Genomic DNA, 72,089 nt, shown 5'->3' on the forward strand with positions numbered 1-72,089 from the left:
GCTCGTAGTCGTTAACTCATTACACGACGACATGAATTTTCCAAGGTGTAACAATGTGCTAATTGGAAACATGATTGTGCCATATGTGTTAAACCATTGTCCTTTGGGGAAGGGTAGATTAACCGTGCTCGGGTTTTTAGATGCCGTCCAACCTAAATTTCGACATAATCCTCGAGGCAGCCGTTATGCTTAAAATTTGGTGGGGTTGGTTAGACAATGCAAAACAAAATTAAGTCAGAGACTGCTTAGGACACCTACCCTTGTTGATAACCATGAAGGGTTGTAGGAACTCATTGAAGTGCTTTCTGGGTATTGGGACTGCGATAGGATGATTTTTAGATTTGGGGATATAGAAATGACCCCGACTTTTGAGTAAATCCGAGATTGCATAGATAGCAATGGTACTTGTATAAGGAGGAAGATGAAACCCGACCACAACCTTTTAACCCCACATAAGCCTACCCCTGATGAAATCCTAAAATTACTATCCTTAGCCAGTGCCAATTGGATCTTCGGTCCAACTGTAGCCTTTAGGAAGTAGTACAACTGATTTGGAACTAAAAGAGGATTCTTTGACTAATCCATCGAATTCTGAACCTTTGCTAATTGGGAAGCCACTCGACCCTTAGCCTTTGTCCTATGTTTATAGGGACTCATGCTTTTCCCCAAAGATAGAAACCTTGGCATAGGCACTAGTGTCATTTCTATCTCCTATGTTATCTTTCATGGCATAACCACAAATGGAGAAACCAAATACTTTGACTTAGTTCCCATCATCCTGGCCGACATGTACCGATCCCTAAGCCAATGTCAAAACCATCATTGGTACTTCCATGGGTGCAACCTAATGTTACAATGGTAGACATCAAGCATCTAAACAAATCTGAGGGTCCTCAATACTTAAGCAGCCATAATAGGAGCGATGACCTCAAAGCCCACTGTCCAAATTTTAGATATCAAACCAAAAAGGGTTAGGCCTTCATCTTTTCGAGACTTAGGGAAGATAACATACAATGGATGCTCACTGATTTCATATCTGAGCGAGTCGTGGTTCGAGGTAGAAAGCACCCATTACTGCCACTCATGGGAATCCGAGGGATCCACCCTTATGCACCTATTAGGGTCTTGAGACAATTTGGTAGAACCCAAGTGATACCCCAAGTAGGGAATATGAGGGAATATGTGATCGATTATGAGAATGATAGGATCCGAGATGTTGGGGATACCGTACGAGGATAAAACAATCGAATAACCTAGGGTCTTGAGACTTTGGCTTATGATAGGTTTCATCCTGGGTGTGACGAGGACTACATAGATTGGATAAGGGCACATTTGCAAGGAACCCTCGCTCCTTGACCCAACCTTTACCACTGTGTCAAAGTCAACTCTTCCAAAGCTGAGATCAAGGCGCGCCTAACCCAAAGGTGAGCTGATGACAGAGATGCCAAATACTTGGAGAAGATTGAACATGATCAAGCCATCATAGCTAGCTTGACACGTGAGTTGGGATTCACACATGAGTGCTTGGAGGATCTCGATGATCGCATAAAGAAATCAATGGATGAGACTACACCACTGACATTCACAAAGAAGGGGCTCTTAATGGATTCTTTGCTAACATCGACTTATCTCCAGACCGATCTTTTAAGGGCCAAGAAGGCTCGAACTGACAGAGCCTCATCATCTGCTACTGGAGGCAACTTCTGCTGATCTTTCTTGCTTATTTATAGCCAGTGTTGGCTTTATCATATTTTCTAACCCCTTTGGGGAAATATCATCATTAATGAAACTATGATTTGTGGGGGCAATGATTTGATCTGACAAATGGCTCAATCATGTTTCAAGGCGATTGACAGGGCCTTGTTCAAAGGTCATAAAAACGCGCGTAGCATAATTTATTACAAATATATGATTATGTGATTACATACCTATGTGCTTTCATGTGTTCCATCTAAATGATTGATTAATTCTACATTCCGACCACTACCCAAAAAGAAACACACAAAAGAATACCAAATTGCCAAAGAGGCATCATATTCCAAATGACTAACCATTTGCACCTCCCTATAAAGGTTGACTTGCTACCATGGACGCTCAAGATAGCCAAAGTGCCACCATCCCTGTTGTCAACTTGGTTAGCAAAGGGGAAACTAAAGATTCACTTCTTGAGAAGATCTGTAGGTTGGAAGGAAAGATCAATTTGGTCCAAGCAAAGACCAAAGAAGCCGACCAAATCTTGAACCTAGCTGGAAGTCCACCAAAAGGAACCACGAAAATGGAACGCCACCACGAGAACCTCTCAGACGAGGTCAAGAGAATGGTGAGAAGCTATATACCATTTCTTCTCAAGTCGGAGACTCCCAAGCAAGAAACTGAGGTTCCCAAGGACGAGTCCCAACCTTATGGATAAGAACAAAGTTGGTAGTCCAAAAAGGCCACCACTGTTGCCTCTCTGACTGAAGCAGAGAATTACGAAGTACCTCGAGGGTCCACTTGCCCCTCATCACTAACCTGGTGGGCAATTGCCCTCAAAGCCCATGCGTGTCCCTAGAGAGTCACTCCAAGGCATGTACAGTGTGAAAATATCTACAAAAAAATGAGGACCCTAGAGACTCCCACCATGCGCTCCAATCTATGCGCACAAGAGGTGCCCATTCCATAAGAATAAACCTTGCCATACTGCTGATGAATGCTTGGCCTTCAAAAGAAGAATTATAAGACTAATTGACGACAAGACAATCTGAAACCTGTGGGGGCCACACTCTTTGTTGGTCCATGACCCGGTCATCCCCAGTGAAGGAATCACGTTGGACACTCAAATTTGGGCGCTATGACTTCACCATCTTCAAAGACTTGTATGCGAGCATCTTCCAAAAGCCGGGTAGCACTGGAAAAATCTGGCCAATTGAGACGGCTTGGAGGTCATCACCCAACAGTCCAAATAGAAGTGGAATTTGTTTGTTTCATTTGGGAGCACCTGGGCCCGATATCAAAGAGTGTGAAGCCTTCAAGTTCAAGTTGGAACTTCTAGTCCACACTGGGGAATCTCGATTGTGCTCCCTCCCCATTACTAGGGGGTAAAGCATTTGGCAAAATACGTGGTTGTAAAGACGACAATCCGCCATGACTTTAAGAGGAGGTCATCTTTTGGGTAGATTTAGGCGTCCCTTTTCCTTTAAATCAAATGTTGTCCCCCTATTTATATGTAAAAGAAACTACGTCCGACCTAATGTCCTGAGGAGGGATACTAGGAATCCCTTATCGGGCCTAGTCCGGGAACTCTTTTGGGTAGAACAAAATTAGGGGATATTTTAAGTAAACTGAACTATGAAAGGGCTATATTTCCCGCGAAGGGATACGTAGGCAGTCTACGTAAGACTTAGCCCCTATATTATATAAAATATATATTCCCCACTCAAAGAACAGAGAGCATCAAGAGGATCGCTCAAGGGTCAATCTCGACAACATTATGAGAGAAAGTCAACCAAATACACCCAAATCAAAATCCACAAAAACTCAAAATGCCCAAATACCAAAACCTCAAAATGGAGGATCAATCAAGCATTTTGGATCGAATATATGAATTTCTATGCTTTGTGTGTTTTCTTCAAATTACGTGTGATATCTTGTATTATTTATTATTGCCTAACATACTAATGTCGTCTGTCTTTGAGTTTTTCTTTTCTTATAGAGGGGGTTGATGCATGTCATGTCGTGCTGACATACTTCACTAGATCCAAAGCCATGACAACATCCCTTTTTGAACAAGACAAAGGCAAAGAAAATATAGCTGGTACTTCGGGAAATAAGTGCGATAGGAATGAACTAGTCACTCCAAATGACTTCTTCCCGGAGCACCACGAACCAGACAATTACGAGGAGGTGGAAAAGTCCTGGAGAGCTGAGCAAGACAAGCGTGATAAGGAGATGGAACGAAAGATGGCAGAGATGCTTGAAAAATCTACAAGAACCACCTGAAAGACGACTGGTTTAAGTTATGACGACCTTTGCATGCACCCTGACTTGGATTTACTTGAGGGCTTCAAAGATCCTAAATTTGAGGTGTTCAATGGAGAAGGAAATCCCAATGCTCACTTGTGATCCTACTACGACCAATTAGTTGGCGTAAAATGAAACCAAGCACTGATCATGAGGCTATTTAGCCAAAGTCTGACCGGAAAAGCCTCTGAATGGTTTACCGCGTAAGACATGCGCTGATGGACCATATGGGAAGATATGGCAGAATATTTCATGGGGAGGTTCCGATTTAATGTTGAAATTGTGCCTGACCAATACTATCTGGAGAAGATCAAACAAAAATCCACTGAAAACTATCATGAATACGCAAGTAGGTAGAGGGCCGAAGTCGCCCGAGTGCAACCGCCTATGAGCGAGGAAGAACTAGTCTCTGCCTTTATCTTATTACAAGAATCAGACTTCTAAGACCAAATGCTGTCTATGGCCGGAAGGCCATTTTCTGTATTAGTTAAGATGGGAGAGGCTATCTTGGACGGCCTCAAATCGGGAAGGATCATCAGCATAGTCAACAAGTCCACCCATCAAAATACCGTAGGACCTCCTAGAAAGAATAAGGAGGACGTGGTAAACGTTTCCCATACACCTAGCCCAAAGCCCAAAAGACGAGAAGAGTCACCTTTTCTACTCAAAATATACCAATCATCACCCCTTACCAGTTACCTGCCAACGCCATACAGTCCCGTGCCTGTCTTTTATGAGCAACCCAGCTTTCAAACACCCGTACCTACCTACCAAGCTCAACAAACCAACTTCCAAATGACTACGCCTACCTACCAAGCTCCACAACCAAATTATCAAGCACCCCCGCCTGTCTATTGAGCTCCACAAAATAACTAACCACCAAATTACTAAAATCAACCACCTCCTACCATATAACCTGCCACGTCCTAAATTTGAAAATAAGCCACCTCGTGTGTTCACTTCATTGATTGAAACACGAACTCAATTATTCGAGAGGTTGATGATATCGATCTAATTCAAACTGTCCCTCCAAAACCTGGAAATCATTTTTACTGAGCCGATAAAACATGTGCCTACCATTCTAGCGAGAATGGACACAGTACAGAAGATTGTATTAATTTGAAACACAAGATACAAGACTTAATCGACAAAAGAGAGATCTCTCTACAGACAACTACACCAAATGTGAATATTTCTGGCGAAAGATGCAGCCTAAAAATATTCCATTGTTGAGCATCTGAAGAAGACGCCAGCTAAAATATCAGTGTTAACATTTCTACGAAGTTCTCTGTAATATCACCAAGCTCTGACGAGGGTGTTAGACGAAGCTCATGTCCCCGTAGGCACAAGTAGCAAAACTCTTGCCGATATGGTGGCCCATGTCATAGAGGAGCATCAGATCTCCTTTACTAAAAATGAATTACCCAAAGAAGGAATGGCACCCAACAAAATGTTGCACATAACTGTTAAGTGTCAAGACAAGATTGTGGCACGATTACTGGTTGACAATGGGGCTGGCCTTAATATCTGCCCCGAATCTATGCTCAGTTAGTTAGGTTATGATGTCGGCAAGATATGCCAAAGCCGCACAAATATAAGAGCTTTTGATGGAGGATAACGTGATCCAATAGGAGAAGTTGATCTCTATATTCCAATGGGACCAGCTGAATTCAGTGCCGAATTCCAAGTCATGGCAATCACTGCCAATTACAATCAGCTGTTGGGAAGACCATGGATTCACATGGTTGGAACCGTGCCATCATCTCTCTACTAATCTGTGAAATTTTCATGGGAGGACCACGAGGTCGTGATCCATATAGAGGGTAGCATTCACAATTACCCAAATAACTCTATACCGGTGATCGAAGAAGCTCCCAAAGGCACAGACTCCCACATAGTGGAACTGGTGGGGGGCTGCCCACAAAGAAGACACTGTGCAAACTCCCATGCCAACGATGTATAAGATAATTGCAACCACGATGCTCCAGAATGGGTTTGAAACCAGAAGAGGTTTGGGAAAGGATTTACATGGCATAGTGGAGCCAATCTCAATTCCTCAGGATTTTCTGGGGTATGTTCCCAATGCTGATGAGGCCTTTGAAGCCAATAAAGAGGAGAAGTCCTGTCACGACCCGACTAGGGGCCGCGACGAGCACCCGGTGCTAGCCCACCCGGGCGCCCCTTACGTACCTTTACACTTACATCTAAGTGGCCCAAAAGTTGCCTATCAACGCAGGTTTTGCTCCGGTTAAATAGAAAACCGGGCAGTTTATGCCAGATCTGAGCATCCCAATTAAGGACGAAGTTGAAAAAAAGATTAAATCCGAAGTAGTAGAGGTGACGTCGTATTTGAATTGGTTAGCCAACATTGTGCCCGTACCAAAGAAGGATGGAAAAATCCGATGTAGACTACCGTGATCTTAATAGAGCTAGTCCCAAGGATAATTTCCCAATCTCGAATATCCTTAGACTCATCGACAATTGCGTGAAGCACGAGTTACAATAATTTGTGGATTGCTTCGCGAGGTATCATCAAATTCTAATGAGTGAGGAAGATGCGAAGAAAAATGACATTCATCACACCATGGGGAGTGAACCACTACCGTGTAATTCCATTCGGCCCCAAAAATGCTGGCGCCACTTATATGAGGGCTATGACCACAATTTTTCATGATATGATCCACAAGAAAATAGAAGTTTACGTGGACGACGTAATTATAAAGTCAAGAGAAAGTTCAGTGCATACCACACACTTACAAAATTCTGTGACAGACTCTAGAAGTTCAATCTGAAGCTAAATCCGGCCAAGTGCGCATTTGGAGTGCCTGTCAAAAAACTGCTTGGGTTCATAGTCAGCTCAAGAGGCATAGTGCTAGTCCCGTCAAAAATCAAAGCTATCTAAGATCTGCCTCCACCAAAGACATAGAAGGAGATCATGAGTTTTCTGGGAATATTAAATTACATTGGTAGGTTCATAGCCCAGTCCACCATAATTGTTTAGCCCATACTCAAATTGTTGAAAAAGACAGTGCCAACGGAATGGACTGAAAAGTGCCAAAAAGCATTCGACACCATCAAGAAGTACCTTTCCAACCCATCGGTCTTGGTTCCACCTAGACGAGGAAGCCCATTGCTGCTATACCTGTCAGTACCAGGCAACGCGTTCGGATGCGTGTTAGGAAAACACGACGAAACCGACAAAAAAGAACGTGCAATTTACTATATGAGCAAGAAGTTCACCGTCTACGAGGCAAGATATACCCTGTAGAGAAAACATGCTACGCTTTGACATGGGTGGCTAAAAATCTGAGGCACTACCTATAGTCATACACCACTCACCTCATATCCAAATTTGATAAGGATTCCTAGGGTGAAATAAGAATCAAAACCAACTAGCAAGAAATGGAGATCAGAAGAAGAAAGATAGTGTAAGACCTGATTAGTAAACGAATTATAGACAAATCTAGGTATATTAAACCCAAACCCTCCTAATTGATTCCTACTAATGAACCAATACTATTTGAATGCAATCAAGGAGACACCTATTTGAATCCACAAATAAGCAACTCCTAATGATATTCAAGGATAAAGGTTTGCAATTCCAACAATGGATTAACACACTACATTCTACTAAGATAACTATGGCTACTAAGCTAAACAAAATATCACTCATAAGAGGCTTTCATCAATATTCAAGATAAGGAGTAAATGAAAGGCTAAGGCAACTATTTATAGTCTTTCCTATTACGATAAATTGGGCCTTTGCACAAATAACCCCACATGGGCTCTTCTTCACTTGAATTGTAGTCTTAGCCTTGAAGTTGCACTCATAGCCACAAATTATATTCCTAGCCCCGAATTGCACTTCTTAGCCACGAATTGCACTCCTTAGCCATGAATTGCACACCTAGCCTCATTTTTACTTCAGCCACCTTTTGTGGCTTCCATCAATTGGTATTCATCTCCCTCCCAAGCTATCATCCATATGTTGTAGACTATTGCAAATTTCTCTTTAAGCTCTTCCAATGATCCTCTCTTCATGAATATAGCTTGAAAGACTTGAAGCTTATTAGCTTGGCTACAGGTGAAAGGCCTTCGCTCCTTAGGGTCATATCATCCTTCTCTTCTTGAAAAGGATTCATCCTCAAATCTAAAAGCTCACCTACAACACAAGAAGAAATATAACTCACATTGAAAACATGACGAACATTATACTCACTTGGTAAGTCGATCTTGTAGGCATTATCATTGATCTTCTCAAGGACTTTGATGGCCCATCTCCTCTTAGACACAACTTGCCCTTTCTTATTTGAGGGAATCTCTCTTTTCGAAAGTGAACTCAAACCCAATCATCGGGTTGGAAGTTCACCCTCTTCCGACCTTAGTTTTGTCTCTTGGACACCTTGGTGTTGGTTTTCTCCATGTTTCCTTTCACCTTGGCATGAATTTACATCATCTCGACAGCCTTTTGTTTTGCATCTAAGCTTACAACAACATCACTACATAGAGGGGTTAAGTTTAAGGGAAACAAAGGATTAAATCAAATATCAAACTTCAACCAATAGAGGTGTGGAGAGACCTATTGTAAGCAAATTCAAATAAAAGGCAAATGGTCCTCCCATGAAGTTGGGTTTCCTCTAATCACACACCTAATCATGCTCCCAAGAGTCCTATTCACTACTTTGGTTTGCCCATCCATTTGAGGGTGACAAGAGGTAGAGAACACGAGCTTGGTGCCAAGTGCACCCCATAGACTCTTCCAAAAATGACTAAGAAATTTGGAGTCCCTAAATCTAACAATAGTGCAAGGTACCCTAATTTAAGCACATGAATAATAAATAAAAATGCTACATGAGATGCATCATCACACTTGTGGCATGGTATAAAATGAGACATGTTTTAGAACCTATCTACCACCACAAATATGCTATCATGTCCCCTTTTGGTTCTTGGAAGACCCAAAACAAAACCCATAGAAATGTCTATCCAAGGACCATTAGGGTGGCAAGAGGAGTATACATACCTTGAGGACGAGTCTTTGACTTGGCTTGCTTGCACTCTAAGCATTGTCCACAAAGCTTCTCCACATCATGTCTCATTTTAGGCTAATAGAATTGTTCATAGAGGATGTTAAGTGTCTTGGCCACTCCAAAGTGCCCCATGGTGCCTCCACTATGGGCTTCCTTCACAAACAACTCTCTCCAAGAGATCATAGGAACACACACCTTGCCATCCTTGAATATGAACCCATCAACTAGTTGGAATCGGTCAAACCTCTTCCCTTGAGTCAACTCATCACAAATTCCTTTGAAGTCGGATCTTGAGAGAAAAATCCCTTGAGGCTTTCAAAACCCATCATTCTAGAAGTCATGGTATTGAGCAAGACATACCTTCTGGACAAAGCACCTGCCACCACATTTTCCTTGCCCTTCTTGTAATGGATCACATAAATTTGCTTCAATAAGTTCCTCCCATTTGGCATGACTTTTGTTGAGTTTGGATTGGCCTTTCAAATGGTTCAAGGATTCATGATCCAAATGAATCACAAATTCTTTGTGCCACAAGTAATGTTGCTAATGCATCAATACCCTCACAAGTGCATACAACTCATTGTCATAAGTAGAGTAATTCAAAGAAGCCCCCTTTAGCTTTTCACTAAATTAAGCTAATGGCTTGCCCTCTTGCATCAATACTACACCTATACCAACACCGGAAGCATCACGCTCCACTTCAAATGTCTTCTCAAAATTAGGCAATTGCAATAAAGGTGTCGAACTCAACATGGACTTTAATTCTTGAAATTCCCTTACTTGCTCATCTCCCCCAACAAAAGGAACCTTTTTTTTGGATCAATTCGGTTAAGAGGGTGACAATAGTACTAAATCCCTTCAAAAAGCGCCTATAGAAACTTGCTAACCCATGGAAAGTCCTTACATTGGTAGCCCTTTTGTGAGTTGGCCAAGTTCTAGTGGACTAAACTTTCACTTTATCAACCTCCACACCGTTTGCACTCATAACAAAACCCAAGAATACCACTTTATCAACACAAAAGGAACATTTCTTGAGGTTAGCAAATAACTTTTCACACAACAAAACATTAAATACTTGCCTCAAATGGCCCACATGTTCTTCAATTGATTTGCTACACACAAGAATATCAACAACAAAATTATTAATAAAGGGTTTCAAAACATGGCTCAATAAGCGCATATAGACTAAACTTGGTCTTGAAGGCCGTTTTTCACTAATCACTGGGATTCATATAAATTTGGTTATAGCCACCTCTAAGATCAACTTTTGAAAATACACTTGAGCCACATAGCTCATCTAACATGTCATGAAGTATATGGATAGGATGTCGATACTTCACCGTAATTTTATTGACAGTTCTACACTCAATGCACATCCTCCAAGTGCCATCTTTCTTTAGAACTAGAATCACTGGTACGGTACATGGACTAAGACTTTCTTTGACTAGACCCTTCTCAAGGATTTCTTTAACTTGCCTTTGTAACTCCTTAGTCTCTTCCGGATTGCTCCTATATGCCGGATTGTTGGGAATTTGAGATCCCGACACAAAGTAAATTTGATATTCAAATACCCCTCAAAGATGGCAACTCTCTGGGCATATCCTCCAGAAGTAGATCATCATATTCCTTCTAAAGATAAGATGCAATACTAGGAAAAGTGCTAGTATCTTGGTTAGCATGAAATAAAAGATCTTTGTTGACAAGGCACACCATGAAGTGCCCCTCATCAACTCCTTTGAAGCAATTGCTTGTCTTGGCAAGTGTACACATCTTGTCCCTTCCTTTGGTTACCCCTTGTTCTTCCTTGCTAAGTAAGGACTCTTTCTCAACCTCCTCTGTTTGGACTCTCTTGGAGCTCCTTTATTATCCTATAGTCCTCACTCACTTGATAGGGTGTTAATGGGGGTAAGAGTGTGTTTTTGTCCCCCAAAGACAAAGGTATACTTATTGGACCTCCCACGATGTTGTGCATCCCTATTGAATTGCCAAGGCCTACGAAGAAACATATGATAAGATTGCATTTGCACCACATAACATAAGACCTTGTCTTGGTACTTAACAATGCTAAACTTAACTACCACCCGCTTGGTTACCCTTACTTCTCCACAATCATTGAATCATTGAAGCTTGTAGGGGTTAGGATGCTTACTTGTGGGAAACTTCATATGATTTACCAAGGTGGTACTTACAACATTTGTGCAACTCCCGCCATTAATGATCAAGGAACACACCTTATCCATGATTTTGCTTCGAGTATGGAATAGGTTTTCCCTTTTATTAAGCTCCTCTTTATTCATTGCACCCATGATTCTTCGCAACACACAAGCCAAATTGATATTCTCTTCTAGCCTCTGCTCATCATCACCTTCCTCTACTAATTCTTCCTCATGCTCACCTTTCGGTTCTCCATCACTACCTTCCTCCTTATCATCGGTTCGGTAACCACCAAGCATAGCCTCAATTGACCTCCTATTAGTAAAATCACGTAACATATGTCCTCTACCTTGACATTTGAAACACTGGATGGTCGACGGATGAGGTAAGTTAGGTTTAGCATTGTTACCTCCTTTTGCTTTGTCGTCTCCCCTAGCCTTGTAATCAACTTTGGATTGGGGCGTGTAAGTAGTGGTCTTGGGCTTCTCCCAAGTGCTTGAGGACTTGTTCTAGCTCCATGAATAAGATGAAGTAACCTTGGACTTGTATGCCTTTTCCTCCTTCAAATTCGCTCCAACCTTTTAAGCATCATGAAAAGCTTCCTCTAAACTCTTATAAGTTTGTGGACTCATAATTTTGTAGATCCCATGTTTCAAGTTGACTGCAAATCATATTATCGTGTAGCTCAAATTCTCCTCGATTTTAAACTTCATCCTCAAATTTTCAAATTCATCGAAGTACTCATCTACGCTCTTGTTTCCTTCATTAAGCATGTATGACTTCTTAAGAACACTTTGATAGTAGTTAGGTAGCACATACCTAGTTTCCATGAGCTCAAACCAACTCTTCCCAAGTAGGTATATCAAATATATGTTGTTGAGCCCTATCTCGCTTTTGGGATTGCCACCAAGTCGATGTGTATCCCTCAAATTGAGTGTGGGAATACCTTGCCTTCAAAGCTTCTAACACATTATTAGTGAGGAAAATTCTCTCACTTTGTAACCTCCATTTAAGGAACTCTTTCGGATCACTATTATCCTTGAACTTAGAAAGGGTCACCTTAATGGTATTCAAATTACAATCATTATCTCTTCGCTCCTCATACGCATGCCATCTCCATCTGTCTTCATGACCTTGGAACCTAGCCTTATGGCCTTGAAATCTCCCAAAGCCTCTAGGTCTCTCTCTACCTCGATTGGCCATAGGCCCATGCCTTCCTCCATAACGCGGCTCATCCCACCATCTTTCTTGTTGAATCTCCTCAACCTCTTCATCAAACAAAAGGTTTTGGAATTGGTTTTGGAAGGGATCTTGTTAATAGTTTTGTAGAGGTGCTTGTGGTGGTTCTTGGGGAGTGTTTTGTGGAGTTACTAGTGGATTCACTTGAGGAAGTAGCTCATTTTGGGGACGGTATATTTGGAGATGTTTTTGAGGATTGGTTCGCTCAACAATTGGTGGATTGTCGGTATGTGGTAAAGTAGGTAGTTGGGTATGTTATGGAGTGGTGAGGTTCACTGCGGGTTTAGGATGAAACAACGCTCCCAATTGACTTGGAGAAAGAGTAGGATAATTACTTGGATTCTTACTCGTCTCTTCTTCATATTTGGATTGGGGAGTGCCCACCCGACTTGTATGTTCAACTTGTACTAACCTAGACTCCAAGCTTCCCAAATGCTCTGTTACTCCTCCTAAATTCTCCTTTACACCCCTCTAACTCCTTAATAATGAGAGGCATTGCGCTCATGAAGGACATCGGGGCCTCCCTTTCTTGAGATTGCACTCAAGAGAGTCATTGTATCTGTGAAGCTCAACAAACAATGTTAGTAGCAAAGTTTCTCACGCCACTCGTATTTAACACTCAATCTTACCACTCAACCTAGTGTTTCTCCAAAGTTGGGAATGAAACCTCTTGTCCAATCAAGTTACTAGGTTGCTAAGCTTTGTGGAAGAATAGATTCTTGTTTAATGAATGACAGACGACTCAAAAGCAATCGGAGAAGAACTAAAAAACTTTGAACGAGACAAACGGTTAGCACGAAAAGAAGTGGGACTCAAGAACTAGTTAACAATCAAGTAAGAACGATTACTCGTTGTTAATTAGTTTAGAGAATCAAAGAAGTGAAATAGAAGTGGAAAAAATCAAACAAAGAACTACGATTGGGACTTTGAGATATATACGGTGAATGTGAATCGTACTGTCCGTATAAGTGTTATATGGTCCGTATATCTACACTGTATAACCCAAAAGTGACTTGAGATCTTACAGCTCAATTTTGGTGGGGAAATACGGTCAGTAATTTGATGGACAATTATACGGTTGCAATTGGATATTTTCACGGTGGAGCTTGCATTTATACAGTCCGTGATTTAATTATACGGTTCGTATCTTTGTGTTCCAAAAACAGTGAGCTCAACTTAGAGAGGCCAATTACGGTGCAATTTAATGGGCCGTGAAATGGTTATACGGGTCGTATAATGCCTCAATTATACACGTCTTGCACGGTGTCTCCTTGGAATTTGAGTTGGATTTTCTAACTTTTTCTGAATTTATTGTGCCCACTCAACCTTGTATTTACGCCTTTGGGGTGAAAAACATTTTTCCACAACCTAACTTGAAAAACATGGATCAAATGGCTCTTTTGAGTGTCTTCTCACTTATGAAGGTTTGAAGGTTTCTCAAGAACACTAAGAACATACAAATCTCCGATCACCTTAATTCCAACTCGTTTTTGTACGAAGTTTTGGATCTAAGCTCCCCTAGGCTAGGAGAACAAATCCCACTATCAATTGAACTCCAATTCCCCCTCAATCACAAAGACGCAATTGGTTTTCTTAAAAAGCTTGAAGGTCTTGAATGGTGATTGATTCAATTCTTGTCCAAACAACTTGAAACTTCGGATTTAAGGGTTTCCAATTTCAACAAACTCAATTCTAACCCTAAATCCAACAAGCAACAACAAAGTTTTGGGGTTTTGATTTTTTTTTAAAAATTTTTGTAGAACAAGGATGAAAAGTTGATGGAACAACTCTTCTACCTTTTCTGTTACCCCCCGAAAAATTTCGTGCTACCAAGACTGTATGGTATTTGGAGACTATGGGGTGAATCAGTTCATACATTACTTGACGAAAAGCCCTCGTTACTGTAGGTTAAGTGGGGCCCACACGCTGGGGTTTTATAAATAACATATGAAAAATTATATGAGTAGTACATGGGAAGTTGAGCAAGTCTTAAGAAGGAACCTTAAGCCAAATATGGGCATAAGCCCTTTAAAGGGATGATTTAAGGAGATGTTTTCGGGCGATCTTACTTGAAGAGGACAATACGCCATTATAAGTTTGGAATTTGGAAAAACACTAAAGATGAAAGTTGTAGATAATTGAAATAGCATTCTAACCGTAAGTCGTGGGCTCTCATACGATATCGGAATCAAACGTTATGCGCGTTTTAAGATAGGCTGTCAGGGCAGGAAATTAACCCTGCGCGAACGCGCCAGAAGGTGGCGCGAACGCGCAGGGCAAGACTGTCACGACCCAACCGGAGGGCCATGACGGGTACCCGGTGCTAACCCACCTGGGCACCTCTTATCGTACATTTATATTCCCATCGAGGTGAGCCACATGGCCTACTCATGATTTCTACACATCCACAATATTACTCACATCAAGAAATGACACGTATATATATCATCATCAACAACAATGCCCATGTCCATATACACAAGCCGACGAGGCTAACAAGATCATATACAAAATATGAGCCGACAAGGGTAGAAGACATCTACTATACATGACTATCTACGAGCCTCTAAGAAGAGTATGTAACATCATATAGGCGGGATAGGACCCCGCTATGCGTATGTGTATGTACACAAAAGAAAGATACCCAAAAGCTGTAGCTCTGGATGAAATGGAGCTCCTCTATGTAGTCCCTGAATAAGTGATCTATGGATCAAGTCTATCTCCCTGTCCACCTGCGAGCATGACACAACGTCCACAAACAAAAGGACATCAGTACGAATAATGTACTGAGTATGTAAAGCATGATCAACATCATAATAGAAATGTAAGAAATAACATAAGATAGAGAGGTCATGAGATAATGAAGCCATTTATACCTCTAGCGTTGTTCATTGTATTTACTTATCCCCTTTCCAATGGGAACCTTCAATTTCATACATTTATACTTGCAGTAGTATCATACCCCACCATAGAGGTTCGGTGTCTTACATACCCGTCCATGATAAGATTCAGTGTTATACGTACCTGGCCCTACCAAGGCTCAGTGTTATCCGTACCCAACTGCAGTAGTGTGCGCGCGATAGATATCATACCCGGCCATATAAGCTCGGTGTCCTTAGTAGTCATACTTTAATATATAAATATATACATATACATAGAAGCACATACACGTTCTCAGCAGTATCATCGTCATCATCATTTTCATTATATCCTTTCTTAGAGAATCAACTATCATAGGATGGGACCAATGGTATCATGAGATTTATGAAGAATCATGAGCCTTAGCGATTCTAGGAATGAAGTCATTTGGAAGACGCTATAGAACTCTATGAAGGTATTTAGCAATGGGACCATGCCTTAGTGAAAGAAGGGTTAGCCTTACATACCTTGTTGTCTTCTTAACTACTTAACGTTCACCGTTGGAGCTTGGAAAATCTACATTTAAAAGGATTCATACCTTGGTTATGCGTTAAATATACTCTTAAATCCAAACTAGAACAATTCATGAGTTAACGAAAATTGGGCAGCATTTCCCCTATGTCATCGACTTCCACCATATTACAAAACAACTCCCAAATAACCATAATAACATCTACAATATCATTATCACGTAGTTACATTCCATTAAGTCTTCCATATTCATTCTCACATTCAACATACACTAACAACTTCACACCAACCCTTTGCACATTTTTCATAACGCTTTCTCATCATCATTATTACCTTCTATAGCAAGATTATATCCATATCATACTAAGAACCATAACTCAAGTTAGCTTACTACTCAAAAACATCATAAAAACTACATTTAGAACTCATCATCTACTTTCTCCTTCTACCCAAGTTGTTCAACAATTAAACATTCTTGATAACATGTAATAAGCATGAAAACTAACCTTTTATCTCATAAGAATGAGCTTTAGAGCAAGCTATCAACATATATGAAAACCCTAGCTTCAATACCCAAAGAATTCTTGAAGTCTACTAACCCTAGCAAGACTTCTAACACATGGATATCTTGATTCTTGCCTCTTGATCTATAATCTCTCTTGGATTTTGGCTTGGGTTAGTTTATGGAGTTGAAGAGAGGGTTTTTTGGAGAGATCTTGGATCGGATTTGGGAAAATAAAATGTTCAAATGAAGTGGAATGAAATATATAAAGCGTAACTTAAAATCCCGTCGGACAATCCTGCGCCCACTTTGACAGGCCGTCAAAATTCCTACGGACCGTCAAAATGTTCCGTACAACTGCCCAGTCAAATATGGTTCATTGTGATTGTATTACGCTGGGAAGGTGAAATTTGACGGGCCGCAGAAATTTCTGCGGTCCCTTATAATTCCTACGGACCGTCAAACCGGTCCGTCAAAATTTTCTGCTCAGACAGTTTGTCGTAAAACACCCATAACGTTTTACTCCGCTGTCACATTGAAGAACGGGTTGTTGCGTTGAAAACTAGACTCGATGAACTTCAACTTGGATAAAAGAAACACACCAAAACTCCTCATATTCTAGGATATATATCTCTCCCAATATTGACCAAAACCTGTCCAAAAAGTTTGCCAAGTTTTTCCCAAAGTTTCGACAAACTCCATTCCTTAATTTGCTTGTTCTCAAATCCTTCCATAGCTTATTTCATGGGGTTAAACCCGCATAACCATAATATGGGAACATATAATCTCATATATCCTAGAAGGTAACTCCAGTTTCCACGATTAGGACAACTAACACCTAACGAATCTCAACGGACGAAACTACGATGTGTAACATTCTCCCCCTCTTAAGAACATTCGTCCTCGAATGATGGGCTCTTCGAGATTCTACAAAAAATTTGCCAGAGTTTCCCCCGTAATATGGCACTACCATCCTGTCGTAGCAACCTAAAATATATCGCCTCACAGGGCTACAACAACAATTTAACAACCATGGCCACACACGACCAAGAAAGTATCGAACAAAGCATTACATACCTGGGGGCAATGGCGTCTCTGCCTGAGTCTCCTCTGAAGGTGGAAATAAATGCGGGTACCTGAAATTCATGTCTTCTTCCACTTCCCATGTCATTTCCTCTCTGTTATTATTTCTCCATAAGACTTTAACTTAAGCTACATCTTTGGTTCTGAGTCTCCGTACTTCCCTATCCAGAATGGCAATGGGAACTTCTTCGTAGGATAATTTCTCAGTGACTTGAACATCATTTACCTGTAAAACTCTAGAAGGATCTCCAATGCACTTACGAAGCATCGATACATGGAAAACCGAATGGAATGACTCCAAATCCGCAGGTAGATCTAATTCATAAGCCACTTGGCCTACCTTGCGTACAATCTCATAAGTTCCAATGTATCGGGGACTAAGCATGCCCTTTTTTCCAAATCTCATGATGCCCTTCATTGGCGACACCTTCAACAATACCTAATCTTTCACTTGGAACTCTAAGTCTCTTCGACGATTATCTGCATAGGATTTCTGATGACTCTGAGCTGTTAATAATCGATCCTGTATAAGCTTGACTTTCTCTATAGCTTGCTGGACCAAGTCTGGCCCTATCAATTTGGTCTCTCCTACTTCGAGATCTACACTTTCGCCCATATAAAGCCTCATACGGGGCCATTTGGATGCTAGAATGTAACTATTGTTATAAGTAAATTCAATAAGTGGTAAGCGATCATCCCAACTACATCCAAAATCCAATACACACGCCCGTAGCATATCCTCAAGAGTCCGAATGGTACGTTCAGCTTGTCCATCCATCTGCGGGTGAAAGGCCGTGCTAAGGCTCACCTGAGTCCCCAAACCTTCTTGAAAAGATTTCCAAAAATTGGCTATAAACTGAGTCCCTCTATCGGAGATAATAGATACTGGAGCACCGTGAAGTCGCACTATCACTTTAACATAAAGCTTTGCATAATCTTCTGCTATATATATGCAGTTCTGACCGGTAAGAAATGTGCTGACTTCGTGAGTCTATCCACAATCACCCATATAGAATCACACTTACGTCGGGAATGGGGTAATCCTGCAATGAAGTCCAAGTTAATTACTTGCCATTTACAAGTTGGAATTTCCATAGCTTGCAACAATCCACCCGGCTTTTGGTGCTCAATTTTCACTTGCTGATAGTTAGGACATTGAGCTATGCATTCCGCTGTATATTTTTTCATCCCATTCCACCAATATATAGATTTAAGGTTATGATATATTTTTGTTGCTCCCGGATGAACAGAATAATGGGAACAATGGGCTTCCCTCAATATTTGGTGGCGTAACCCTGCAACATCAGGAATACATAACCTGCCTCGGTATCGGAGAACTCTATCTCCAGAAATCTCAAATGATGACTTCCCCTTCTGAGGGAGTGTATTTCTGTAATGAATTAGCACGGGATATTCATATTGATGCTCTTTCACTTCCACTACTAGGGACGAGACCACTGCATTTTGAATGATATCTCCTATACTGCCTGAGTCCACTACTCGAACTCCTAGGATAGCTAACTGCTGGAGCTCACGAGCTATCTCTCTTTTCTCTAACTGAACATCGCATAAACTTCCCATGGATCTACGACTAAGAGCATCAACCACAACATTTGCTTTCCCGGGATAATACAGGATGTCAATATCATAGTCTTTCAACAATTCAAACCATCGCCGTTGCCATAAATTCAATTCTTTTGGCTTGAAGATATACTGAAGGCTCTTATGATCTATATAAATATCAACGTGGATACTGTACAAATAATGTCTCCACGTCTTCAACGCATGAATCACTGTAGCCAATTCAAGATCATAGGTCGGATAATTTTTCTCATGTTTCCGTGACTGCATGGAAGCATACGCAATCACCTTACCATGTAGCATCAACACACATCCTAGCCCAACGCCTGAAGCATCACAATATACAACAAAACCTTCCGATCCCTCTAGAAGTGTCAGGACTGGGGCAGAAGTTAACCTATCCTTTAGCTCTTGGAAACTACGTTCACAAGAATCTGTCCATTGAAATTTAGCTAATTTCTGGGTCAGCTTCGTGAGTGATGCAGAAATAGAAGAAAAGCCTTCTACAAATCTCCTGTAATAACCTGCTAATCCCATAAAACTACGAACCTCCATAGGGGTTGTGGGCCTTGGCCAAGTCTTCACGGCCTCAATCTTTTGGGTATCTACCCGAATACCATCGGCTGAAATAATATGCCCCAAAAAGGTCACTGAGTTCAACCAAAATTCACACTTAGAAAATTTGGCAAATAATTCTCGAGTTTGAAGAACTCTAAGAACGGTACGCAAATGATTTGCATGTTCTGCCTCAGACCTTGAATATACCAGGATATCATCGATGAACACAATCACAAATAAATATAGGAAGGGCCTGAACACACTGTTCATCAATCCATAAATACTGCCGGTGCATTAGTTAGCCCGAATGACATTACCCGGAACTCAAAATGGCCGTATTTGGTTCTTAAGGCTGTCTTAGGAATATCTTTCTCCCTAACTCGCACTTGATGATACCCGGTTCTCAAATCTATCTTTGAAAACCATTTGGTGCCTTGTAATTGATCAAATAAATCATCAATCCTCGGAAGCGGATATTTATTCTTGATTGTCACCTTATTTAGCTACCGATAGTCAATGTACATTCGCAAGGAGCCATCTTTCTTTTGCACAAACAACACGGGTGCTCCCCACGGGGAAGAACTATGCCGAATAAAGCCTTTCTCAAGCAAGTCCTTCAACTGCTCCTTCAATTCTCTCAACTCTGCGGGAGCCATTCTGTCACACCCTAACCTTACTAGGTTGTGATGGGCACCCAACCCCATATTCGGAGCCGAGCGAACCCTCTGACTCTTATCACATATGTCACGACCCAACCCCGTAGGCCGTGACTCATGCCCGAATTGGACACTCGTATTATCTGTTAACTATAGTCATTTACAATTAGCATGTCATGATCTCATTTGTATATAAAACGATAGGGAGTTATTTTAAAGCTGCCAAGTTTTGTATGTCTTAGGCACCTGTCTCCTGAGGAGTTGCACTTTTTAAACAACAACATGTATATATTCCTACGCAAGCCGAAAAGGCTGCCACGATATGCAAAATACCAAACATACATATATATGCAAGCCGACAAGGCTGCCATTACGAATGGGTACGCCCCAAACATAAGTCATAGTCGTAAAACGCATCAACAACTACAAACAGACCCACACAGATGTCCACAGACCTCAAAGAGTAATGACCGTATCATATGGCGGGACAGGGCCCCGCCGTACCCAAACAAACACATATGAATACAACATAAGGGAGTTATACCACAAGCTAGGCTCCGGAACAAGGGAGCAGTCCAAAATAGCTGAATAGGTATCCTAAGCTGGCGGATCTCCGAAACGAGCGTCTGTACCTGCGGGCATGAACGCAGCCCCCCGAAGAAAGGGGGTCAGAACGGAATATGTACTGAGCATGTAAAGCTTGAAACATAATAATAGACTTATGTTGAGACAAGGTATGTAGGACTCAATGCAACAACCAGAATTTCATAAAACTTGCCTTTGAACATATTTCATCTGTGTCATTCTCATATATGTGTCATTATAGCGTTTCGTAATCAAAGCTGCATAATTATTCTGTATATAACATATATAACGTGTCCCGGCCCTTTAATGAGGGGCTCGGTATTTATAATCATAGCATCATAAAACATAAACATGTACGTGTCCCGGCCCTTTAATGAGGGACTCGGTAATAAGGAATATATATATGCCCTCCTGGGCACCATCTCCATATCATCATATCATCATATCATCATGTCATCATGTCATCATGTCATCATATCATCATATCATCATCATATATATATAACGTGTCCCGGCCCTCTATTGAGGGACTCGGTGAATAATATAATAAACATGCGCACGAAAACGTGTCCTGGCCCGGGACTCAGTGAAGGATATAGTGACAAGCACGAGCAGAATAATAAGCAACCACATATAAGTCATTCATCTTTTGAGACTCAATAGATAAGAAACTAATCAGCTCTAAAGTATTGGGATAATAATCATATTCAATTCTTTTCAACTCTCATTACAAGCCATAGCAAGGAACGTTTCAGCTTTCATGTACATGTATCAATTTCCATGATGTAGTTTTTGGAAGTCAAGTATGCTTCTATTCATGCCAATCTTTTAAGAGTAGGAACTTCTATACATCATTCATTAGTCAATCATATGGTAGGCTCGTGACAATAGCATTAAGGAAATATAGAATCATAAGTCATGCATGGAACTAGAGAATAGAATTTACCCCAAGGTTCATATCATTTCATACTTACGTCTAGGACATTCCAAAAGAAAGAAGCAATAGGCTTTACATACCTTTAGCGTTTAGTTGTATTCTAACTTGTACTTGCTGCCCAAAAACAATTATCCTATATCAAGATATGAAGAACTACAATTAGTCTACAAGGGAATTCAATACGTATTTTGACGCTCACAATTCCTTTCTAACATTTAAACGACGTTTCGTTCGCATTCAAACCAACTAGCGTTACAAGCTAACATTGCTAATCGTTCTTTCATATATTAATCAAGACTTGTTTAAACATGACTTAGGGAACTTGGGCAGTCCATACACCATTCAAAATTGTTTCATACACACGGCTAAACAACACACATAGCATTTCCATTCTCACTTAGCAATTTTCCAGTTTTAACTTGCAACAACAACAACACGTTTAATGACATTACTTTCATGATTCTTGGAACTGTTTTAACATCATTTTCATTCTTACAACAGCCCACCATCATTCCAGTTTCAACTTGAATCAATGCACTTTACTTTCACTAAACGTTTGCAACAAGAATCAACATTCAACACCCACAAATTCACTTCTAACATCAATTCATTTCTTTAACACCTCAATTCACATATTCAACATGCATACAATACAGCACAATGTCCATAACAACAACAATCCAAATGTGACACAAAACAGTTCCTAAATCTCCCCTAAAACAGTCCCTTTTTCACGGCTACAACACCCTTCCCACAATTTCATGATTTTTATCCGTTTATCCAACTACAATACATTCAATCCATTTCCAATACATGTTCAACAAGATTAAGCATGAAGTCATTAGAATCTTCAACACATGGCTCATTTTAAATTCAAGCAAAAACAGTCCAATATCCAACATGCAACATCACAACCAAACTCCTACAATCTTTGTTCATTTACATATGTTGATACATATTCAATTCACCAACAATATATGCAAAATGAAATCAATCATGAACTCACCTCACTCACGGCCCACTCTCTACTTCAACTACAACCACAATCCAACAACAACATGCATGAACTATACATTCAAATCATCATGCAACACAAGAACAACAAACATTCTTACCTTTCAATCTTGTTCTTCACCTTGGCCGAAACTTCACTCTATTTGGGTGCTTCACTTTCTTGTTTCTCTTCAACAACTAATACACCTTCTTACACACTAGATGAGGAGTAAATTTGGTGGAGAAAAACTGGAATTTTTGGGCAAGATTGCACCTCACTCTCTCGGCTAGCTCTTAGCCGAGAGCTCCTCTCTCTACACTTTAATTTCTCTAACTTTGAATGTTGAAATGGCTTTGTGAAAATGTGGAGTGAGCAGAATTTTTTGTCTATATGCCCCCCTCCATGCCTTGGACATGTGCCTTACATTATTTTGGGTCAATAACCATTGACCACGCCACACACTCTACACGGCTAGCTTTGTCCCTTTAATGGACTGATTTTTTTTTGTTTTGTTTGGTCCTCCCAATCCCACTTAATAATATAATAATGGTTAGTTTAATACACATTTTTCATTTGTGCTTCCATGCCAAACGAAATTGTAGTTAAATTGTGACTTGAAACTAAACCGGAAGTTAAAATCTCTACTTCATATCTTAAGATAGTCTTGCCTTTAACTTGTCGCGCTTATTTTAAAACGTCCCGACGTATGAAAATACGGGACATAACAACATACATACTCTTGTCGGACTTTTAAATCATATAGAATGAAATACATAGTAATACTTTCAGAAATATTCTTTCCGTTATTCTCAGATCAAACCAAAATTCATAATCATATAGAATTTATATCATAACACAAATGACACATCGGCTGATGGAGCCGCTTACAGAACTGACAACCAATACCCACGACTCTGTCTGCAAAGTCTCTAACATTAATCAGACATCATAGCACATGAACTCTGACTCGGCAGCACTCCAGGAACAAGTGGAGCCTGCCAACTCCGCTGGAACATCTTCTATAATAGCTTCAACTCATCTTGGTGTACCTGCGCGGCATGAAACGCAGCCCCCGAAGAAAGGGGGTCAGTACGGAATATGTACCGAGTATGTAAGGCATGGAATTCAGAAAATAGAAACATATCCGGAACAACGGTACAAGAAAGTAAGTACATTAATCAGAATACTAAGGTGATTATTTTCCAAACGTACATCATGCTTACCGATGTCATGTGTCAGAAAAGTACTGAAAATGAGTGAATCATCCAGAGTACCAACAGACTTACTTTCCAAACACAGATCATACGTGCTGACATCATATGTCTCCATATATATATACATGTAACCGATCCATACGAATATGATAGTGACGAGGAACGTACGGCCCGATCCATATATATATACATAACATATATTGCCGAGGAACGTTCGGCCCGATCCATAAATATAATATATACTGCCGAGGAACGTTCGGCCCGATCCATATATATAATATATACTGCCGAGGAACGTTCGGCCCGATCCATATATATACTATACTGCTGCGGAACGTGCAGCCCGATCCATACATATATTATACTGCTGCGGAACGTGCAGCCCGATCCATACATATATATTATACTGCTGCGGAACGTGCAGCCCGATCCATACATATATTATACTGCTGCGGAACGTGCAGCCCGATCCATATATATATATTATACTGCTGCGGAACGTGCAGCCCGATCCATTCATATATTATACTGCTGCGGAACGTGCACCCCGATCCATACATCTAACATATACATATCCACAGTAATACTTCCTTTGAAAAAAAAACATATCTTGTTCATATATATACAGAAAACCGAACATATCATGTTGCCGAGGCGTCGTCTTCGATCCATATATAACATAACATGTTAGTGGCGAGTATAACATAGTGCACACAATGATATAGCCGGCCCAAGGCTCGGCGGTCGACATGAAAGTAGCACGCACGAGCGGAGTATCGAGAACCATACGTATATAAATCAATTCTAAGACTCGATGGACAAGCATACTCACCGACCCCTGAAGGCTCAGAAACAAGTTTCGGGTCAATCCGACTTAGGATAAGAAAGTTACGAGCGTTTGAAGTACAGAACGCTCTATAAGCATTTCAAGAGCCATTTTTGGGAAATTAGAGCCATAATCATGTCAAGTGCCTTCGGATATCGTTATGAATCGAATCAAATAGAGTTTTTGGAACTGTATGTACGTATCAAAACATATCAGAGGCTCGATGGACTAATCGAATCTGTTAACATTTGGAAGGTCAAAACTATAGTCATATCATTGTTTCTCAAATGCCATTCGGAAACATATTGGCCAAACTTCGGACATCGTAGATACACGTCATCGGACATCATAGATACACATCATCGGACATCATAGATACATAGCAAAATCATACAGAACAGCTTATGGGAAATCAAGAACGGTAGCCATCCTAATGGCTCTAAGAATAAGAATCTTTCTGAAGTCAAAAAAATACGTCATATACTTATTTCATAAGGATCATGCCAAAGAAGAAAAGGGTAGGCCTTACATACCTTGCCCGCTTTCTACGCAAATCCGAATTTGAGTCTTTGGCTCGCAAGATCTACAACAATATTCGTACATACCAATCATTAGTCATAAATGCTTAAGAGTCCAATTCTAAACCAACACTTTATTTACAGAAATTTCGGCAGCATTTCCCCTATAAATCCACCATCCCCGAGAATTCAACTCGGCCAAAAATACAACAACAAATCCGAGAATTTAACTCGGCCAAAATATCAACAACAATACCAACAATTATTCTAACAATATCCACAATCGATTCAAAATGCATACTAGCATTAGCAACTTCTTTCTACAAACGTTGACGACTTTCCATCTACGTTCAATTCATTATCGCCTACATATGCAAGTACTAACCCGCCACCATTCAAACAATATTCACGAACACTTCAACAATCCGCCTTACATTCCAACGGCCAAACAAACATACTACCCGAAACCTTTCAAATTCAACAAGAACAACAACAATACATTTTCTTCTTCCAAATTCATGAACTATACCAACAATTCACACTTTAGCAACTCCATTTTCATAATTAAATAAAACCATATTAAAATCACATTAGTTCCTACAACAACCCACAACCAATTTCAATGCCAACTTGAACACTTAAACTTTCATTTGCATCATAAAGTACACAACAACACAACTAACATACTAAGTAAATTAATTCATCTCTTCTCCACCATACAACACACACACCCACACGGCTACACACACCCACCCACACGGCCACACACCACACCCCTGATTTCTATGATTTTCATTCATTTCTACATACTACAACATACATAAACCTTCCATAACATATAAAAGAAGAGTAATTCTTACCTTTTTCCTTAACTTCCCAATTGACTAGAATCTTGGACTTGCCACAAAGAGTAGTCTTCTTGCTCCAACAATTATACCACGTTAAAGAGGACCTTTGAATCAGTAGGAATACTAGAAGATTATATTTTTTGGATCAAGATGAAAGGCTTCAATTTTTTTCTTTTTTTCTTGTTCTTGGCCGAAAATGGGGTGGTCTTCTTTTCTCTCAAAGCTTCTTGATTTTTCTTTGGGTTGAAGATGAATTTTATCATCTTTTAGTGGGATATATTAACTCTCATATGGGCCTTGGCGCATACCAAGTTGGTCGGCCACTCTTGGCCATTTTTCAAGCCCAATTTTTTTTTCTTTTTATTCCAAGCCCATTTTATTTCATGACAAATTTTTGTAATTCACGAAACTATTTTTCAAATTTCCAATTTTTCCCTTAGCCTTCCTCAATATTTCCGCATCAATATTTTTCATGAACAATTTATATATTAAATAAAATCAAAATATTGCCTTATCTCTTACTAGTCACAATTTTCTCAAATTATCCGAGGGTGCAAAATACGGGATATAACACATTCTATAAGGAGGAATAGATATGGGTTTAGTATCCGGTAGCACATCAATAGCAAAATCAATCTCCCACTCTGGAGGATGGCCTGGAAGCTCATCCAGGAATACATTTGGAAATTCATTCACCACGGGAACACACTGAAGAATCGGCGATTCAGCTTCTACATCTTGAACCCGAACTAGATGGTAAATACAACCTTTTGCAATCATTTTCCTTGCCTTGAGATAGGAAATAAACCTACCTCTCGGAGATGCCGTATTTCCCTTCCATTCCAAAACTGGTTCTCCCGAAAACTGAAAGCAAACCATCTTCGTTCTACAATCGGCATTGGCATAGCAAGAAGCCAACCAATCCATGCCCATAATAACATCAAAGTCCACCATTTTCAACTCATGTAAATCAACCATAGTACGATGGTCACAAATCACAACTACACAATTTCTATATACTCGACTAGCTATTACCGGTTCACCAACGTGTGTAGATACCTCAAAAGGTTTGATAGACTCCGGTTTGATCCCAAACCGACCCGTAATATATGGAGTAACATATGACAACGTGGAGCCTAGATCTATCAAAGCATATACATCATGAGAAAATACCGATAATATACCTGTGACGACATCGGGGGAAGATTCAAGATCCTGGCATCCAGCCAAAGCATAAATACGGTGCTGAGGACCACTAGAACTAGGAGCTCTCCCTCAACCCCTACCATGGCTCACCGGCGCCTGTGAACGTTGCCCTGGAGGGCGTATCAATGATAAAGACCAGGCTGCCGATCCTTAAGGCTGGACTCTACCCCTACCACCAACCGAGGGGCAATCACGCATGATATGGCCTACCGCATGTATAGCAAACCTCTGAACCTAGTCGACACTGGCCCCAATGTAACTTCCCACAATGGGAACATCATGGCACAGGTGCCCTTGCCTGACCCCAATCGCCTCTGAACTGAGAACCTGAAGCCCTGAAACTCTTACTTGGCCCGGAATAAATAGATCTATCAAATCTCTGGTGTAAACCGTGGTGGCGCACTAGTCATAGAATGGCCTGAATGCCTAGAAAACTGTTGTCTTTGCCCACCTCTAAACTCACTCGTCGGACCCGAAAATCTAGCCCTTTTGCTATACCCTCTGTCATGCTCACGCTCACTTTTTTGCTATTGTTGGCTTTCCCCTAAATTCTGGGCATGGTCTTAAATGCGTGAAATATCCATGTTCTCCTGAAGGGACGCAGTCAAGCACCTATCCATCAAATGTGGCCCTAGGCATCTCACAAATCGATGCACTCGGTCACCCATATCCGCTACCATGGCCAGAGCATACCTAGCCAAAGAATTCAAGCGGAGACTATACTCTAAGGCAGGCACTCATACTTCTTTTCCTAAGATTCAAGAACTTATCGGCTCTAGCCTACCGAACATCTGGAGGTAAGTAATGTCGGAGGAAGGCATCTAAAAATTCTTGCCATACCAGGGGAGGTGCATTGAATCCCTGTGAAGCCATCCAAACCATATACCAATGAACCGCTACATCCCAGAGTCTATAGGATACTAACTCTACCGACTCTGCCACGACCCGTCTAGAGGGCCGCAACGAGCGCCTGGTGCTAGCCCACCCGGGCACCCCTTGGTTTACACTTATACTTACATCTAGGTGAGCCACATAATTAAACATGCATTTCTATTCATCAATCATACTAGTCCCATTGGACGACTATGCCTTTAAAATCATCATTTGCATCTATGCCACATCAATGTACTTGAGCCGACAAGGCCATCAAAATGATATACAGAATATAGGCCGGAAAGGCCAGACATATCTAACCATATACACGTGTCTACGAGCCTCTAAGAAGAGTACAACATATCACATAAGCGGGACAGGACCTCGCTATGCCCATAATTACGTACACAAAAGAATAAGTACCCAAAAGCTATAGCTCCGAATGAAGTGGGGCTCTGCTATGTAGTCTCTGAGAATGTGGCTATGGATCAAGCCTGTCTCCCTGTGCACCCGCGGGCATGACGCAGCGTCCACAAACAAAAGGACGTCAGTACGAAGAATTTACTGAGTATGTAAAGCATGATCAACAGCAATATAGAAGCATAATAAGCAACAACAGAAATAGCATAAGATGGGAGATAGTAATATGATCGTCGCGGGCACTTACTTGCCTTTCGCAGGGACTTTCCATTTCTAGCACATAATTGTGTACATACATCCGTATCCGTATCTGTACTCATATTCGTACTCCTTTACATTTCGTATCCATAATCGTGTTCATATACATATCCATAATCATATCATACACACATCGTTTACATAACATACCCAACCTCGAAGGTTCGGTGTTTCACGTACCCGACCATAGCTAGGATCGGTGATCATACATACCTAGCCAACCAAGGCTCATTGATAACCATACCTATCCCTACCAAGGCTCAGTGTTATCCGTACCCAACTACAGTGGTGTGCGCGCTCTACATAAACATACATACATATACATCTAGATATATTCTACCCGGCCATACAAGCTCGGGGTTTTCATAATAGCCATACATAGGCACACATACATATAACCTCGTAAGCATCCTTACTATTATCATCACTATCATCATCGTCATCGTTATCATCGTCGCTATTTGTTACACCTCGGAAATTTTTCGTGAACCAACAATGAATAGACCAACGAAGGGCATGAGTGTGCGATGTTTTACTAAGTAGGGGATGACTATTTAAAAACTTTGGAAATAAGAAAGTTGCAGGATTTCATTTCAGCCCACTGGTCGTAAAATGGAATATGGCCCGTAAAGTAATTTACGGACCGTAAAGTGCCATCGTCCTTCAACATTCCAAAATTTCCACTTTCTATCAAATGCATCAAATGGTTAACCACGACTTGGAATACGGACCGTAAATTGAAATACGGCCCGTAAACTGCCATGATCATCAACCTACCTTTATGGTTTTGATATGCTTAAACACGGTCGTGGAGGACGGGCCGTAAAACAGTATACGGCTTGTAAAGTGGGGTTTATGACCACTGTACACCCTGACTGTTGTTTATTAAAAATTAGATTTTTGAGTTATTAAAAAGGGACCCTAAGCTCATTTTATTTCATTCCTCATCTACACCACTCAAGAACTCTCTAGAAAATTCTCCAAACACTTCAACCATAAGAATAACAAGGAAATCAATGATCAACAACACCAAATCCATGAAACAAAGTGTGTGAAACTCAAGTGAAGTTCATCCAAATCAAGAAATTCCAAAAGAGGTGAAGTAGGGTTTTAGTGCTAAAGGAAGAACTCCACTCTAGGCTTGTTCCACCACCATCTAAGGTAAGTTTCATGACTTTATCATGTTGTTTAAGGTATTGGAAAGCTAAGATGCTTGAATTGTAGAAAGACATGGAAAATGGGTCTTGAATGGAAAAATAGTGTCATAATTGAATAGTAGTCAAATGGAACCATAAACGTTGAGGTTCCATGATTATGAATATGTTGTAAATGATGTTTAGACCAGGGAATGAGCATTTTATATGAGAAAACGCGATAACGAACTATAACCATAAATGTGGAGAAAATGGAGAAAAATGGTGGATTTTGCTCAACGTATATGAATGACGATTGTTGATACGATATTGTGAAGTGTTGTTGTAAATGTTTAGGAGTTGAAATAGAACGTGGGAAAAGTAGTAGAAACAAAGGAAGTGCTACCTAAATTTTCCCTAGAAATAGTAGTGCGCGTTCCTATAGTCGCTTAACTAACGTAAATGTGAATTCTCTTTTGAAGGTAGAAACGCGATATCAAAGGAGAACAAGCGAGCGATAGTTCAGTTAAACGCCAAAGGTATGTGAGGCTAGTCCTTTCTTTCTATGGCATGAATCCCATGATACGATTTTTCTTCCTTTCCATGATCATCATATATTCCGGAAAGCCAAGAGCCTAAGATCATGAATAGCTACATGAGTCAAAAGATATGATATGGCGTTCTTATAACGTAAATTATGTTGTTCCTTGTATACACTCACCTTATGTACAAATCCCTTCAAGGTGAGGCGGAATGTTCATAAATGTTCATAATGGAATCGAGGGTTCACGACCTTACGTCACCTCGATAAAATATAGTTACTCTAGAGGCCTTATGCATGTACGATGATAAGCATATTATGATAAGCATATTATTATAAGTATTTTATGATGAGCATGTTATTATCATATTACACCGGGCCTAGTTGGCCGGGCAGTCACCGCGAAAGCGGGCAGCTTATACGATACACCACGGCCAGTTGGCATGGGCAGACACCACTAGTGGGCGGCATGAGATGGTACCCCTGACGCGGGAGGCCTGGACGCCGGTTAATGTTACTAATTATCACACCGCACCTATATGGTCGGGCAGTTTATGTGTGTATATATATATATATATATATATATATATATATGATATGCATATATGAGATGATGATAAGCTTAAAAGTAAGTCAGCATGCATTTCTTTTCATGTAATTCCCAGTCAGGTACAATTGCTCCATACTTGATGCCTCCCTTATTTCCTTGATGTATTATTATTGTTCATGCCTCTCATACTCAGTACAATATTCATACTGACGTCCGTTTTCTTTGGACGCTGTGTTCATGCCCACAGGTAGACAGGGAGGTGAGCTCGATCCAGATTCTTAGTAGCTGCCAGCTGATTGCGAGCACTCCATTGTCCGGAAGTGCTCATGATTATTATCTTGGTATATGTATATTTTGGGCATGGTGGAGTCTTGTTCCACCTATATGTATAATATGTCAGTAGAGGCTCGTAGATGCGCAGTGTGGGTAGATGGTCTCACGAGAGGCTTTTACGTATATGTATATATTTTTTTGATGGACGAGAGGCTTATGTATATAAAAGTATTTTTATGTTCTCAAATGAAAAGATGATTTTCTTATGTCCTAAGCATGATTTGATCAAAGAGTATTGAATGGGTAAGGTGAGTAGTAGAACGAGTGGTGCTCGGTGGCTAGCCCCGGGTACCCGTCACGGCCCCTAGCTGGGTAGTGACAAAAGTGGTATCAGAGCAGTTCGTCCTAGGAAGTGTCTATGAGCCGTGTCTAGTAGAGTCTTGTTTATGGTGTGTTGCGCGCCACATCAATAAACAGGAGGCTACAGGGCATTTAGGAAAATGACCGTCTTTCTTCTTATGAGATCGTGTGATAGAGCCATGTGTAAGATTTTATCCTCCCTAATAGTGCGTTATGATTTTAGAATGCCACCAAAGGGAAAAGTTACAGCCGCCCAGAAGGGCAAAGCAACGACGAAAAGACGGGCAGAAAGGGAGCCTTTGATGAATGTAGAAGAGGGCAAATCACAAAATGAGGCCTCACCCAACGTAGAAGAGCAAGGAGGATCCTTCGCTCCAATTCCTCCACCAGTCGCTTCGGGTCAACAAGTGACCGAAGTTATTCATCTATTGACGCAATTGGTGGCCGCACAAGCACAATGACAGAATGCGGGCCCGAGTGATCGTTCAGCTAGTACAAGAGCCCGTGATTTTATGACTCTAAATCCCCCGAAATTTTTCGGGTCGAAGCCGGATGAAGACCCGCAAAACTTCATTGATGAAATGCTGAGGACCTTAAATATTATTCATGCCTTCGAGACCGAGTCCGTGGAGTTGGCCTCTTATAGACTCCGCGATGTGGCGGTATTATGGTACAACAATTCGATACCATCGAGGACAGAAAATGCACCTCCTCCCGCTTGGCAAGAGTTTGTTGACGCTTTCATTCGCCATTATTTGCCACCCGAGGTCCGCCGAGCTAGAACGGACAGGTTCTTGAATCTAAAGCAAGGAAGCATGAGTGCTCGAGAACATAGCTTGTAATTTAATTCTCTGGCCAGGTATGCCCCGACTATGGTGGCCGACATAGGGGATCGAGTGCACAGGTTTGTGAGTGGTTTGGGACAACATCTATTCAAAGATTGCTTGACAGCTTCATTGCAAGATGGGATGGAAATTTCCCGTATACAGGCCCATGCTCAGAATCTTGAGGAACGACAACAACCACCGAGGAGTGATCGTGATATTAACCGAAGGCAAGGTAAGAGGACTAGGTCTATGGGAGCAAGCAGCGATTATGGAGGGGGGTCGAGAAAGATGTATTCTAAGCACTCGGGACAGTCAGTGACTAGTGTGCCTCCCAGATTTTTAGACAGAGGGATTGATCGTTCTTCCCGGTCAGGACAGGGCCAGAGTTCGAGGGCCTCGGATTCTCAGTTTAGGGGAGATTTTAGTCAGAGGAGACCTCCGGTACCGCGGTGCAGCCAGTGCGGTAGATTACATTCCGAATGATGTTATCGGGGTACAGATGCTTGCTATGCTTGTGGTCAGACCAGGTACATAATGAGGGATTGCCCGTCGGTGAGAGATAGGGTTGGGGCTCAGTCCACAGGTTCAGCAGCGGGATCTTCTTCAGTACTCCCTACATCACAGACTCCTCAGACATCAGCAGGTAGAGGCAGAGGCAGAGGGGGAACATCTACTTCGGGTGCTGTTCAGCCCCGCGTATATGCTTTGGCTGGGCGACAGGATCTTGAGTCCTCCCCGGATGTTGTCACAGGTACATTGACTATATTTTCCCGTCATGTGTATGCTTTGATCAATCCGGGTTCTACTTTCTCGTATGTTACTCCATATGTTGTTGATTGTATTGGGGTGAAACCCGAGCCAATTAAACCTTTCGAGGTATTCACTCCGGTTGGTGATTCCGTGATAGCGAGGAAAGTGTATAAGAGTTGTGTCGTTGTGATATGTGATCGCCAGACTAAAGCCGATTTGATTGAGCTTGAAATGGTAGATTTCGACGTAATCATGGGCATGGATTGGCTGGCTTCGTGCTATGCCAATGTTGATTATCGGACGAAAGTGATTCGATTCCAATTTCCGGGAGAGCCCATACTTGAATGGAAGGGGAATACGGCATCCCCAAAGGGTAAGTTTATTTCCTACCTCAAGGTAAGGAAGATGATAGCCAAGGGCTATATTTATCATCTAGTTCGAGTTCATGATACAGAAGCAGATTCGCCAACTCTTCAATCTGTTCCGGTGGTGAATGAATTCCCAGACGTACTTCCAGATGAACATCCACGTCTTCCACCAGAAAGAGAGATTGACTTCGCCGTAGATGTGTTTCCGGACACCAAGCCCATTTCTATTCCTCCTTATCGAATGGCCCCGGCGGAATTGAAAGAGCTAAAAGCACAGTTGAAAGATTTTCTTGAAATGGGGTTTATAAGGCCCAGCTCATCACCGTGGGGAGCACCAGTCTTGTTCGTGAGAAAGAAGGACGGATCCTTACGAATGTGTATCGACTACAGGCAATTGAACAAAGTGATGATAAAGAACAAATATCCTCTTCCAAGTATTGATGATTTATTTGATCAGCTGCAAGGTGCTAAGTGGTTTTCTAAAATAGATTTGAGGTCGGGTTATCATCAAGTGAGAGTTAGAGAAGCAGATATTCCCAAAACAGCTTTCAGAACGAGATATGGCCACTATGAATTCCGAGTAATGTCGTTTGGGCTAACTAACGCTCCGGCCGTGTTCATGAATCTGATGAATAATGTATTCAGGCCGCTCTTGGATTTGTTTGTCATAGTATTTATTGATGACATTCTAGTATATTCTCGCACAGAGTCAGAACACGCAGATCATCTGAGAATTATTCTTGGCATTCTTCGAGCCCGAGAATTGTATGCAAAATTTTCAAAGTGTGAGTTCTGGCTGAATTATGTGACATTCCTGGGCCATGTCATTTCAAATGATAATATTCGAGTCGACACCCAGAAAATTGAAGCTGTGAAGACTTGGCCAAGGCCTACGATGCCCACAGAAATCCGTAGTTTTCTGGGTTTGGCAGGCTATTATCGAAGGTTCGTAGAGGGCTTTTCATCTATTTCAGTCCCATTGACGAAGCTAACCCAGAAGTCAGCAAAGTTTCAATGGGATGATGCCTGCGAGCGCAGTTTCCAAGAGTTGAAAGACAAGTTGACCTCAACTCCAGTGCTAACACTTCCAGAAGGGCCAGATGGCTACGTTGTGTATTGTGATGCTTCCGGAGTGGGATTAGGATGTGTATTGATGCAGCACGGGAAAGTTATTGCATATGCTTCGAGGCAATTGAGGAAACATGAGAAGAATTACTCCACTCATGATCTTGAACTAGCTGCGGCCATTTATGCCTTAAAAATGTGGAGACATTATTTGTACGGTGTGCACGTTGATATCTATACAGATCACAAAAGTCTTCAGTACATCTTTAAGCAAAAAGAGTTGAACCTGCGATAGAGGCGGTGGTTAGAATTATTAAAATATTATGATGGTAACATTTTATATCACCCCAGGAAGGCGAATGTAGTAGCCGACGCACTTAGCCGTCGATTAATGGGCAGCTTATGTGAAATCCCTCCGGAAAAGAGAGAGATGGTTCTAGAACTTCACCGATTAGCAAATTTGGGAGTGCGTATAATTGATTCGGGCGATGCCAGGATTAGTATAAATGATTCCACAATTGCGTCCTTGGATATGGAAGTGAAAGAACGGCAGTGCGAAGATCCGCAGTTATGTCATTATAGAGACACATCTCATGGGAAAGAAAAATCTCCGTTTGAAGTTTCTATGGATGGAATTCTTAGGTACCGAGGCAGGTTATGTGTGCCGAATGTGGCGGATTTGCGCCGACGAATTCTAGAAGAAGCACATTGCTCTCGATATTCTATTCACCCAGGTGCAACCAAAATGTATCATGATCTCAAGATGATGTACTGGTGGGACGGCATGAAAAGGGACATAGCAGAATTCGTAACACAATGTCCAAATTGCTAATAGGTAAAAGCTGAACACCAGAAACCGAGAGGCTTGTTGCAAGAAATGGAAATCCCTACTTGGAAATGGGAAGTTATCAACATGGATTTCATCGTGGGATTACCCCGTTCCCGTGGCAGGTGTGACTCTATATGGGTGATCGTGGATAGGCTGATGAAAGCAGCCCATTTTCTTCCAGTCAAGACCACGTACTCAACGGAAGACTATGCAAGGTTGTATCTCAAAGAAATTGTGCGACTCCATGGAATCCCGTTATCTATTATCACAGATAGAGGAGCACATTTTACAGCTAAGTTCTGGAAGTCTTTTCAAGAAGGTTTGGGCACGCAAGTGAAGTTTAGCACGGCATTTCATCTGCAAACTGATGGGCAGGCCGAGTGTACTATTCAAACCATAGAAGATATTCTACGAGCGTGTGTGTTGGATTTCGGTGGTAGCTAAGATGACCACTTACCCCTTATTGAATTCGCATACAACAATAGCTACCATTCTAGCATACAAATGGCTCCATATGAAGCTTTATATGGGAGGAAATGTAGATCTCCAATCGGATGGTTCGAAATAGGAGAAGCACAACAAGTGGGCCCTGAATTGATCCAACAAGAAATAGAAAAATTCAAGGTGATCCAAGATCGGTTGTTGACAGCCTAAAGTCGCCAAAAGTCCTATGCGGACAACCGCCGACGAGACTTGGAATTTCAAGCCGGTGATTGGGTGTTCTTGAAAGTGTCGCCAATGAAAGGGGTGATGAGATTTGGTAAGAAAGGGAAGCTAAGTTCCAGATACATTGGACCCTACAAAATCATCCGCAAGGTGGGTCAGGTAGCCTATGAATTGGATTTTCCTTCGGAGCTTGAATCAGTCCATCCAGTCTTCCACGTTTCGATGCTCCGCAAGTGTATAGGAGACCCCACCAAGATTGTCCCGATAGATGATGTGCAAGTGAAAGAATGGCTTACCTATGAAGAGGTGCCTATTGCTATTTTAGATATGCAGGTGCGGAGACTTCAAAATAAAGAGGTAGCTTCAGTTAAAGTCTTATGGCTGAGTAGCAATCGGGAAGAAATGGCTTGGGAAACAGAAGAGAGCGTGAAGTCCAAGTACCCACACTTATTCCAACCCCGGGAGAGATCCAAGACGAAACGCCGACGATATGAGGTATGTACGCTTTATTTTTATGCTTTTGGTCGTGTGTGGCCACGGATATGTTGATATTGTGATGTAGCCCTGTGAGGCAATGATATTATGGGTTGTTATGACAGGCTGGTAGTGTCAAATTACAGGGGAAACTCTGGCAAAATTTTCGTAGAATTCCGAGTGTTTCACATTCGAGGACGAATGTTCCAAAAAGGGGGGAAGAGTGTTACACCTCGAAAATTTTTCGTGAACCAACAATGAATAGACCAACGAAGGGCATGAGTGTGCGATGTTTTACTAAGTAGGGGATGACAATTTATGAACTTTGGAAATAAGAAAGTTACAGAATTTCATTTCAGCCCAGTGGTCGTAAAATGGAATACGGCCCATAAAGTGATTTACGGACCGTAAAGTACCATCGTCCTTCAACATTCCAAAATTTCAACTTTTTGTCAAATGCATCAAATGGTTAAACACGACTTGGAATACAGACCGTAAATTGAAATACGGCCCGTAAACTGAGTCGTAAACTGCCATGATCTTCAGCCTACCTTTATGGTTTTGATATGCTTAAACACGGTCGTGGAGGACGGACCGTAAAACAGTATGTGGCCCGTAAAGTGGGGTTTACGACCACTGTACACCCCGACTGTTGTTCATTAAAAATCAGATTTTTGAGTTATTAAAAAGGGACCCTAAGCTCATTTTATTTCATTCCTCATCTACACCACTCAAGAACTCTCTAGAAAATTCTCCAAACACTTCAACCATAAGAATAACAAGGAAATCAATGATCAATAACACCAAATCCATGAAACAAAGTGTGTGAAACTCAAGTGAAGTTCATCCAAATCAAGAAATTCCAAAAGAGGTGAAGTAGGGTTTTAGTGCTAAAGGAAGAACTCCACTCTAGGCTTGTTGCACCACCATCTAAGGTAAGTTTCATGACTTTATCATGTTGTTTAAGGTATTGGAAAGCTAAGATGCTTGAATTGTAGAAAGACATGGAAAATGGGTCTTGAATGGAAGAATAGTGTCATAATTTAATAGTAGTCAAATGGAACCATAAACGTTGAGGTGCCATGATTATGAATATGTTGTAAATGATGTTTAGACCAGGGAATGAGTATTTTATATGAGAAAACGCGATAACGAACTATAACCATAAATGTGGAGAAAATGGAGAAAAATGGTGGATTTTGCTCAACGTATATGAATGACGATTGTTGATACGATATTGTGAAGTGTTGTTGTAAATGTTTAGGAGTTGAAATAGAACGTGGGAAAAGTAGTAGAAACAAAGGAAGTGCCGCCCAAATTTTCCCTAGAAATAGTAGCGCGCGTTCTTATAGTCGCTTAACTAACGTAAATGCGAATTCTCTTTTGAAGGTAGAAACGCGATATCAAAGGAGAACAAGCGAGCGATAGTTCAGTTAAACGCCAAAGGTATGTGAGGCTAGTCCTTTATTTCTATGGCATGAATCCCATGATACGATTTTTCTTCCTTTCCATGATCCTCCTATATTCCGTAAAGCTAAGAGCCTAAGATCATGAATAGCTACATGAGTCAAAAGATATGATATGACGTTCTTATAAAGTAAATGATGTCGTTCCTTGTATACACTAACCTTATGTACAAATCCCTTCAAGGTGAGGCGGAATGTTCATAAATGTTCATAATGGAATCTAGGGTTCACGACCTTACATCACCTCGATAAAATATAGTTACTCTAGAGGCCTTTTGCATGTACGATGATAAGCATATTATGATAAGCATATTATTATAAGTATTTTATGATGAGCATGTTATGATCATATTACACCGGGCCTAGTTGGCTGGGGAGTCACCGCGAAAGCGGGCAGCTTATATGATATACCATGGCCAGTTGGCATGGGCAGACACCACTAGTGGGCGGCATGAGATGGTACCCCGTATGCGGGAGGCCTGGACGCGGGCTAATGTTACTGATTATCACACCGCACCTATGTGGTCGGGCAGTTTATGTATATATATATATATATATATATATATATATATATGATATGCATATATGAGATGATGATAAGCTTAAAAGTAAGTAAGCATGCATTACTTTTCATGTAATTCCCAGTCAGGTACAGTTGCTCCATACTTGATGCCTCCCTTATTTCCTTGATGTATTATTATTGTTCATGTCTCTCATACTCAGTACAATATTTGTACTGACATCCGTTTTCTTTGGACGCTGTGTTCATGCCCACAGGTAGACAGGGAGGTGAGCTCGATCCAGATTCTTAGTAGCTGCCAGCTGATTGCGAGCACTCCATTGTCCGGAGCTGCTCATGATTATTCTCTTGGTATATGTATATTTTGGGCATGGTGGAGTCTTGTTCCACCTATATGTATAGTATGTCAGTAGAGACTCGTAGATGCGCAGTGTTGGTAGATGGTCTCACGAGAGGATTTTATGTATATGTATATATTGTTTTGATGGCCGAGAGGCTTATGTATATAAAAGTATTTTTATGTTCTCAAATGAAAAAATGATTTTCTTATGTCCTAAGCATGAATTGATCAAAGAGTATTGAATGGGTAAGGTGAGTAGTAGAACGAGTGGTGCTCGGTGGCTAGCCCCGGGTACCCGTCACGGCCCCTAGCTGGGTCGTGACAAAAGTGGTATCAGAGCAGTTCGTCCTAGGAAGTGTCTACGAGTCGTGTCTAGTAGAGTCTTGTTTATGGTGTGTTGCGCGCCACATCAATAAACAGGAGGCTACAGGGCATTTAGGAACAATTCTACACTTGCACGTTCTCCTTCGACGATCGCGTTTCTACCTTCATTAAAGTCATACTATCATTAGAATCGATAGCTAGCATACATGACTAAAACTAAAGAAACTCGCACAGCATCTCCTTTATTTATACGACATTCCTCCATAACGTATATCAACTCCCAAACGTCAACAATACATTCACAATACTAATACGATAGTCATTATTCATCCACATTATCCACATTTCCAAACTTACTTTCACTCATCCATATCCATGGCCATAACACACGACGACGTCAATTCACGTACATTGCTCACCTCATGTTCTCAACGTCATTTATAACATATTTACATCACAATACATCATGAATCATAACTCAATTCAAACTATTTCTTAAAATGGCACTATTCCACATTCATGACCCATTTTACTATACCCTTCCATAATCCAAGTATTTCAACTCTTAAATACCTCAAACAACATATAAATACCATAAATCTTACTTTAGATGTTGCTTGAGCAAAACCCTAGTTCATCTCCATTGGGATTTCTTGACTTGAATGATCTTTGATGGGTTTTCTTAAACTTGATTCACTTGATTTATGTTGTTGATCACTAATAATCCTTGAATTCTTGTGGAATAAATGTAGAAAGATTTTTTAGAGAGAAGGGGTGGGATGTAGAAGTGACATGAAATAAGACTTGGTCCCTTAATTTATTGAGCCAAATCTGCCGGACTGTATATACGGACCAACATACGGTCCGTATAATTTATACGGACCGTATGTTTAGCTGTATATTTGGTCCAGAAACTTTTGCCTTTCTGGGCTGATTATACGGTCCCAAACATACGGACCGTATAATTTATACGGCCAGTATGTTTGGCCGTATAACCCCCCCAGTGGTTCCGAAGTTCGCTTCGTCGATTCGTTTGATCTCCAATCCATATGGAACCTTCTTAACACTTGTTCAACACTTCAATACCAATCTAAAGGACGTTATCACACCCCTCCAAGACATCATTAAGTCCTCTTTAACTCATTACTCTTATTTCCTTTCCGATACCTATCACATGCCTCGCCTTCTCTTGGCCAACTTTCTCGTCTAACATCAGATGCCTTTGAAATCTCACTTCGGGTCATCAAATCTCATTTCTTACTCATGGAAATATCATATACTCGTACTCGCCACTAGTTCATTCATTTGTCCAACAATGAAAGATTTTTCGAGGTGTAACAGACTCAATGCCTGAAGTATGCATTAACCGAAGTGTCCTCAACATCCCATCAATAAAGTTTTTAGAGTCCTCATCCGGCTTTGACCTGAAGAATTTTTTAGGGTTCAAATTAATAAAATCACGGGCCCTTGCACTAACAGCCCTATCACCTTGCCCAGTACCTTGCCGCTGAGTCTGAGCGGCAAATAACTGAGTAAGTAAATGAATGGCCTCTTTCACATCTTGGCCTGAAGCGTCCGGTGGAGGAGCTGGGGGTGCTAGAGCTGGTGTTGGCGCTCCCTCATGCTCCTCAGAAATAGGCACTGAGTGGGAGGACTGAGATTGAGCCGCATCCTGGGACTCACCTTCCTCTACATCCGTTGGCAGTACCCTTTCAACTTGCTTTTCTTCCACTGTCTTGCCCTTTTGGGCTACCGTAGCTTTTCTCTTTACAGGCATTTCTAAAATACATAATACACGGTTAGGGAAAGAGAAATCCTTATATCATGGCTCTATCGCACTATCTTATGAAGAAAGAAGGTCATTCATTCCTAAAACACCCGCAGCCTCCTGTTTATAAGTGTGGTGCGCAACACACCCATAAACGAGACTCTACTGGACATGGCTCGTAGACACACCCTAGGACAGAACTGCTCTGATACCACTTTTGTCACGACCCAACCGGAGGGCCATGACGGGCACCCGGTGCTAACCCACCCAAGTATCTCTTATCGTACATTTATATTCCCATCTAGGTGAGCCACATGGCCTACTCATGATTTCTATATATCCACAATATTACTCACATTGAGCAACGACACATATATATATCATTATCAACAACAATGCCCATGTCCATATACACAAGCCGACGAGGCTAACAAGATCATATACAAAATATGAGCCGACAAGGCTAAAAGACATCTACTATACATGACTGTCTACAAGCCTCTAAGAAGAGTATGTAACATCATATAGGCGGGACAGGACCCCGCCATTCCTGTGTGTATGTACACAAAAGAATAATACCTAAAAGTTGTAGCTCCGGATGAAATAGAGCTCCTCTATGTAGTCCCTGAATAAGTGATCTATGGATCAAGTCAATCTCCCTGTCCACTTGCGGGCATGACACAGCGTCCACAAATAAAAGGACGCCAGTACGAATAATGTACTTAGTATGTAAACCATGATCAACATCATAATAAAAACGTAAGAAATAACATATGGTAGAGAGGTCATGAGATAATGAAGCCATTTATACCTCTAGCGTTGTTCATCGTATTTACTTATCCCCTTTCTAATGGGAACCTTTCATTTCATACATTTATACTCGTAGTAGTATCATACCCGACCATAGAGGTTCGGTTTCTTACATACCTCCATGATAAGATTCGCTGCTATACGTACCTGGCCCTACCAAGGCTCAGTGTTATCCGTACCCAACTGCAGTGGTTTACGCGTGATAGATATCATACCCGGCCATATAAGCTCGGTGTTCCTAGTAGTCATACTTCAATGTGATTCTATATATATATATATATATATATATATATATATATGGAATCACATTCACGTTCTCAACAGTATCATCGTCATCATCATTTTCATTATATCCTTCCTTGGAGAATCAACTATCATAGGATGGGACCAATGGTATCATAGGATTTATGAAGAATCATGAGCCTTAGCGATTCTAGGAATGAAGTCATTTGGAAAACGCTACAGAACTCGTATGAGGGTATTTAGCAATGGGACCATGCCTTAATGAAAGAAGGGTTAGCCTTACATACCTCGTTGTCTTCTTAACTACTTAACGTTCACCGTCGGAGCTTGGAAAATCTACATTTAAAAGGATTCATACCTTGGTTAAGCCTTAAAGATACTCTTAAATCCAAACTAGAACAATTCATGAGTTAACGGAAATTGAGCAGCATTTCCCCTATTTCATCGACTTCCACCATATTACAAAACAACTCCCAAATAACCATAATAACATCTACAATATCATTATCACGTAGGCACATTCCAGTAAGTCTTCTATATTCATTCTCACATTCAACTTACACTAACAAATTCACACCAACCCTTTGCACATTTTTCATAACGCTTTCTCATCATCATTACTACCTTCTATAGAAAGATTATATCCATATCATACTAAGAATCATAACTCAAGTTAGCTTACTACTCAAAAACATCATAAAAACTACACTTAGAACTCATCCTCTACTTTCTCCTTCTACCCAAGTTGTTCAACAACTAAACATTCTTGATAACATGTAATAGGCATGAAAACTAACCTTTTATCTCATAAGAATGAGCTTTGGAGAAATCTATCAACTTATATGAAAACCCTAGCTTCAATACCCAAAGAATTCTTGAAGTCTACTAACCCTAGCAAGACTTCTAATACATGGATATCTTAATTCTTGCCTCGTGATCTTTAATCTCTCTAGGATTTTGGCTTGGATTAGTTTATGGAGTTGAAGAGAGGGTTTTTTGGAGAGCTCTTGGATCTGATTTGGGAAAATAAAATGTCCAAATGAAGTGGAATGAAATATATAAAGCGTAACTTAAAATCCCGTCGGGCAATCCTGCGCCCACTTTGACGGGCCGTCAAAATTCCTACGAACCGTTAAAATGCTCCGTAGAACTGCCCGGTAAAATATGGTTCACGGTGACTGTTTTACACTGGGAAGGTGAAATTTGACGGGCCGCAGAAATTTCTGTGGTCCCTCAAAATTCCTACGGGCCGTCAAACTGGTCCGTCAAAATTTTCTGCTCAGACAGTCTGTCGTAAAACACCCATAACATTTTACTCCACTGTCACATTGATAAACGGTTTGTTACGTTGGAAACTAGACTCAATGAACTTCAATTTCGATGAAAGAAACACACCAAAACTCCTCATATTCTAGGAGATATACCTCTCCCAATTTGGACCAAAATCCTGTCCAAATATTTTGCCAAGTTTTTCCCAGAGTTCCGAAAAACTCCATTCCTTAATTTGCTTGTTCTCAAATCCTTCCATAGCTTATTTCATGGGCTTAAACCCCCCATAACCATAAGCTTATTTCATGGGCTTAAACCCCCCATAACCATAATATGGGAACATATAATTTCATATATCATAGAAGGTAACTCCAGTTTCCACGATTAGGACAACTAACACCTAATGAATCTCAACGGACGAAACTATGAGGTGTAACAAAGACCCTGTGACTCAGCGCAAATGCACCACGTGGCAGCACGATCGTGCTAAGCAAATTTTAAGTCTTTCCAGGCAGAACCTGGGCCGTTATAAAAAGGGGAGACCCCCCTTATTTCTTCAACCAAACACCCCAAAACTCCCTCCAATCTTCTGGAAATTTCCCCAACACCAACTTTTAAGCCAAAATCAGGTATAATTCCCAAATTCTGGTCCAGACGGCGTATAGTTGCGACTACAAAATCGTATAGCGGCGCGTTGTGGCTTAAGCTCAAGGTGGAGAAGTGAAGATATAGGGATATTATCGAGAGAAAGGTATGAATCTCTAGTTATTAACATTAAGCTTGGTTTATTTATGGAGATGGAGGTATTAAATAGTTATAAAATAATTCTGCGGTGGAAATATGGGACAAACACCCTATGGGATGTTTATGAAACATTTTGGTATTACAAATATTATGGTTAATGTTGGTATTGTTGTTGTTGTTGGATGCTGAGTTGGAATCCCGGGCTAGGCATATAAACAGAGGAGATGCTGCCGAAATTTCGTCAGATTTTAAAAAGATTTATTTGAAGGCTTAGGATAAGTACATAACGACGGGCCTAATCACAGTATGAATGGTCTTATAGGTAGACTTGCCGGATCGGATGGATAAACGTAGGTAGTGGAGGCTGAACAGGTATGTTAAGGCTCGTCCCTTTCTTTCAAAGGCATGATTCCTATGTCACGATTTCATAAATGTTTCCATAACTTCTTGATTTCAAAGTTAAAAGTTTATGATTCCTTTCCTGATGATCCATAAATGTTTTCCAAAATGTTCGTATGTTCCAAAACGGAGATGTACGATTCTGTAAGCTCTTATGATAGCAGCGATGAACATGTTTTACAACAATAATGATGATGTCAAAGATGAGAATATTTTCCATGATGATTATGATGATGATGATTTTATGGCTAAAAGTCTCAAGATATGAGATCAATGATGATGTGTGAATATTGAGCTATCTTCTTGACTTTCTCAAGTTTATTCATTGTTGTTGGTCTCACCTTATAATAATTGATCCTTCCATGTGAGATAGAGTGATGATGATTATTCCATAATATAATCGGAGGCTACCGACATTACGTCACTACGATAGAGTTATAGCTTTCTTTGGGCTCTCATGCATGCTACTTATATTACATATGCATATGATATATGTATATGTATATAGGGGATATGGGATATAGGGAAAGGTGAGGCGCTATAGACGCATAGCCACCTGATCAGTTAGTATATTATGACATCATCCCGGACGCGGGATATATTTTTAAATGGATCGGGTCGTTCGTTCCTCGGCACTATTATATGTATAATATATATATAGATTGGGCTGCACGTTCCGCAGCAATATTATATATGTGTATATATGGATCGTGCTGCATGTTCCGCAGCACTACCATGATACATATGCATAAGAAAGATTTTATGAAAAGCTAAGCATGCATGGTATCCGCCTTGAAAGGCACTCAGATGTACAGGTTACTCTTTTGTCTCATGACATGCTCTATATTTCCATTATGCTATTATTCATGTTCTGTATCCCTTTCTATGTTATCATTCATGCCTTGCATACTCATTACTCTGTTCGTACTGACGTCCCTTCTTATGGACGCGTTCATGCCCGCAGGTTCAGATAGCCAGCCGAGTGAGCCAGACCAGTAGGGCCTCTTTCCAGTTCCAGCCAGCAAGCTCCATTTGGAACGGAGCTACAGCCCTTTGGTATGCTATTTTGATATGTACATATTTGGGTATGGCAGGGCCTTGTCCTGTCTCTTCGACAGCCTGTATCTTATAGAGGTCTGTAGATAGTGATATGTAGCGATGATGCTGTGCAGCCTCATCGGCACTTGTTTTATTGTACATCACATATAGCGGCCTAATCGGAATGTGTTGCTACTCTCGGTATTTATGTTTATATGTATGTGTTGTCCATGAGGTCCCAATACAGTGTCTCTTGTGTTGATTGTTCGGGAGACAGTATGGCTCAGTACGAATGGTGTATGGGCCCAGGATAGTCAGTGAGAAGTAAATGCAAGCATAGGAGTGCTTGGCCAGTAGTGGTCGGGCACTCGTTATGGCTCATCAGTTTGGGTCGTGACAAAAGTGGTATCAGAGCAGTTCGTCCTAGGGATTGTCTACAGACCGTGTCCGGTAGAGTCCTGTATATGGGTGTGAAGCCGGCCACACTTATAAATAGGAGGCTGCGGGGCATTTAGGAATCATTGACCTTTCGTTCTGTCTTAGATCGTGCGATAGAGCCAGAGTCTAGGAAAGATTATTTCTGACCCTCTTTTGCTGCAGGCAAGCACAGACTGACGAAAGATGAAGAGATCAGCCTCAGACAGTAGGGGTGCTAATAAGTCCCCGAGAGTAGATCCAAGACCCAGGCTCCAGGACCGAGCAGGAGGAGCCTCAGTTATTCCATTGAGACTGATCCCTCGGAGGACCCAGCGACGATTCCTCCAGAGTTTTGACTTCCAGGGAGGAGGACCCCTCAGGGGACAGTTATGACATGGATCCATCTGAGTGTTCGTCTGGAACACCAGAGGAGGAGATCCCCGAGGCCGTACCAGCTGCTCCTATGGTTGAGCACTACGTCAGACCAGCTACCCCGGTGAGTGTTACGGATTACTCTAGTCCTCTATCCTGGCCATTGGTAAACCAGGAGTTGCCCAATTATCCATATCCCTCGGACTCAGATGAGAGAGATGATGAAGGCCAGAGGAGCAGATGGTGGGTAGGCAATGACGGAGAGCACACTTCACTTGATAGTTCCCCAGATCAAACCAAGGACTGATTGACTACAGGTATATAAGACTTTATTAGAATTTCCTATGTATGTGTATTTGCTGAGATTATTACTTAATAGCGGCGAGCGGAAATCCTAAAGGGACCGATAACCAAGTATTTATAAGTAACAGTGATCAAGGTGTTTTCGCCACCATTGGGAAATTTGGAAATTTGGGATGAAAAGTAGTCATACATACAGATGAAAGGTGAATATTGCAGATTAAAAAAAGGCAAAATAGTATTTGTGTAGTCGGAAATAAGAGATCTTTTCCAATTCAGAGGGAGATGCATTACGCGAATGTTTTAGAATCTGTCAAAAACTTTAACTTGCTCTACGTTGTGTGGTGAAAATCATGCGTTGAGGTGGATGAGATCATACCAGCATTAACGCACAGGATCTCATCAAAGTTTCAAGGTTAAACGTGCTGGGTGAGAGAAATATTAGGATGGGTGACCCCCTGGGAAATGTACTAAGAGTCCCATGAATGCAGACATAAGAGACAGCTGAGAAGCTGGAGTAGCTTAAGGGGAAATTTGTCACGACCCAACCGGAGGGCCATAACGGGCACCCGGGCACCTCTTATCATACTTTCACATTTACATCTAGGTGAGCCATATAGCTAAATCATACTTCTATTCTTCATTCATACTATTTCCATTGGGCAACAATATATTTATATCATCATCAACAACTATGCCCACAACAATGTACATAAGCCGACGAGGCTAACAAAATGATACCCAAAACATAGGCCGACAAGGCCAAATACATCTAACCATATACACATGTCTACGAGCCTCTAAGGAGAGTAACTCCGAATGAAATGGAGCTCCGCTATGTAGTCCCTGAGTACTAAAGCTATGGATCAAGTCTGTCTCCCTGGCCACCGCGGGCATGACGCAACGTCCACAAACAAAAGGACGTCAGTATGAAGAATGTACTGAGTATGTAAAGCATGATCAACATCATTATGAAAGCATAATAGACAACATAAGGAATAGCATAGGATGGGACATAGTAGTATCATCGTCATAAACACTTACTTGCTTTTCTTAGGGACTTTCCATTTCTAATACGTAATTGTGTACATACATCCATATCCGTATCCGTATTCATATCCGTACTCATTTACATTCCTATTCATAGCATATTTATATATATATATATATATTTTCTACCCGGCAATATAAGCTCGGGGTTTCATAATAGTCATATATAGACACATATACATAAAAACTCATAAGCATCTTTAGCATCATTACTATCGTCGTTCATTACATCTATCCTTAGAGGATTACTCATCATAGGAGGAATTTAGTACAATCATAACATATCGAGAATCATGAGGTTAGTAGCTCTTAAAAATAGAATCATTTGGAGGACATCATAGGCTTATACAAGATTAGATATTTGGCCAGGGAACCATGCCTTATGAAAAAAGGGTTAGCCTTACATACCTTTCCGTTCAAATATTCTATCACTTGCACGTTCTCATTCAATGCTCACGTTTCTACCTTCATTAGATTTATACTGTCATTAGAAAATCGATAGCTTAGCATACATGACTAAAGCTTGAGAAAATTGGACAACATTTCCTTTATTTATACGAATTCCTCCATATCATATATCAACTCCCGAACATCAATAATAACATTCACAATATCATAACAATACTCTCTATTCACATACATTATCCTTACTTCTCAATTCACTTCCAATCATTCATATCCATGGTCATAGCACACGATTACATTCATTCATATACAATATCTATCCCATGTTCTTAACATCATTAATAACATAACCATAATCACAACACATCAAGAATCATGACTCAATCCAAGCTATTACTCAAAAATGACACTATTCCCACATTCATGACCCATTTTCTATATCCTTCTACAATCCAAGTGTTTCAACTTCTCAATACCTTAAACAAAATGGAAATACCATAAAACTTACCTTAGATGATGTAGGAATGAACCTTGGGTGGAGACACGTCACTTGAGCAAAACCCTAGTTTCACCTTCACGTGGATTCCTTGTCTTGGATGAACTTTAATAGGTTTCTTACACTTGATTCTCTTGGTTTGATGTAGTTGTTCACTAATATCCCTTGAATTCTTGTGGAAAAAGTGTAGAGAAATGTTCTAGAGAGAAGGGGAGTGAAGGGGAAATGAAATGAAATAACTTGGACCCCTTATTAATAATACAAAATCTGTCCCGCTCCAAATCTACGGACCAACATACGGTCCGTATAAATTTCACTGACCGTATGTCTGGCCGTAGATTTGATCCAGTGAGGCTGGCCATCTGGGCTTATTATACGGGCAAACATACGGCCAGTATAATTTATACGGCCAGTATGTTGGGCCGTATAATGCTCAGTCCTTCCGAACTCATTCTCGTCGACTCGTTTGATCTCCAATCCTTATGGAACCTTCTTGACACTTGTTTATCACCTCATTAACGATCTAAGGGACATTATAACTCTTCTCCAAAACATCATTAAATTATCATTAACGTGTTACTCATAAATCCTTTCCGATACATATCGTATGCCTTGCCTTCTCTTAGCAAACTTTCTCCCCCTACCTCGAATGTCATTGAAATCTTAATTAGGGTCATCAAATGTCATTCCTTATTTATTGAAATAACATACACTTCGTGCTCTTCGTTAGTCTATTCACTGTGCATCAACGGATAATTTTCCAAGGTGTAACAAAATTGGAGTATGCGGAGTGGTTAGAAACCCTAAAAGGTCCCGAAAAAGGAGGCAGACTAGACCGGCAAGGAGAAGGAAGACGCATCACAGCTCTAGAATTGGGATAAGTCCGAATAGTATTAGAAAATACTTTATAAGCGAGGCGTTAGTAAATATATATATGTAAGTGTATGACATTCCATATGTGACTGCGCCGGCCGATAGGTGTGTTCCAGCAACCGATGTTGCTATATACTGAAGGCATTAATCGAACAGGGTAACGAAGTCAGGTGACAAAGGTGATGTTATAAGGTAAGTTGATGTTATTTGTTTTACTATAGGTTAGAGTTGAAAAGTCCTAATGCGATAACATCAGGGAGAGGAAGAAAGTGAGTATATAGAAAGTAAGGAGATCAAATGTCAAAAAAAATGTAAGAAACGAGGGTGAATGAAGCCTCCAAGAGGAATGACCAGACCTTGCAACGAAACTAAGAGATTTTCAGCTCTCGAGAGGTATATAAAGGGATAGATGTGTAGTTATACTGACACTGATGCCTCGGAAACGGAGAAGCCTTCCTAAAAAATAACTTAAGAATAGAACAGATTGCACGTGTAAAGGGATGTTTTACGAACTTCAGGGTCAATACTGTAAAAAAATATATAAAAAAAAAGAGAAGGGCGGTCGAGGAGGAAGGAACCCAAGGAAGGTTAGGGATGGAAGTAGGACAGGTATACTAATGGGCTGATCAGAGGAAGAGGAGAGCATTTAGGAGTAAAGTATCAGGAAATCTTTAACCCCGGGGGTACACAGGATACTTTAACGATTTGGCTGTAAGAAACCGATCAATCATAGAGATAAGAACGAGGATGATGGGGCGATGCAAATGATTAGAAAATTAATGACATGGGACAAGAATTCCTGTAAAGACCGAGAGATTCGGTCATTAAGGAAATAGAATGAAATGTAAGGAACATGTATGGAAGACAACTCGGCCGTAGCATCAGAAAGACGGATAAAGGCTCGATGAATGAAGCATGGAGAGAGTGTAAGTTGTAAGAGTTCCATGCTAAGAGCAAGAAGTAGTAGGACACTAGGAAAACTTGATGTACAGCTGCAACACAAACGCCTAGATAGGAAGAATTATGAGTAAATGAGCTAAACGGGTGGAACGAATAATAGTGGATAGAAGGGTATGGAATAGTGACGGGATGGTACAGTATAAACATAAATGGAAGGAGAACTTGGGGTAAGAAGAATTTTAGAGGTGTTATAAATAGAGTAGGGAAGAAAAGGAAAATCGAGCAAACCACCAACGACAAGCGAGAGGATAATGAATTAACAAAGCTAACCGGGAGGTAGTACATCAATGATGTGGAATGAAGATAAGGAATACCGAGGCTTGATTATAAAGGAAATAAAAGGATATATGGAAAACGTTCATCAGTATGGACTAGTCTTGGCAGCGGGAAAGGGAATGAAGAATAGAGTATATTAGTAAGGATTTCATGACGTGAACAAGAAATGGCAGAACACTGGAAGAACTACAACGCATAGATTGGATGCAACTGAATAGACAAGGAAAAGTTTGAATAAGTGAGCTTAGCGGATAAAAAGACTGATAGCAGAAGTGGAAGAGTGTAACATATTAACTCTCAATGATATATTGTCGACGTAAAGAGAAATTGGAAACTCAAAATAAGAACGATTTCAGTAATAATAATTGTGGAGGAAGACGAGGGAGAAAAAGAGTGAAGTGTCTCTGTAGAATGTTTTGATGGATTCCAATACCCTCATTAATCTATTGATTCGAGAAAAAGTTCAGTCACAAAAGGTAGGAGTAGAAGGGCCTTAAGGAAGGCAATGAGAATGGATCTATAATGTATAAGCGCTACTTTTAAATGCAAATCCCCAATTAGCAGAAAGGAAAATAAGTCAAACTATACAATGAGAGAACTCCGGTATTATAAAAGACCAAAAGAGATGGAGTTACTAATATTTGGGAGTTACTAGTGTATAAGAGCACCCTTAAAAAGGGGGAAAGAGCATATGAGATTTGAAAGGAGTTATGACGTTCTCAAGCTCCAGAAGAAGAAGAAATTTATCAGCTCGAGGCATATGGACATATCGAGAAGGCATCAGAAAGAAGTAGAAAAGAATTGAAAATAAGTGTGCCATGAGGCAGGTGTAGGAAGACAGTGTGGAAAACAACTCAAGAGAGTACTTCACGCCGACATGAGCTACGATATTTCTAAACCATGGTTTGAATCCCTCGTATTGGGAAAAGATTTTCGCCGTACCTAAGTATGCAGCGACATGTCCTAAAGGGTGATAAAGAGAGCAAGAAAGGTCTCCAAGTTAAATTCACAAAGGATGGTGGAGAGGATGATGAACCCAAAGGATACTTGGGATGACAACAAAGGGGAATTTTATCACCGGAAGGGATGAGAATTGTAGCAAAAATGAACAACGATTGGTAGTTTGGCAATTTTCGAAGAAAGGAAGAACGCTGCTCTTATGAATGGAAAGAGAGTTGTACCACCGGATATTAAGAAGACATCTCACGGATCACTAATTATACTGGACATGAGAGCATATACTATGGAATTATATGAACCATCAACGTAAAGTTATGTCTACCTACCATGGCAAGAAGGCCACACTGGAAAGCCAACAAGGAATAACGACTGACGAAGTGATCGCCAGTACAAGGAAACTGAAGATAAATATACCTACGTTGCAAAAGAGTCATAATGGAGTAAGAATTGTCGTAATCCTATGCTTCTGGGATTGTATCGCGAGATGTGAGGGAAGAAAGTTAAAGAAAAAGTTGGGGCAGAAGCTCAAAAATGTTGTGAGCTATGACATTAGTTTGAACGCGGGTTATAGATTGCCCCAAGCGATGGTGTGGAAGCATTATGTATATACGTATTTTGGGATATTGATATGATTGGTCTCAGAAAGGAAATGGGGAGAATAGTTTGGGGAACATAACCATTATGCTACTAGCGACAAAGTAATGTTGGATAAATATTTGGAATGTAAGGGTAAGAGAGATTGTGATAAAAGAGAGATTGTGACAAAGAGTCAGTACAATGTATATTTAAGATCAACGGGTACAAAAAGGATATCCCTAGATGGCATCGAAGGAGTGAGTGCGAAGAGGGGCCGTATTTGAAAAAGGTAGCTTCCAACAAATAGGGAAATAAGGGGCGAGAAAAAAGGAGTACTTGCAGGACGATGAATAGTTATGGCACGGCAAGTCAAGACTATGATAATGGAGACAAAACGAGAGCGAGATACTAGTTGATACCTAATGATGTACATAAAAACAAAGGGGTGATGGAACGCCTAGATGAGTCCAATGGAAAAGTTGAGAGAGAACGAGGAGGGACCAATCTAATATATAACCCAAGTACATGATAATCAGACCCTCAAGGAAGAATGACCGTTCTAAGGAATCAAAGATAATGTCGTGGGTTGGTAATACTGCAACATTCGAAGATGAATGTATTAAGGGGGGAAGGATGTTACACCCCAGAAAATTTCGCGCTACCAAGACTGTAGACGGCTTAGTATGAGCTCAAAGAAGAGTAAAGTCATACATGGATTAGGGATGAAGATTATATGATCTGAGTACAAGAACATATATATGTATGGCATTTGGAGACTATATGGGGTGAATCCGTTCATACATTACTTGACGAAAAGCCCTCGTTACTGTAGGTTTAGTGGGGCCCACACGTCGAGGTTTTATAAAGAACATATGAAAAATTATATGAATAGTACATGGGAAGTTGAGCAAGTCTTAAGAAGGATCCTTAAGCCAAATATGGGCATAAGCCCTCTAAAGGGATGATTTAAGGAGATGTTTTCAGGCGATCTTACTTGAAGAGGCCAAAGCGCCATTATAAGTTTGGAATTTGAAAAAACACCAAATATGAAAGTTGTAGATAATTGAAATAGATTTCTAACCGTAGGTCATGGGCTCTCATACGATATCAAAATCAAACGGTATGCGTGTTTTAAGATAGGCTGTCAGGGCAGGAAATTAACCCTGCGTGAACGCGCCAGAAGGTGGCGTAAACGCTCAGGGCAAGACCCTGTGACTCAGCGCGAACGCGCCACGTAGCAGCGTGATCACGCTGAGTAAATTTTAAGTCGGTCCAGGTTCTTATAAAAAGGGGAGACCCCCCTTATTTCTACAACCAAACACCCCAAAACTCCCTCCAATCATCTGGAAATTTCCCCAACATTCCAACACCAACCTTTAAACAAACATCAGGTACAATTCCCAAATTCCGGTTCAGATGGCATATAGTTGCGACTACAAAATAGTATAGCAGCGCGTTGTGGCTTAAGCTCAAGGTGGGGAAGTGAAGATATAGGGATATTATCTAGAGAAAGGTATGAATCTCTAGTTATTAACGTTAAGCTTGGTTTATTTACGGAGATGGAGCTATTAAATAGTTATAAAATAATTTTGTGGTGGAAATATAGGACGAACACCATATGGGATGTTTATGAAGCATTTTGGTATTGGAAATATTATGGTTAATGTTGGTATTGTTGTTGTTGTTGTTGGTTGCTGAGTTGGAATCTCGGGCTAGGCATATAAACAGAGGAGATGCTGCCGAAATTTCGTCAGATTTTAAAAATATTTATTTGAAGGCTTAGGATAAGTACATAACGACGGGCCTAATCACAGTATGAATGGTCTTATAGGTAGACTTGTCGGATCGGATGGATAAACGTAGGTAGTGGAGGCTGAACAGATATGTTAAGGCTCGTCCCTTTCTTTCAAAGGCATGATTCCTATGTCACGATTTCATAAATGTTTCCATAACTTCTTGTTTTCAAAAGTTAAAAGTTTATTATTCCTTTCCTGATGATCCATAAATGTTTTCCAAAACGGAGATGTACGATTCTGTAAGCTCTTATGATAGCAGCGATGAACATGTTTTACAACAATAATGATGACGTCAAAGATGAGAATATTTTCCATGATGATTATGATGATGATGATTTTATGGCTAAAAGTCTCAAGATATGAGATCAATGATGATGTGAGAATATTGAGCTATCTTCTTGACTTTCTCAAGTTTATTCATTGTTGTTGGTCTCACCTTATAATAATTGGTCCTTCCATGTGAGATAGAGTGATGATGATTATTCCATAATATAATCGGAGGCTACCGACATTACGTCACTCCGATAGAGTTATAGCTTTCTTTGGGCTCTCATGCATGCTACTTATATTACATATGTATATGATATATGTATATGTATATAGGGGATATGGGGAAAGGTGAGGCGCTATAGACGCATAGCCACCTGATCAGTTGGTATATTATGACATCATCCCGGACGCGGGATATATGGTTAAATGGATCGGGCCGTTCGTTCCTCGGTACTATTATATGTATAATATATATATATATATATATCGGGCTGCACGTTCCGCAACAATATTATATATGTGTATATATGGATCGGCTTGTCACGACCCGACTAGGGGCCATGACGGGTACCCGGGGCTAACCACCGAGCACCACGCATTCCATTACTTATCATACTCATTTAGCGTACATTCATTAGTTTATACTCAATCATAGGAAAACAATTGTTCATTTGGAAACATAATTACTTTTATATACATAAGTCCTTCGGCTATCAAAATAACAATATAGATACAATAGTAACATCGTGAGACCATACTACCCACACATACGTATCTACGAGCCTCTACTAGAGTACTAGACATATGGATGGGATAGGACCCCGTCGTACCCGAAATACACATATATATATATATATACACAAAAGAATAAACCAAATGGCACCTCCGGAATAATGAAGTGCTCCTGTCAATCTGCTAATAACTCCTACGAGTCTGGATCACCTCCCTATCTACCTGTGGGCATGAACACAACGTCCAAAGAAAACGGATGTCAGTACGAACATTGTACTGAGTATGTAAGGCATGAATGAAATGAACATAATAGAAAAATCATAAGTCATAAGGTGAAGGCAAAACCTGCGTGACTTTTAATGATGGATACATTTCATACATATATCATATATACATAATCATGGTACATACATCATCATAGCGCATACATCATTGTGTCATATAATTCATCATCGTTAACCCGCGTCCGGGTAACCATCATATGCCGCCCACTAGTGGTGATCATGCCCTGCCCTCTAGGCTCGGTGTAAACATAGCAGCCCGCCTTAGCGGTGACATGCCCGGCCATTTAGGCACGGTGGAATTGTATGCAGCCCGTCTTCACGGTGACATGCCCGGCCAACTAGGCGCGGTGAAATCGTATGCAGCCCGCCTTCGCGGGGACATGCCCGGCCAACTAGGCGCGGTGGAATCGTATCGTCATATAATCAATCATAAATTTAACCTTTTCATACTTTACGTAGGCATAACATAAACTTACATTATTGTACACCTCATAGACATATCATGACTTAGCATCATTATACATTTATTATCAAAACATACATTAGAACTTGAAGGCAACTATGACTTTGTCGGGGTGACGTAAGGTCGTGAACCCCCGATTATATTATGGAGTAATCATCAACATCATATCTCACCTTAAAGGAACTAACATTTTAAGGTGAGTGTACTCAAGGAAAAGCATCAATGGAACCATACTTAGAATCATTAGCTTCATGGATATCTTACTTCAATCTATGACTCTTTATACTTAACTCATCATCATCATTATCTTGTTACATCCCGTATTTTTGAACGTCGGATTAATTGTAAGTTGAGGTGGGGCCCACACGTCAAGATTTTTTTTTTTGGGACATGTGACAAATTATATGAATCACATATGTGAAGTTAAACACAACTCAAGAAGGACCCTTGGGCCAAATCAAAGTGGAAGTCCTCCAAACGAATATTTTTAAGAAAACGTTTTCGGGTGACCTGACTTTGGGGGGCAAAAACGGTATTATAAGTTTCGAATTTGGAAAATACCAAGAAATAGAAGTTGTAGAAAAGTGTTGACTTGAGATTTAAGCCTAAAGCCTTATGGTTAACATTTGGTAAATGTGACCATTTGCAGATTTTGGACGAAACGGGAAGTGAACTTGGAAAGGCATAAAGTGCGTAAAAGGTATGTAAAGCTGTCCCGATTCTTCTCTTGGCATGTCCTAGGTGTACTAGGATTGGATTTGAACTTCGGAAGACATTCTGCCCATTGGAATCCGCAATTGAAAATGCTCCTTTTTCGTTCAATAGAATTGAACCCTCTAAGCAGGCTTACTGAAAAATTATGCAAACTTCTCCAAACTGCCTAGAAAGTTATGGAATACCCCTAAGACCTCTGTAGGTGACCCCATAAGCTTAATATACGTAATTTGAGCCCGCCTCCTTGTTTGTCCCGAGGCGGGCCCACTATTTCCGATTTTACCCTTATGGTCCTTTGTAACTTGATTTCAAGCAATTTTTAAGGAAACGTCTTAACTACTTTTCCGACTACTAATGATACTTATTCTGGATACTATATCGAGTCTCTGTAAAGGTACGATATTTTGTATTACGTTTAGCTCCACTATTCCCGCTTTGCCCTCTTATTGTACTATTGCCTTATTTTCGAATAATATAAAATAAAATGTTTTAACTATCCTTTCAACTACTAAGGAAAATCGTTTGCTGACTCCCTCGAGTTTGGTAAGCTATTTTGGAATATGAAAAAGATTTCAGGAGAATTATTCTTCCGTAACTCATTATGACATATGACATACACTTGCTATGATTCCGTCCGACTTCATCGATTTGATTTGTCATTCGATATGCCTCATTGAGTCTCTGGAAATCTATGATATTTTTATTGCATTTAGTTTCTCACTACTCCATTCGTGGATGCCTCAATGTTTCCCACACTGAGCCCGGGCCAGGATATGTTGTCAAGCGTATTCCACTGCATTGTTCGCCGTGCCTCGATGTGAGGGGGCAGGTATATATGTACATGGGTTTTGGAGTATGCTGTGCCATGTACACACATTCTGATATGCTATGATTTGATATGGCCATCTGATATGATATGTTATGTTACGGGGTTATCCCCTACTCTGTTCCGTATGTATGGTGGCACCAGCGTCGGGGGGTGGCCACGTTCTGTTTGTCGAGCCCTTGACAGGGGCCGGATATGATATGTTGTATGTTTCTGAACACACTACTCATGTTTTGAAAATATGCATTTGATACTTCAGATGTCACACTCACTTCTCTGTAAGTCCTGTTTCGGTTATGATCTTGTTCCGTATTGGGACCAGGTACGACATATGTTTTCAACAAATACTATTTATGCTTTATGATCAATATTTTGCTAATCTGGATATTCTGTCCATTTTCTGTACCTTCTATTCTGATTATGACTTTGTTTACTACGTTCTGTGCTTTACATACTCAGTACATATTTCGTACTGACCCCCTTTCTTCGGGGGCTGCGTTTTCATGCCGCGCAGGTACAGAAGACAGATTTGCTGACCGCCTGCCTAGGACATCTATTCTGCTATATTGGGAGCGCTCTTTTGTTCAGAGCCTGTATATTGGTACAGTTTGCCGCTATTATATATATGTATGCTATTAAGGGGTATGACGGGGCCCTGTCCCGTCTTATGATTATGTTATGATCTGTAGAGGTCTGTAGACATACTTGTGTGGGTTCTGTATATGTTCGGGTATGATACGATCTGTGACAGCCTCATCGGCCTCCATGTACTGTGTCGGTTCTTTTATGCTAATTACTAACGTCAAGTGACTTTTATATTTGAAATATTCTGTCATTTTGCTAATTTGGGTTATCGGGTACGTCTGGGTGTCCAGCACGGACACTAGTCGCGGCCTACGGAGTTGGGTCGTGACAAAAGTGGTATCAGAGCGGTTTGGTTCTCGGAATGTCTACAGACCGTGTCTAGTAGAGTCTTTTTTATCGGTGTGTTGTGCACCACATCTATAAACAGGAGGCTACAGGTCATTTAGGGTGTTACCTTTCTTTGAATCTTAGATCGTGCGATAGAGCCAGCTGTAGGAAATGAAGTCCTTTTTTTTACTAACCCTTGATTGCAGCTGGAGAACGGTATCGACGTAAGACAGCGATTGATGATATTGGAAGCTACACAGTACACAGGTAAGCAATGGTATGAAAGACGTATGCTGGGTAAGGTATTGAAGTACGATTGAAACATAAAGTTTAAAATCGTAAGGGAAAGTAAACAGGAAAGTGTAACAGGTGCAGTTTGAGTTGGGCATGTGAGGTAAGCCTCGGGACTTTGTACTTTTATTTGAAATTGTTAGCCCCGTGTGGCTATGATGCGATATGATATGATATGTATATACGTATATGTGTTGGCCCTGTGAGGCATGGTTGGTATTTCCTGTGTACAGGTTTTGGGATAGTAAGAAATACAGAGGAACCTCTGCCCAAATTTTTCCAGATATATAAACAGGAAAATAAGATATAAATTCTTAATATGTCTTGAAAGTCGATACCGATAGGGTAAATCTCTTATGTTGGGTTAAAAGTTTAAGACATACCCTCCATGTCATTCGTAAGAAGCATTATCCTCATATGGAAAATTTTATCTCGAGAAAGCATATACGAGTAGCGAATTCACAATTTATTTGGAGGGACAAGAAATATGTTCTAACCCCATTTTGTTTTAGCATAGCCCATGTGAAGGGCAAAATATGCGGAAGGGAAAAAACGTCCGACGATCAAGTTTCCTCTAATTGAAAGACTACAAAGCGTATGACAAGCAGGCGGGAATTGAGTGGTTCGCTCACGACTCAAATATATATATATATATAAAAATATGGAGGTAGTTATGTGAATTAAGTACTAAAAGATTCCGCGAAGTTCGTCGGACTCTAGTTTTCTTTTGTTGGTGGTCGGAAGATGCCTTACAGTAACATTTTATCAGTTTTCCTCGACTGATTGGAGATGGAATTTGTGGAATAAAAACTCCAACTCGGGGGCCGTCTAGAATAATATATATATATATACATGGAGGTAAATATTGAGGACGTACAAGGGGCGACACGGTAACTATATAGTTAGAAAAGTAAAAGAATTCTCGCTAAGTCGGGGTGGGACCCACTACGAGAACGTTTTGAAAAGTTGTTAAGACCCTGATTTGCCTTAAATTACGTGACAAAGGTTGTGCAGGGCAATCGATGTAATTATACCGGTCTTAACGTGCCTAAATGCATTAAAGTTGTAAGGTTAAGCGTGCCAGGGCCAGAGCAATTCTGGGATGGGTGACCCCCTGGGAAATGTACAAAATTTTCGCAACATAGATATGAGAGACGAATAGGAAATTCGGGGTAACCTAAATGGAATTAGGATATGTGGAATGGCTAGAAATTTTATAGGGGTCACACGAGCTGAGACGGATTGGATTGTTAAAAAGAAAGAAAAAGCAGCGCAACCCTGAAATTAGAGTAAATTCGAACAAGTGATTGAAGATGTATTGTAAAAGAAATGGCAGTGATATATATGCGTATGTGTAGGCCCCCCCATTTATGATGATGTCGATTGATTGGTGAACCCTAATAGCCAGTGTTGTCATATACGAAAAACATTAACTGGAGAGAATGTACGAGAAAAGGGGAAAGGTGTGGTACCAATGTTACGAAATAGATTGATACTTATTTCGCTACCGGTTGAGATTGGAAGATCCAAATGTCAGGAGAAGTGAACCGTGAGAAACGTAATTAAGCGGAGCCTCTGAAAGAGTCGACGGGCAAAGCACGAAGTTAATTGCGAAAGCAAACTAAAATGGAATAGTACAGGGCAAAGAAAAACTTACGACATGAAATGATGAATTATGTGAATATCAAATAATTCGATTGTCAAGAAAATAGGACGACAGATAAGGAATGGGTATGAAGAAAGTATGTGGTTACTATGAGATAAGCAACTACCCTAATTATATCACTTGAGTGCCAACTATCGAGTAAGATTGTGTACTATGTAATAATGATTCTGTTAAGGTTTCGTACGAAGATAATCAAGTTGTAGGTTAGAAGGAAAAGATTCGAATATGGTGTAAGTATAACCCCAAGGAGGGGGAGCGAATGAAAGTAAAATAAATTAAGCATGAACGAAAATAACTGACATACAGAAGATTGAAGCGATAAAGGACTGGTCTAGGCCTTCGACATCGACTGAAATATGTAGTTGTCTGGAAATGGTCAGATTATGGCCTATGTCCCTCGGCAGCTCAGACCGCATGAGGAAAAATTATTTCGCCCATGGTCTGGAATTAGCTATGGTGATTCATGCTTTAAAGATATGGCGGTATTACTTACGTGGGGTGCGCGTTGATATTTATACGGATCCTAAGGGCTGCCAGTATACGTTTTAAGAAAAAGGGAGCCGAATTCGCGGCAGAGAAGATGGTTCAATTATTGAAGGATTATGATGTTAATATTTTGTGCCACCCCAGAAAAGCTAAAGCTGTGACAGACGCACTTAGTCGTGAGTCTACGGACGGCTTGACCGGCGTACATTCAGAAGTAAAGAATTGGTCTGTAAAACTCATTAGTCAGCTAGCCTTAGAGTCCGTTTGGTCGGTTCTGAAGATATTGGAATTTTGTCTGAAGAAGTTACTGAATCATCGATCATGGGAAAGGTAAAACAGCGTCAGTTTGAGGATTCTATTCTAGTATCGTACAGAGATACAACCTTTGACAAGGAAAAGATCCAGCTCGAGGTTTTACCGGATGAGTATTGTTATACCGAGGAAGATTATGTGTGCCCGACATCGTAAGACCCGTTGACCAGTGCCCAAATTGTCAGCAAGTTAAAATTGGGTATCAGAAACCGGGTGGACTGTTTCAGGAAATGAAAATTCCGACTTAGAAGTGGGAAATAATTAGTATGGATCTCATTACGGGTTTGCCTCGCGCTCCACGGAAGTATGATTTCCATATGTGGTATAGTTGATAAACTGACAAAAAGCAGCCCATTTTCTCCCCGTCAGAACCACTTATTCGGTTGGGGATTATGCCAGACTATATGTATTAAAGGAATAATGAGACTCCACGGAGCTCCTATATCTATTGTCATTGACAGAGATACTCAGTTTATGACTAATTTCTAGAGATTCGTTTCAGGAAGGATTAGGGGCTCAGGTAAGTCCAAGCACATTATTCCATCCTCAGAGTAACGGACAGGCCGAGCACACTATACAAATGCTAGAAGATATGTTGCGAGCCTGTATTATTGATTTCGGAGGTAGCCGAGACGATCATCTGCCGTTGATCGAGTTTGCTTATAATAACCGCTACCATTCTAGCTGAATACGAGGCTTTGTATGACAAAAAAATGCAGGTCACCCATCGGCTAGTTTGATATTGGCGAAACAGAATTAATAGGCCCAGATATGATCCAATAGGCAGTTGATAAGGTGAAACTTATCCGAGAGAGACAATTAGCAACTTAGGGTCGACAGCAGTCATATTCTGATAAACGGCGCCGACCATTGGAATCCCAGGTTAGTGATTGGGTATTTTTGAAGTATCGCCTATGAAAGGCATAATGTGATTCGGTAAAAAGAGTAAGTTCAATCCGCGATATATCTGACCTTATCAGATTGTTCGAAGAATTGAGAATGTCGTTTACGAGCTAGACCTACCATCTGATTTGGAAGAAGTACATCCGGTATTTCACGTATCCATGCTCCGAAAATGTGTCGGCGATCCTCCTAGAATATTTCCAGCAAATAATATTCGGGTGACGGAGGAACTATCGTACGAAGAGCAGCCTGTAGCCGTTCTGGATTGCCAAGTAAGAAAATTACGGAACAAAGATGTAGCTTCCGTTAAGGTGCTGTGGCGGAATAATAACAGGGAGGAGATGACCTGGGAAGATGAAGAAGAAATATCCTCAGTTGTTCGCTATCCCTCCAGGTAATTTAAAAGCTTTGCTTAGTTATATTCATTAATGAATGTGTATTATGTGTGCTGACCATAAAGAGAAACTTCCCCGAAGTACTTACAGACCCTATAAGCCTAATCTAACATTCGAGGACGAATGTTCTAAAGGGGGGGAGGATTTTACATCCCGTATTTTTGAACGTCGGATTAATTGTAAGTTGAGGTGGGGCCCACACGTCAAGATTTTTTTTTTTTGGGACATGTGACAAATTATATGAATCACATATATGAAGTTAAACACAACTCAAGAAGGACCCTTGGGCCAAATCAAAGTGGAAGTCCTCCAAACGAATATTTTTAAGAAAACGTTTTCGGGTGACCTGACTTTGGGGGGCAAAAACGGTATTATAAGTTTCGAATTTGGAAAATACCAAGAAATAGAAGTTGTAGAATAGTGTTGACTTGAGATTTAAGCCTAAAGCCTTATGGTTAACATTTGGTAAATGTGACCATTTGCAGATTTTGGACGAAACGGGAAGTGAACTTGGAAAGGCATAAAGTGCGTAAAAGGTATGTAAAGCTGTCCCGATTCTTCTCTTGGCATGTCCTAGGTGTACTAGGATTGGATTTGAACTTCGGAAGACATTCTGCCCATTGGAATCCGCAATTGAAAATGCTCCTTTTTCGTTCAATAGAATTGAACCCTCTAAGCAGGCTTACTGAAAAATTATGCAAACTTCTCCAAACTGCCTAGAAAGTTATGGAATACCCCTAAGACCTCTGTAGGTGATCCCATAAGCTTAATATACATAATTTGAGCCCGCCGCCTTGTTTGTCCCGAGGCGGGCCCACTATTTCCGATTTTACCCTTATGGTCCTTTGTAACTTGATTTCAAGCAATTTTTAAGGAAACGTCTTAACTACTTTTCCGACTACTAATGATACTTATTCTGGATACTATATCGAGTCTCTGTAAAGGTACGATATTTTGTATTACGTTTAGCTCCACTATTCCCGCTTTGCCCTCTTATTGTACTATTGCCTTATTTTCGAATAATATAAAATAAAATGTTTTAACTATCCTTTCAACTACTAAGGAAAATCGTTTGCTGACTCCCTCGAGTTTGGTAAGCTATTTTGGAATATGAAAAAGATTTCAGGAGGATTATTCTTCCGTAACTCATTATGACATATGACATACACTTGCTATGATTCCGTCCGACTTCATCGATTTGATTTGTCATTCGATATGCCTCATTGAGTCTCTGGAAATCTATGATATTTTTATTGCATTTAGTTTCTCACTACTCCATTCGTGGATGCCTCAATGTTTCCCACACTAAGCCCGGGCCAGGATATGTTGTCAAGCGTATTCCACTGCATTGTTCGCCGTGCCTCGATGTGAGGGGGCAGGTATATATGTACATGGGTTTTGGAGTATGCTATGCCATGTACACACATTCTGATATGCTATGATTTGATATGGCCATCTGATATGATATGTTATGTTACGGGGTTATCCCCTACTCTGTTCCGTATGTATGGTGGCACCAGCGTCGGGGGGTGGCCACGTTCTGTTTGTCGAGCCCTTGACAGGGGCCGGATATGATATGTTGTATGTTTCTGAACACACTCCTCATGTTTTGAAAATATGCATTTGATACTTCATATGTCACACTTACTTCTCTGTAAGTCCTATTTCGGTTATGATCTTGTTCCGTATTGGGACCAGGTACGACATATGTTTTCAACAAATACTATTTATGCTTTATGATCAATATTTTGCTAATCTGGATATTCTGTCCATTTTCTGTACCTTCTGTTCTGATTATGACTTTGTTTACTACGTTCTGTGCTGACCCCCTTTCTTCGGGGGCTGCGTTTTCATGCCGCGCAGGTACAGAAGACATATTTGCTGACCGCCTGCCTAGGACATCTATTCTGCTATATTGGGAGCGCTCTTTTGTTCAGAGCCTGTATATTGGTACAGTTTGCCGCTATTATATATATGTATGCTATTCAGGGGTATGACGGGGCCCTGTCCCGTCTTATGATTATGTTATGATCTGTAGAGGTCTGTAGACATACTTGTGTGGGTTCTGTATATGTTCGGGTATGATACGATCTGTGACAGCCTCATCGGCCTCCATGTACTATGTCGGTTCTTTTATGCTAATTACTAACGTCAAGTGACTTTTATATTTGAAATATTCTGTCATTTTGCTAATTTGGGTTATCGGGTACGTCTGGGTGTCCAGCACGGACACTAGTCGCGGCCTACGGAGTTGGCTCGTGACATTATCTTGCTCGACGTATCTCTTTTCTTTATCTCATACATATATAGCTCATTACAGTCATGGATTCATAGTTCCTTTATTTAGGAAGATTATGAAAAATTTAGAAGATTCATGTCATAGGAGTCATGCCATAGAAAGAAGGGACTAGACTTACATACCTCTTTCGTTTAACAGTTTTATCGCTTGATCGCTCTCCTTCCATGCTCGCATTTCGACCTTCAAGAGGATTCGTATCAACATTAGTTAATCGATTATATGAACGTGTTACTAATGTTAGAGAAAATTGGGCAGCATTTGCTTTGTTTATATAACTTTCCTCATTTTACATATTGTCACGACCCAGCTAGGGCCGCGACGGGTACTCGGGGCTAACCACCGAGCACCACTTGTTCTACTACTCACCTTACTCATTTAATGCTGTTTTAACAATTTATACACAAGGCATAAGAAAATCATCTTTTCATTTGAGAACATAAAATACTTTTATATGCATAAGCCTCTCGGCCATCAAAATAATATATATACATAGTAACAATATCGTGAGACCATCTAACCTACACTGCGTATCTACGAGCCTCTACTGGAGTGCTAGACATAAGGACGGGACAAGATCCCATCATGCCCAAAATATATATAAATGTACACAAAATAATAATCAAGCACCTCCGGAACAAAGGAGTGCTTTCAATCAGCTAACAACTTCTACGAGTCTGGATCAAGTTCACCGCCCTGTTTACCTGTGGGCATGAACACAGCGTCCAAAGAAAACGGACGTCAGTACGAACATTGTACTGAGTATGAGAGGCATAAACAATGAAATAAGACAATGATATAAAGAAAATATCAATATGGAACGTCTGAATCTGACTGTCAAGTATAAAGGAAATAAGTCAATAATGTCTTACTTGTACTCATCATCATATCATGTATGCATAAATGTATAAGCTGCCTATCCATATAGTTACGGTGTAATAATGTATAAGCTGTCCGTCCATATCGGATCGGTGTGATAATCATAACATTAGCCTGCGTCCGGGGTATCATCTCAGGCCGCCCACTAGTGGTGCTGCCCGTGCCATATAGACACGGTGTAATCATCTATAAGACGCCCGCCTTAGCGGTGCTGCCCGGCCTTATAGGCGCGGTGTAATGTCATCAACATGTACTCATCATAATGCATGCACAATAACTCAAAGTTAATTATACTTTATTGAGGTGAGATAAGGTCGTGAACCCCCGATTCCATTATGGACATTTATAAGTATTCTGCCTCACCTTGAAGGAAATAGTATATAAGGTGAGTATACACAATGAATAACATCATCAACTTTATAGGAACATCATATCGTGAATGCTAGAATCTTTATACTTAACTTATCATCATCATTATTGAACTCATAATATATCTCTCATCTCATAAGGCTATTCATGAACATGGACTATTAGTTTTCCGGGATATAAAGGATTAATGGAGAAGGAGGAAAAATCATACCATAGGATTCATTCCATAGAAAGAAATGACTAGCCTCACATACCTTTGTTGTTTACTAATCTGTCACTTGATTGTTTTCCTTTAGTGCATACGTTCTACCTTCAAGAGAATTCGTATCGACATTAGCTAACGATTATAAGAACGGCTTACTAACGCTAGAGAAAATTGGACAACATTTCCTTCATTTATACAAATCTTCCCATATTCTATATCAATTCTCAAACGTTCATTACAACATTCTCAATATGATAGACAACACTCATCATTCGTTTACAGTATCCGTATTTCACAATTCGTCTCCAATTTCTCCATAATCATGGCCATGGTTCATTGTGGCATTTTTCTCACATAGGATACTTATTCCGTGTTCTAAATGTCATTCATAGCATTCTTATAATTACAATTTATCAATGATCATGGCTCAATTCAAAACTTTACTCCACAATGCTACTATTCACACTTTCATTACCCATTTCTTACATCCTTCTATAATCCAAGTGTTTCAACTCTTCCATACCCTAAATAACATGTAAATGCCATAAAACTTATATTAGATGTTGTAGGAACAAGCCTTGAGTGGTATTACGCTTCTTGCACCAAAACCCTAGTTTGCTTCTCTTGAAATTTCTTAACTTGGATGAACTTTGATGAGTTTCATACACTTGATTCACTTGGATTCTTGATATTTATCTTTGATTTCCTTTGTTTTCTTGTAGATGAAGAGTGGAGAATATTCTATAGGTTTCTAGAGAGAAGTAACGTGGAAATGAAATGAGTTAATGAGCTTGGGTCTCCTTTTTAATGACTTAAAATCTGATCCGAAATGAACAGTAGTCGAAGTGCACAGTGGTCGTAAACCCAGTTTACGGTCCATATACTAAAATACGGGCCGTATTTCAAGGACGTAGTTAAGCATAATAGAACCAGAAAGGTTGGCTGAGGACATTGTGATTTACGAACTCAGTTTACAGGTCGTATTTCAGTTTATGGTCCGTATTTCAAGTCGTATTTAACCATTCAAGTCTTTGGCAGAAAGTTGAATTATAAGTTGAAATATGACATGGCAGTTTACGGCCCGTAAACTACTTTACGGTCCGTATTTCATTTTACGATCGACTGGGCCAAAGTGCAAATCTGCAACTTTCACGTTTTCAGAACCTATAAATAGTCGTTAGGCTCATAACCTACCTCTTATTCCCATTGCCTTTGAAATCTTACTTAGGGTCGTCAAACGTCATTTCCTTCTGATTAAAACATCGTATACTCGTATTCTTCGTTAATATATTCACTATACGGGATTGGAAATTTTCGAGGTGTAACATTCGTCCCCCCTTTTGGAACATTCGTCCTCGAATGTTAAACACTCGGGATTCTGCGGAAATTTTGCATAGTCCATCTTGAAAGGACTTCCAAAACTTGGCTGTAAACTATGCTCCTCTATTTGTAATAGTAGATAGTGGAATACCATGAAGTCGAACAATTTCCTTGAGGTATAACCTCGCATAATCTTCTGCTGAGTATGTAGTCTTAGCTGGGAGAAAATGGGCTGTTTTTGTCAAGCTATCCATGATCACCCATATAGAATCATGCTTGCCACGGGAACGAGGTAACCCCACAATAAAATCCATGTTGATCGCTGTTATATCCCGTGTTTTCACACATTTGGAAAAATTTGAAACATATTGGATTTTTGAGAAATAAAGTCAAATTTGGTTTTTAAGTAACATAAGAGTTGTGCATGAAAGAATGGGGTCATGGAAGTGTGGGACAAGGTTAAGGGTAATTTTAGAATTTTAGAAATTAGTTTCGGGAATTATGCAATGTGATCTATAAGTTATTGGGCCAAAAATTTGAATGGAAAATTGAGGCCCAAAAGTAGGGCACGGCCGGCCATGGGAAGGCCCAAACCCATGGCCTTATAACATTTTTTCCATGTGGTTAATTGACTAATGGACCATATTGTATTATATATGTGATCTTATCTAGTAAATTCTAAAGATAAGAAGCAAGAAAATAAGAAAAGCAAGAGCAAGAAGAGAGAAGGGTTCGGGTGACCCTAAGGAAAATTCACCATTAAAAATATTGCTCCAAAAATTCTTGTCTTGTTGAATTTCTACTAAGTTTAGTACCCTTGTTAACTTGGTGTAGTTGGTTTGGAGAAAGGAGACCTTATTTCATCAAAGTGAACACAAGTTCAAGTGAACAAGACTTGAGGAAAAGGTGAGAATTTATTCCTTATTCTTGTGTTATAAAGTCTTGTTTGTGTTGTAGCATATAGAAATGTGTTGATTGTATGGAAAAATGGAAGTTTGTAAAGTGGGTTTGGAATATGATGTGTAGCCGTGTGTATGTATAAATTGTATAGCCATAATGTGTTGAGTTCATGTTATATTCTAGTTATGGTTGTGATGAAATGCATATGGGAATTGGAAGTGAAATGAATTTGGTTGAAGTTGATGAATTGGGCATATGGCCGTATGGCATGTGGACTTGAAATGGTAATGAATTAAGTTGTTTAGCATGTTAGTGTGTTATTGTGATATTTACAATGTAAATGAAGATAGAATGATATAAGTTTGTATTGAAATGGAATGTAGAAACTTATGTCGTTTTAGTATGATTTTCCGACATTAAGAAAATGAAGTTATTTGGTTGTTAATTGTGATGATCATTGATGAGTTTAGAAGTTGGAAGCATGTTATAAAGTTGTATGCCAAAGGTTTGATGTTTTGCACAAGTTATGACTTTGACGGAAAGTTGTATATTATGTATATCGAGTGTATAACGTAAGGAAAACGATATGAAATATTTCTAAAACTATATTGTGATGATCTTGATTGTTAATGAATGTGAAATCATTGATATTAGTTTGAAAGTTTGGGTTGGAATGAAGGTTATGGCAATTGTCGGCAAGTAGAACTAGTTGTGCCATATTGTGTTTCTAATGTTCGTTGTTGATGTTAATGTTGTTGTTTGGGTTGTTGTTAATGATTTTGAGCCGAGTTAAATTCTCGGGGGTGCTATATGTATAGGGGAGGTGCTGCCGAAATTTCGGTAGACAAATATGCATTAAGTTGAAATCATGGCATCCATAACTCACAACTGGTAAATGTGACCGTTTGCAGATTTTTGACGAAACGGGAAGTTAGCTTGGATAGACTTAAAAAGCTCAAAAGGTATGTAAAGCTACCCGATCCTTCTTTTGGCATGCCTAAGTGTATTAGAACCGGATTCCGGCCTCGAAAGACTTTCTGCCCATCGGAATCCGCAATTGAAAATCTCGCTTTTTCCTTCAGTAAGATTGAGCCCTTTTGGTTTGTATTCTTGAAAATCATGCAAACGTTCCCTAAACTACTTGGAAAGCCCTAGAACGTCCGTAGAACCTTTGTAAGTGACCCCATATGTTTAAAATATGTAATTTGAGCCCACCGCCTTGCTTGTCCCGAGGTGGGCCCACTATTCCCGGTTTTGCCCTTAATGTACTTAAGTCTTCTTTTCGAGCAGTTCTTAAAAGAAACGTTTTGACTACTATTCTAATTACCTAACAAATATTGTTTTAAATATTCCATTGAGTCCGATGAATTGTTTTGACACTCGGAACGATTTCAGAAAGGTTATACTTCTGTAATTCATTATGATATCCGAAGCTCGTTTATTATGCTCCCATTCGACTTCATAGGATCGATTTGTCTTTGATATGCCTCATCGAGTCTATTAAAACATTTATGATATTTTAATTGCATTAGTCTCTCACTACTCCACTCGTGGATGTCCCAATGTTTCCCACACTGAGCCCGGGCCAGGATATGTTGTCAAGCGTGATCCTTTGCATTGTTCGCCGTACCTCGATGTGAGGGGGCAGGTATACGCGTACATGGGTTTGTGGAGTATGCTGTGCCATGTACGCTTGTTCTGATATGATTTACTATGACCATCTGATATGACATATTATGTTACGGGGTTATGCCCCTATTCTGATTCTTCTGTGGTGTGGCACCAGCGTCGGGAGGGTGGCCACGTTCTGTCTGCCGAGTCCCTTGGCAAGGGCCGGATTTGATATGACATATGTTTCTGTACACACTCCGCATGTTTTAAAAAATATATATCTGATACTTTGTATTTTCTGTTTACCTTCTGTACGTTCTATACCAGTTATGATTTTGTTTCTGCAACTCAGGCTTTACATATTCAGTACATATTTCGTACTGACCCCCTTTCCTCGGGGGCTGCGTTTTCATGTCGCGCAGGTACCGACGACAGGTTTGCTGATCCGTCCGCATAGGATCTCATTCTGCTATTTTTGGAGCGCTCTTTTATTCAGAGCCATCTTTTGGTATAGTCTGTCACTTCTATATATGTATATTCTCGTTCACGGGTACGGCGGGGCCCTGTCCCGTCATATGATTCTGTCGGTCTGTTAGAGGTCTGTAGACATGTTCGTGGGTTGGGATCTCTCTGTACAGCTGTGTGTATATGTTGTGTTTGGGCGATCCCATTCGCCGCGGCGGTCGGTCCGCATATATTTAAATGTTACTCTGTTGGCCCTGGGTGGCCTTTGTTGGTATTTTCTGCGTGCAGGGTATATGGGATAGTCCGTAAAACAAAGGAAACTCTGCCGAAAGTTTTCTGGAAATTACCTAAATTTGAAATAAAGCCTTGTCGGCCTCTGCCATATACTTGAATGCGTGTAGATAAAATTTGAGATAGCTTTTGATAAATGTGTTTGGGTGCCCAGATCGGGCACTAGTCACGGCCTACGGGGTTGGGTCGTGACAAAAGTGGTATCAGAGCGGTTTGTCCTCGGAATGTCTACAGACCGTGTCTAGTAGAGTCTTGTTTATCGGTGTGTCGTGCACCACACCTATAAACAGGAGGCTACAGGGCATTTAGGATACTACCCTTCTTTCTGTCTTAGATCGTGCGATAGAGCTGTGTTATCAGGATGACTCCTCCCTAACGAATTGTTACATTTGCAGTTATGCCTCCAAAAAAGGCGACAGCGGCCCAAAAGGCCAAGGCAGCAGCTGTGGGAGAGACTAGTTGGGCCCAGAGGGTTACCAGGGACCATGCCCATATTGCTCCTGATATTTTTCCCCCGGCAGAGGGCTCTTCCACACCGCCACACGTAGAGGAGATTGGAGCGGCAGCAGCTGCAGCTGCAGGTCGGGGGGCGGCCCCACCGCCAGCTCCTGAGATTCCAGTACCTGAGCCTCCAGCTCCACGGCCAGGGACTGAGGATCAGACTATGAGAGAGGCAGTCCAGCTATTGACCAGACTTGTGGCGGGACAGGTTCAGGGGCACGGATTGGGAGGTGACCGAGCATATAGGCATGACAGTTCGAGAGCTCGTGAGTTCTTGACTTGTGGCCCTCTAGAGTTCTTCGGGACAAAGCCCGAGGAGGATCCTGAGGAGTTTATCAGGAAGATGCGGCGCACTTTACGGCTGATTAATGCTTCCGAGACAGAGTCAGTTGCGTTGGCCTCGTACCGGTTGTATGATGTGGCGGCTAATTGGTACGAGTCATGGGAGTTATCTAGAGGGGACGGCGCTCCCCCAGCAGTTTGGGATGATTTTTCTCAGGCTTTTCTTAGCCATTTTCTGCCTCCGGAGTTACGGCGGGCCAAGGCTGACAGATTCTTATTGCTGAGACAGAGGGGTCGCAGTGTTCGAGAGTACAGTATGGAGTTCGACTCATTGGCCCGATACGCACCTGCTGTGGTAGCTACTATGGCTGACAGGATGCACAGGTACATTATGGGGCTGGACTGTTATTTTGTCGACAGTTGTTTGGTATTGGCTGCTCAGCCCGGCATGGATATTGCCCGGATTCAGGCGCACGCCCAGGGCATGGAGGACCAGCATAGGGAGCGTCAGCCTGATAGGAGCCAGGATCGGAGACAGCCCAAGAGGGCCAGATCATCTGGGTATTCTGGAGATTTTCGGGGCAGACAGGCTCAGCAGCCGCAGCAG

The sequence above is a fragment of the Lycium barbarum genome, chromosome 10 (genome assembly GCF_019175385.1).
Source record: "Lycium barbarum isolate Lr01 chromosome 10, ASM1917538v2, whole genome shotgun sequence".
NCBI lineage: Eukaryota > Viridiplantae > Streptophyta > Magnoliopsida > Solanales > Solanaceae > Lycium > Lycium barbarum.